Genomic DNA, 72,089 nt, shown 5'->3' on the forward strand with positions numbered 1-72,089 from the left:
CATGATACAATCAAATAGAGTTCTTGCCAGTTTCCAAATGCGAGCATTGCAAGATATCTGATAGCCTTCGCCGGGCACCGCATGGAGCGGACATGACGTGGAGAAAAGCAAGCTTGAACTTAAGGCAACGCAGCTAGTTCTAGGTGTTGAGTATATTAATTATTAGGAAAGATAGATAGATTAGGATTTGTTCTGCCTTGTCTTATACTTCAAATAAATCATGTACTCCTATATATATGTCCACAAGGCTCAAACAATACAACGAACTATTCCATTAATCCTCTCTCTTCCTTCTAACATGGTACCAGCCTAATCACGATCCAAACCCTAGCCGCCGCCGCTTCCGTACCCGCGCGCCGCCCCCGGGGCGGTCGGCCTCTATGACCGCCGCCGGGGGCCGCGCCGCCCGTACCTAGGGTTCGTCCGCCGGCCGTGTTGGCCGGCTGCCCTAGAGAGTCTTTTTCCCGAGCCCTTGCTTCGGGTTTTTTTGATCTCTCGCCGGTCGTTTTGATCGGCGTTTTCCTTTTTGGTTTTCCGATTTATTCTTAATCGGTTTGCGTCGACCGCCGCCGCCGTCGACCCCCGTGCGCCTCTACTCCAACCCCGGCGCGACCAGCCGGCCTCTTCTCCGACCCGGCGGCCACGCGCGCCGAGGCGGCCCGTCCGGGCCAGCCGCCGTCCGCGCATCGGTCCGCCCGTCGCTCTGCGCCTGCCGTCACCGCCCTGCTCCGACCGGGACACCTGCATCGCCCCGACCCGGCGGCCTCACGCCATGCGACGGCCAATCATAGACGTCGCTCGCGGGCCGGCCCGCCCATCGATCCACGTCACCCGCCTCCGTCGTATCTGCACGGCGGCCCGACGGTCTACCTCACCGATCTCGTCCTCGACTGCGTCGGTCTGACTACGTCAGACTCATCGGCTACCTCAGCTCGGGCCCCACTGCTACGTTGGTCGCTCGGGCCTCGCTTCCCGGGCGCCGGCGCTGCTTTGGCAGCCCGGGTGTCGGTGTTGACAAGCTCGTCCGCACGACGTCCCACGCGGTCCGTCGTTGCCGGCCTCATCCCGGACTCCACCGCCACCACTCCTCCACCGAGCGGCGTCCCCGACCTTGCGCGCGATCGGCTTGATCACCCGCGATCCACCTCCTCTACGCCGCGTGCCCGACCTGGCCCGTTGGTGACGCGCGCCTCCGCAGGTCCCGTGAAGATCGTCCCGAGTACCGCGCGCCTCTCCACCGATCGAGCATCGGGCGGCCGCTGCGTCGGTCGTTCGGGCCGCAGTGCCGCCACCCTGTGGTTCTCCTTGCAGCTGCATTGACTCATGCGTCGCCGCTGCGTCGCCCCTTCGGGCCGGAGTGCCGTGATACACGGTTCCTGCCGCCGCCCCGAGGCCGTCCCCGCCGCTGCACCGACTCGCGAACCGCCGTTGCGTCGCCCCTTCGGGCCGCAGCGTCGCGGCCCGCGGTCCCCGCTGCCGCCCCGAGGTCTTGCCGCCGTCGCCCCGACCCGCCTTCCGCCGCTACGTCGCCCCTTCGGGCCGTAGCGCCGCGGCCCGCGGTCCACTCCGCCGTCACCGCGCATTGACCTCCCGTGGTATGCGCCGCGCCGTCTCCCTTGGCGCGGAAACGCTACCGTCCGCGCCGGTCTTCGTCACGCTGTCAGGGTTCTTCGCCTACTTCGAGCACCGCTGCCGCACTCCTAACCTAGCCACCGCCGCTGTCAGGCTGCCGCCGCCGCCGCCACCCGTCCACCCCCTTCGTCTTTGTCCAAGAACCAGCCCGTCGCCAACGTTGCCGTCATCTACCCCGACCACTTCGTCTACTCCGACCACTGTTGGTGACATCGGCCCCGCGCCGATGGACGCCGCAATCGCCGTCAAGTTCTTCTCTGCTGGCCCCTCCGACTTCTCCGACATGACGTACAACTCGTGCAGGTCCATCGTCTACGCATGCCCGGTGCTGGCAACACCGATGCGTGCCTTCATCCACGACGTGTCCCCGGGCCTGGCAAGCCTGGTCGGTGCTTCGTCAACTTCGTCTTCGTCCGTCTACGCATGCCCGATGCTGGCAACACCGGTGCGTGCCATCATCTACGATGTGTCCCTGGGCTTGGCAAACCTGCCGCGACGCGTCGTCAACAACATCTCCTTTCCGGCGCACCACTACTTCGACATCACTGCGCCCATGCTCACTCGGCGCCCCCTTGTGCCCACGGCTCCACGACGACATCCTCGACACCGGCTCCCTGACTCGACATCGACCACGACATTCTTCGCACGGCTACATCGACAAACGGCACAAAGGGCTACCGCCTTGCTTGAGCAACCTCGTCGGGTTTCTACTCCAGCCACGACTTCCGCGATGCATCGACCGTTATGACTGGGGGGGGGGGTGTCCGTCAGCTTGCCTTCGGATTCTTCTTCAGTCTCACCGTCTGCGTCGCTACCGTTGTGACTGCGGGGGGATGTTGAGTATATTGATTATTACGAAAGATAGATAGACTAGGATTTGTTCTGGCTTGTCTTCTACTCCAAGTAGATCATGTACTCCTATATATATACCCACGAGGCTCAAGCAATACAACAAACTATTCCATCAATCCTCTCTCTCCCTTCTAACACTAGGGATATCGCTGCTAAGTACAGAAAGGACTACCACATAAGTAATAAGGCAGCCTAGCTAGTTCCTTGGATATGGCTTCTGCGTACAACAATTAGTGGTTTTACTAAGTGCCTACTTCCCCATGTCTCTCAATCTTAAAGATGGTGAACATAGTCAAGCATATACATGGAGACATGTGGTGAAGATAGTCACGCATAATGGAAGTGTTTCTAGGGATATGGCTGCTAACCACGTATAAGTACAACATTTCTTCTTTGTATCCGTATTGTATGTAACTGAAGTGTTGCTAGCTGAACTCTCTTCCTCTTGCTAGATTGATTTGGGTGGAAAGGTGGTGAAGATAGTCAAGCATATAAATGGAGACAAGTGGTGAAGCTGGTAGTAAATATCTAGTACATGTTATAGGCATGTGCAGTTAGCGTGGGAGGAGGCGAGCGTGACGCGGTTCAGTCGAGGTTGCCAGGGAAGCCGATCCACGATCCAGCCGACGTGGGAATCCAGCGGGCGTGCCGAATGCCTATGAATCAGGGGCCGGCCGATCCAGCTGGGGGACGCGTGTGATAATGGCCGGCGCCTCTTCTCATGGAAACTGCTCACAATCAAACTTCAGTTTCTAAGCGTGCAACTATCGAGTGGTACGTCTATATATTCTTTCGCCCCTGACACTCTTTGCTCATCCTCTCTACACCGGCAGCACATGTATTTCTTTTAAATTGATGTGTGATCATTTTTGCAGGAAGCAATTAGGTATCCTCTCATACCGAAAATTGTGCGTGCAGTTGATGTTCATGCTAGCTGTGCTCGATTGATTTAATTTTGGAGCTTCGCACTGGAATTTTTTTGCTTAGCAGTTGTGTTCGCCTAATTCCTCGCCTCCAGGCCGCCGTTGCTCCGGATCAGTTCTGCTGCCCAAGTGCGATATCTTCCTCAACGCCTCTCTGCTCCAATCGCTGATCGAATTTGAATTTGCCCCGAGAAAAATGAAACATACAAGTTATATCATCTCAGGTAGACAGCCACACATACTTTAGTACTCACGCATCCCTCTATTTGGGACGAACACAATTTTTATCCTGATTTTTTTTCATTTCTTCGGGAAATTCTTGGAGGCTGTGGTTCTGATATTTTATTTTGTTCAGTTACTCTTTACCTTATAATTTGGCATGGCTATTGCTTAGATATTACGGTGCAGAATGTATGTGTATCATTCACGCCTTCAAATATCTAGAAGCATGGAAAATTATAAATTCCATATTTGTCATCTTGATGTATCTTTATTTCTCTCTATACTATCCAGCAAGTGTTAACTGTTACTGTTGCTTTCATCCCTACAGACCACCAGATTAATGGTTGATGCTTCATTTCTGAGGTAAACCGGACTGTTGTAGTATCAGGGTTATACTAAGAAGAGAGCTAGCCTTTATTTTTTTTCTCGGATCTCTCTCTCTCTCTCTGGTAAGGTTTTGAAGTTTATTTTTCGATTCATGGTCCTTAGCTTGATGATGTTCAGATCAAGTATCAGCGCTGGTCTGACATTGTAGATCGTTTTGAGTTTCTACACCAAGCTAAAATCTTAAAGGTCTAAAGGCGTCTGAAATATCAAACCATATGGTCCCCAAATTCAGGATAACTTTGAGCATAAATTCACATATATTATATGGTCATCTGTATGTTGCAATTTAGGTTATATGAGCATAGCAGGTTAGATGATCTCATAGCCATTTAGATGCTTTCTCTTATTTCACAATGAGGTCAAATTCTGGTGTACTCTTTGTCCTTATTGCCCTCTGATATTGGTAAAAAGAACTTCTTTGAGATATGTAACTGCGATGATCCATGAATGCATATCTTTCATGTGACTCAGCTCCTCATTGTTCAAGAGTTTTGCTCTTTCTCTTGCACATAGTGAGCATGAAAAATGTGCTCTCTCCTGCATATTTGGATTGAATAAACTGGTGTTTGCAGAATGCAAAATAATATCCCTACCAGTCATCACAAACATCATGATATCAGTACAACAAGTGCATACTGTAAAGATATTAGTCCTGGACCCAATAAAAGGACTGAGATCTTGGTACACAAGAAGGTAAGAGGATGGCCAATATGACCTGAAAATTATAGAAGATCACAATTACGTAAAATGATAAATATTTGGTTTGCGTGCATGATGGTGCAAAAGTTCTTTCACTAGAAAGAACTTTCAGCTCTTTCATGTGTCTAAAATTTTGTTAAAATTACAATCATTCTATTGGAAAAATAGACGGACGCAGCAACGCGCGTCAACCATGATCTAGTTTATTACTAAAGACGGGGCACTATATATGGTTTTTGGAGCCTTCTACGTGTAAACCGGGGGAAACCCTTTTTCGTAATAGACATTCCTGAACCAAAGCTATTTACAAAGGATATGTGCAAGGTGGACATATATATGTAAGTATGTGACGTCGTTGTTGTCGCGGTGGAGGAAAGGGAGCCGCTGTCACGGTGCCTCCCGTCTTCGAGAGCTGACTTCCATGTCTGGCGCTGCTCCTCAAATCCCTATTGGGTGTAGGAGCGTGGCTTTGATCTGCGGTTGCAAGACTCATCGCCTGCGCAGCCGGCAAGGAGGCACAATCTGACCCGTCGTGGGTCAATGAAGAAGCTGGATGGCTGGTGCTATCCCGTGGTCATGACCTCGGCTGGTTGGCGGTCGCACATGATATCGACTGGTGACCTCACTTCATCTGCTACCGCGGGCGAGCACGGCAGAGATTGCGGCGGTACATGGTGGTGTCATCTAATACAGATAAGCAAGTGTCTGCCACTCGAAAGATGGTGCAGGGCCTCTGGAGTGTCTCATTGGGAATTTGGCGGTGTCGGTGACCTTCTTCCCTCGTCAATGCATTACTAGGGAAATACTTATACACAGGAGCTTAGTAGTAGCGCTTTTTATAAGAAAGCGCTGCTGCTAAATAACAGTAGCGCTTGTCACCGAAGAGCGCTACTACTATCCATCTAGCAGTAGCGCTTTTGTTATAAAAAACGCTAGTACTATAGTTGCCAACGGTTGCATGGCAGTGTAGATATACTAGTAGCGTTCTTAATTAAAAAGCGCTATTGCTATTGTACATAGCAATAGCGTTGTCCTCTGTCGAGCGCTACTGCTAAATAGCAGTAGCGGTTGTTTCTAAAGAGCGCTACTACTACGCTCACCTTATCCACCCCATCCGCGTCCCTCACTCTCCCTCACACACTCACTCGCCGCACGTCGCCTTTCGTCGCCGCCGTCGCCCGCCGACTCCCCCAAGGTATCTGCCTCCCTCCCTCCCTCCTCCTCTCGCCACCCTCCCCTCCCTCCTCCTCCTCTCGCCACCCTCCTCTCTCCCTCCTCCCACGGCCCTCCTCTCTCCTCCCTCTCCGCCGACGGCCCCCTCCGATCCTCCTCCTCCCTCTTCGGCGGCCCCCTCCTCCCTCCTCCCTCTCCTGCTCTCTCCTCCTCCTTCCCCTTCTCCTCCCTCCTCCTCCTTCCTCCTCCTCCCACCTCCTCCTCCTCCTTCCTCCTCCTCCTGACCTCCACCCACCTCCTCCTCCCCCTTTCTGTAAATAGGTTTTAGTTTTTGTTAAATTTAGGTTTTGTTTGTAGTAAATGTAGGTTTTTAGTATATTTTGTTTTTAGAAAATTTGAATAAGTAATTTGAATAAATAATTTAAAAAGAATAAGTAAATGTAGGTCTTTTGAATAGAATAGATAATTTTTAGAAATTTTGAATAAGTAAATTTGAATAGAATAAAATATGAAATTGAAAAAAGTAAATTTAGGTCTTTTGAATAGAATAGGAAATTTTTAGAAAATTTGAATAAGTAAATTTGATTAGAATAGGAAATTATAAGTAAATTTGAATAGAATAATTAAATGTAGCTTATGGAGTTTCACTAAGTCCTGAGATGACGATAATAATATTTTTGTTTATATTTTGTTTTTGCAAAAATCAAGGAGCCCCTGCATCATCCCCGCCGTCGTCCCCGTCACCGACCCCTCCGACCTCGATCGAGGTGAGACCATCCACCCGATGTTGTTAATTTAATTTAGGTATTTTAGGTGTTTAATCTTAGAATAATGTAGTATGAACCCTAGTTATGATCGAATCATGTTCAAAATGTAGGTTTTTAATTAGGTGTAGTTAGTAAAAATTAGGTGTTTTAGGTGTCATATTTGTTGTTATTTTCTTAGTTAAAGCAATTATTCCCGCATCGACATCGACGATGCCTATCCCGCATCCTCGTCGTCGACTCGGCGGAGGAGGCCTACTTGATCAAAGGGGCCATGTCCGGGACTGTGCTCCGCCGGGCTGGTACTAGGAGGTGCTCCCTTCCGGGGGGCGCAGCTTGGTGAGGAGCCAGCCCGTCGTTGACCCGAACCTTCTTTGGTGGCGGTCGCGTGGGCCAGTGACGGTGCGGAGGCTTGAGGACCCCGCGGAGGTGGTATGTCACCGTGTCAGCGAGGAGGACGATCACGTCCGTCGCTACATGGTTGCGTTGGACGGCAGGTTCTTCAGGGATCTCACTGGAGCTATGATCCCGTGATGGTTCATTCTCTTTGGGTTTCCACCGCCCGCGCCGATACCCGTCGCTCGCTAGGGTTTTAGCTGTATTAGTGATCACCATTCGAGATGTATTAGTGATAATATTCGACGATGTACAGACGAAAGAGATGATTTAGTTTTGCTTATTGAATGAATGCTAATTTGAATAGTAATTTATTTTACAATTTGGTTTTGCTTATTGAATGCTCAAATTGGAAAACTACTCCATCAAGTTTGAATGCTCATATGATGTAGATATAAACATGTATATCTTGTGTTGCTCGAATAGGATATGTGCTTGCCGAAGTGGCCGGCCATGTTTGCAGGTTACACCTCCTATAGTGGCCTATGTTTTGCTGGAGTGTTGATTAAATTTCTGTTCCGGCAAATTTCAGGCGCTCGATATGTCCTTTTTTAGCAAAGGTCATGCCGGATTTTTCCGTGAATTCTGGCATGACTTGTGCTAGAATATGTAGGAAATATCGAGTGGCCACGACATTTCGGGTTGACTTTAAGTCTGTCGTGGCTCCATCACCGAAGGTCGAAAAATCAATGAGGGAGTGCATCCACCATATATGAGAGAGGACGAAGAAGCCCGACTGTTGTCGTGGGGGTCGTTTCTCCTTCTTCTCCGGGTGCTAGATCTTTGTTATGCACTAGGGGAAGGAGGAGTAACGACCATCATCGACGGTCGCAAATGTCAGAGAGGAATCAGTGAGTAAGAGTCTCCACCAGATATGAGAGGACGAAAACTCAGTGAGGGAGTGTATCCACATATATGAGAGAGGACGAAGAAGCCCGACTGTTGTCGTGGGGGGTCGTTTCTCCTTCTTATCCGGGTGCTAGACCTTTGTTATGCACTAGGGGAAGGAGGAGTAACGACCATCACCGACGGTCGCAAATGTCAGAGAGGAATCAGTGAGTGAGAGTCTCCACCACTATTGTCGTGGGGGTCGCTTCTCCTTCGTTCCCGTGTGCTAGACATTTTGGTGTAATGCACTCGGGGACGAAAGGAGGAGCGATCATCACAACCGGTCGAATGTATACACCACGCGAGCTGAGAGTTTCCAAAAAAAGACTCGGCAGACCGATAGTCAACCCGTGATGAATAATGATGATCTAATTTAGTTTTTGTTGTACATATATTGAATTGTACAAGTTTAATCTTTGAATTATGAATCTAGGAAATGTTGTTATCGGACGAGGAAAGTCTCTCGGGGAAGTGCGACTAGTGCAACGACAACCGGGGTCTGTGCGACATGCCTCACCTAGACAAAGGTCGGCGCTTCAGCATTAAGCTCCAGGAGACCTTCGATGTTGAAACGGTACGCAACGACGACACGTGTTTTTTTCGTAATTAAGCATGACTTCAACTATTTCAACGTGTAATTTTCATCTTTTACAATTCGAGTAGATTATCCCATGCCATGCAAGACGCTATGTCTTGGAGAGGATAGATTTTTGAAGACCATGATGATTTTGAAACAAAGAAAATCCATCTAAGGACCCATCATGGTATGGATTTTGAAGTAAATCTGTATAATTCTAAGATCTTAACCCATTTTGGTTGCACAAATTGGGAAGCACTTTGCAAGATGTATGGTTTTTATGAGGGTATGCTTGTCACCATGGATCTTAGTGATCCTGACATCGACCAAGACAATATGGACATTTGGGTCCTTGTTGATACGCTTCCAATTCTACCGCTATGTGAGTTTCTCAAACATAGTTATTAACTAATTTATATTGTTTATTTCAAAATAGTTGACAACTTATTTCCATTGACAGCTTATTTTCATTCTTCAAACAATGTGCGGAAGATGGTAGACCGAACCTACTACACCGATGGCTCTGAGTTAACTTATCAGGAGAAAAATCATCTGGTCACATTTTGTACTGATCTTGAGAATTACAATATCTATTATCAAACTTCTCCACATTATGGTCAATATGTGCCACTAATGCACGTGTTAAACTACGGCAACATCCATGGAGATGCCATGGTAAGATATTTTACTATTACGACATCCGTGCATCTTTTGCATAAATTCTTTTAAAACTTAACTACATTGCTAACTACGAAGTTATTACTATGTTTTTCAACAGAAAATCCCAAAGGATTGTGTGCCTCATCTGATGTATCAGAATGGTCGCCTTGATGTTTTGAACATACGGCCAGGTCATCCTACGAATCACACCTGTCCATATCAGATTTCTAAAACTAGTGAAGACATAAAAAAATCAAAGAATGGAAAAAAATATATGAACAGTCGTAAGGAGGTACTTGGAAGCAACATTGTGCGAAAGGCAAGAATTGGAGACAGGATAATCTCCATTCTCCATAATGGAGAGTTAGGGCCTATCTTGTTTTATGCTATTTTGCCTAAGAGAAGGTAGTAGGTCCTAGCTAATAATACTCATGATCATGTGCTAAAAACAACTAAGTAGGATTGGTTAGATGACTATGATGATGATGTGGTATCGAGTAGAAATTGTATGATCGATGATGATGAGTATGACTTGTTATTATGATACCAATGATGAGTTATTTATTATTATGATCGATGATGCATGAATCGATGCTAAGTTGTTATATGAGCATGATGAGTTATTATATATATCAGTAGGTGAAATGAACATGGATTAGATTCAAGTGGAGGCAACATGTGGTGCATGTCAAAAGTACTACTCTAATCCAAACTGATTCAAGTGGAGGCAACACGTGGTGCATGTTGAAAGTACTACTCTAATCCAAACTTGATCAAGTTTGGATTAGAGTAGTACTTTCAACATGCACCACGTGTTGCCTCCACTTGAATCTACTCCACGTTCATTTCACCCACTGTTATATATAATAACAAATCATGGTCATAAAATCATATGATGAAAGTACTGTATATAAAACCACAACAATAAGCTGTATTTTTAAAAATACAGGAAAAGTTAGCAGCAACGCTTTTCAGAATAAACGCTACTGCTACTTGCTACTAGCAGTAGCGTTTTTCCAAGGAAATCGCTACTGCTAACTAGGTATAGCAGTAGCGCTCCCTTTCCAGCGCTACTTCTACTAGTTAGCTGTAGCGCCTTAGTGGTAGTGTTCGTTCAAGCGCTACTGCTAGCTTTAAAACAAGCGCTACTACTAGGGTTTTCCCTAGTAGTGATGACTTCGCCGTGTTGTGGTGAGCAGCTCTTGTAGCAGGACAGTTCCCTATTCATGTGGGCATGTTCGGCTGTTCGTGCGCGATTGCTCCTGCTGTGATCGTGGCAAGTTGAGGAGATATCGCAGAATGAATTTGATTGGGTGGTGCATCTCAAGTGCCCGGTCTTGAGCTCCGGGGTGAAACCCCAAGGTTGGCCTCTTTTTGGTCAAACCTGGCAATGGCAGCGTTTTTGACGTTGTTACCTTGTTGAAGTCATTGCTTGGAGTCTGCTCAGACTTGATCTTCAAGGTGGAAACCTATGATCTAACCTTAATGTGTTGGATTCGGCGACGACATCACTTATGTGTCGTTCCCTTCCTGGAGGCGTCGCGTAGTCCTTGCATCGTCATGAGATAGTTGGTGCCGATGGTTGTCGCTATACATTGTCAATCTTTCTTTCCATCGCTTCAGGATTTTTCTTTTTCTTCGCTAGGCATAGCTTTGGTCTTGTATGACTTAGCTCTTTGCTAGCGTGTTTCTTTGTGTGTGTGAATTTGTGTTGGCTGTGTGCATCCTAGTTATGCAGAGGCCGGGTGTAGCTCAACCCTTTATCGAAAAATGTGATGTCGTTGTAAAAACGTTTCGTCTGACACAAGTCTAAACAGAAGAGTTGAAGGTACCAGGATGAATAGGACTTCACTTTCATGAAAATGATTGGAGAACTCAAAAAAAGAAAAGGATAACTTACATCATGGATGGCCTCCCGGAGAAGCTCCAGCACAGGATGCGAACCTGCTAATTAAACCAGAGAAAAATAAAAGTTCCACAAACCATATGTATCAATTCCCTCATCATTCACCAATCATGCATAGTGTATAATAGGACTTGTGCATGCGTTTCACTGATCTAAATTCCAATCAATCAAAAGACGAAACTGGTGGGATGGTTCTTAGGGTATACTAAATCAAGGGATATGTCGGGTTTCACTGATATAAATCCCAGAAACGAATTCTTCTATTGGTAGTTGCTAGCTGACCGTGGTGATACCTTTGATTCCAACCATCTCCGAAGCAAGGACTAGAAAACCAGACTATCTGCTAGAAAAACCCTCAGAAGATTGTTTGTGCATTGTGAATATAAACAAGAAAAATCCTGGTCGAACCAGCAAGAACTGTGACGAACCTGAGACAGAACATAGCAGTCAACAGCAAAGGCAAGAGCGTAGTGGTCAGACAACACACAACGTTGTCTATGGGCCAGGGAGACGAGAAAAGTTGGCAACTTCGCAGTATCTTTACCTTGTCCTGTCACACTCATTTTAACACCTTTTTCTTTGTAGGGGATGCATCCGGTTTCACATAACCTTTTCTACTTTTCAATCATAAGCCCCTAAACCCCATGGGCGAGTAATTTGATCGCACGCTATGTTGTCCGAGGAAAGCCATTCAGGGTCACTGATGATTACCCTAACCTAGGCAGGTCTTTGAATAACCACCACAAACTTCCAACCCATCAGTCGCTAAACAACTCCTATTATTCTCCGACATATTTCACATATCTGATTCCACATCATACGCGTACCAGTGACAATAGTGAGGTGGACATCCCTCGTTTATTTTAAGAGCAACCGTCAACTTGACGTGATCCTAATGGTATGTTCCAGGCCCAGGTGATTCGGAGTACGAGCTATTCATGTTGTGGCTCCCAGCCCCGTGTCGCCCCCCCCCCCCCCCCCCCCCCCCGCGGGCGACCTGGGCGCCCAACCCTAGCCGCCGCCGAACCCAGCCCCCACCTCCTTCCTCTCCTCCCGCCGCCGCCGGCGGGCGCCGGCGGGCAAAGCCCGCGTGGTGCCGGCGGCGGCGGGATCTCGTTTCCTCGCCTGGAACAGCCGCGGGGGGCTGCTTCTTCGGGCGTGGCGGTGGAGCTCGGCGGCCGGCGCGTCGGGTGGCGCTCGCTAGTGTGCGGGGCGGCGCGACCTGCTGGCCGGGGCGGCACGTCACTGGAGCGCGCAGGCCGGTGGCGGCGCGGCGTTCTTCGCGGCGGATCTGAGGTGGCGGCCTCGCTGGTGCGGGCGGCGCTCCTCCGGCGGCAGGGAGTGCTCGTCGGTGAGGTAGGCCGGATCCCCTCGGCTGCGCGGGCAGCGAGGTCCCGGTGGGCACTGGTCATGGCGCGGGGAGGCCCCGGGCTCCCCTTGTCAGATCGGAGGCGATCTGGTGCGCTCGTGATGTATGACCTCCGGCCGGCCTGGATCTTCGGCGTGCACGCGCCTGCTGACGTTGTGGCTGGTTCGGAGGTGGCGGCAGGGTGCTTGGCCGGGGGAAACCCTTGGCTGCCGGTGGCGGTCACGGCGTCGATGGCGTCCCGGACGCCATTCCCTCCTTGGTGGCGGCGCCGAGGCTAAACCTCCCCTGCCTCCCCCCTTCCCCTGCGCCCGGGTGAAAACCCTAGCCCCGGTGGTTAAGCGGCGGCGGCGCCACAGCGTCGTCACCTTCTTGAAGGCGCCGACTTGGGCATGGGGATGCTGGGCGTGCATGGCGAGATTGTCTGGATCCTGGTGGCGGCCCGTCTGATCTACCGCGTCGCAGCTCCGGGCATGTCTCGTGACTGCGGTGCTTATCTTCCGGCCGTGTCTCCGGCGGCGACCTCGCCCTTCCTCATCTTGTACTTGCCGTGGTGGAGCGGTACTTCATCTCACTCATTGATGGCGGTGGAGTTCGGCGGCATGGCGCTGTGGAGGCTCGGCGTCCGATGCGCGGAGATGGACTCGCGCAGGAGGAGGTAGCTGTCTGGCGTCATGGTGACGTCGATGGCAGAAGTGGCCTTCACAAGGTAGAAGACTCAATATAATCTGAAGACGGACCTCTGGAAGATGGCGGCGACGACACAAGAGTGCGTCTGACCGGATTGTGCCCCAGACCCGGTATGTGGCTCGGCTGGGGCTTCCGGCTTTTGATGTTAGGTTTAGGTGAGTGGTTTGGGTAGTGGCCCAGCTAGCATCCCTTCATCATATGGATAAGAGTAGCGGCATATGTTGCCAAGATGGTGGATTCAGGTATATTGTTTGTAATACTTTGTAAGGTCCTCGAGAATAATTAATAAAGTGGTCGTATGCATCTCCCAGATGCAGAGGCCGGGGGTCATCCTCCTTTTCTAAAAAAAAACATGACGTGATCCTTCCAGAAAACTAATAGCCAAATGGATTCAGGAATCAATATCATGTTGGTAACATTCATCACTACCGGAATAAGGTACGTTGCCGACAGCCCAGGGCCGTCGGCATAGCCCTGTCGGCAACTCGTACGTCGGCGTATCCCAGGACGGCCGTCGGCATATAAAAACCATCGGCATAGCTAGCTAAGCGGACGGTGTCCGTACCACCGTCGGCAACGTTCTCCACCTAACGGCCGTCGACGGCGCTGCCGTTAAAACTGTGCCAACCATATGCCGACACGTGGCACCACCTAAGAAGCCATGGCACGGAGCTACATCGACGGTTAGGCCGTCGGCATAGTTTTGGTTATGCCGACGGCCTAACCGTCGACGTAGCTCCGTGCCATGGCTTCTTAGGTGCTGCCACATGTCAGCTACGCCAACAGTTAGGCCGTCGGCATAGTCCCAAAACTATGTTGACGGCCTAACCGTCGGCGTAGCTCCATGCCATACTTCCTGGCATAATTCTTCGAGAACGGCACCAGGCTAGCAGCAGCTGGATGGCCTTATTTTGGTCATGTATGCTGAATCATAATGAGTACACAACAATATCATATAGATGTTATCTAGACCTCAGCATCAACATAAGAATGGACATGAACCACTCGTGTTCCTTTATTATTCAGTAACACTAGTAGAAAAAGAGGCTTCCATACGCCCCCATTAGTCCCCAAAACAATCGAACCGCGACAAAAGGGGCCTTTAGTCGCGGTTCGGGAGGAGACCCGCGACCAACTATCTGGGCCCAGCGCGCTCGGTCGACAGCTGGCGGACGGGAGGGGCTTTAGTCCCGGTTGGCCTGGCCAACCGGGACTAAAGGTCCCCGAAGGCCTTTAGTCACGGTTGGCCAGGCCAACCGGGACTAAAGGCCCATCCAGCTGGCGGACGGGAGGGGCTTTAGTCCCGGTTGGCCTGGCCAACCGGGACTAAAGGTCCCCGAAGGCCTTTAGTCGCGGTTGGCCAGGCCAACCGGGACTAAAGGCCCATCCCTATATATAGGACTCAGCTCACTTCACTTCACTCAGCTCACTTCACAATTTTCAGAAGGGGTGGTGGGTTTGCTTTTGATTCCTCCTATGCACACAAGGTGTTCGATGAAATGCCCGAGAGCCTGAAACAAACATGATATGAAGTGTCCGAGCCACACTTGAGCTTTCTCATTTATTTTTCCTCCGCGATCGCGGTTAGCAACTTGAACCTTTCATGTGTCATTGATAAAATACGCATGTGTGTAGTTCATTGTTTAATTTGTATTATTTCTAGCTAGTTAGTTTAACAAATGCATGATGGTTAATTATATACTTTATATAATAATAATGCATATGAATCGGCAATGGATGTACGGTCCCCGACTCTCCGGCGAGTTCACTACGGGTTTGAAAGATTTCCTCGTAGTGGCAAATGCGAACAAGCAGCAAGGTTTTATTATCTGTCCATGTGCTGTCTGTAAGAATCAGAAGGGTTACTCCTCCTCAAGAGACGTTCACATGCACCTGCTTCGGCACGGTTTCATGCCAAGCTATAATTGTTGGACCAAGCATGGAGAAAGAGGGGTTAGAATGGAAGAAGATGAAGAAGGGGATGATATCGATGACAACTATCATGATCATTTCGGTGATACTTTCATGGAGGATGATGCTGAAGGTGGGGAAGGGTTAGGTGAAGGTGAAGAAGAGGCACATGATGAGCCCGCTGATGATCTTGGTCGGACCATTGCTGATGCACGGAGACGCTGCGAAACTGACAAGGATAGGGAGAATTTGGATCGCATGTTAGAGGATCACAAAAAGTCGTTGTATCCAGGATGCGATAATAGTCTGAAAAAGCTGGGCTGCACACTGGATTTGCTAAAATGGAAGGCACAGGAAGGTGTAGGTGACTCATCATTTGAAAATTTGCTGAAAATGTTGAAGAATATGTTTCCGAAGAATAACGAGTTGCCCGCCAGTACGTACGAAGCAAAGAAGGTTGTCTGCCCTCTAGGTTTAGAGGTTCTGAAGATACATGCATGCATTAACGACTGCATCCTCTACCGCGGTGAATACGAGAATTTGAATGAATGCCCTGTATGCACTGCATTGCGTTATAAGATCAGAGGCGATGACCCTGGTGACGATGTTGAGGGCGAGAAACCCAGGAAGAGGGTTCCCGCCAAGGTGATGTGGTATGCTCCTATAATACCACGGTTGAAACGTCTGTTCATGAACAAAAAGCATGCCAAGTCGTTGCGATGGCACAAAGAGGACCGTAAGTCCGACGGGGAGTTGAGACACCCCGCTGATGGAACGCAATGGAGAAAGATCGACAGAGTGTTCAAAGATTTTGCAGCTGACGCAAGGAACATAAGATTTGGTCTAAGTACTGATGGCATGAATCCTTTTGGCGAGCAGAGCTCCAGCCATAGCACCTGGCCCGTGACTCTATGCATCTACAACCTTCCTCCTTGGTTGTGCATGAAGCGGAAGTTCATTATGATGCCAGTGCTCATCCAAGGTCCAAAGCAACCCGGGAACGACATCGATGTGTACCTAAGGCCATTAGTTGATGAACTTTTACAGTTGTGGGCCAGACCTGGTGTACGTGTCTGGGATGAGCACAAAGGAGAGGAATTTGACCTACGAGCGTTGCTTTTTGTAACCATCAACGATTGGCCTGCTCTCAGTAACCTTTCGGGACAGACAAATAAGGGATACAATGCATGCACGCACTGCTTACATGAGACTGAAAGTGTACGTTTGGTTAATTGTAAGAAGAACGTGTACCTGGGTCATCGTCGATTTCTTCCCCGAAATCATAACGTAAGAAAGAAAGGCAAGCATTTCAACGGCAAGGCAGATCACCGGCCGAAGCCTGCGGAACGTACTGGTGCTGAGATATTTGATATGGTCAAGGATTTGAAAGTCATCTTTGGAAAGGGTCCTGGCGGACAATCAGTTCCGCGGGGAGTTGACGGGCACGCACCCATGTGGAAGAAGAAATCTATATTTTGGGAGCTAGAATATTGGAAAGTCCTAGATGTCCGCTCTGCAATCGACGTGATGCATGTTACGAAGAATATTTGCGTGAACCTGCTAAGCTTCTTGGGCGTGTATGGGAAGACAAATGATACAAAGGAAGCACGGCAGGACCAGCAACTTTTGAAAGACCCAGATGACCGGCATCCGGAATGGTTTCAAGGTCGTGCCAGCTACGCTCTTACCAAAGAAGAGAAGGTCATTTTTTTGAATGCCTGAGCAGTATGAAGGTCCCGTCTGGCTTCTCGTCGAATATAAAGGGAATAATAAACATGGCGGAGAAAAAGTTCCAAAACCTGAAGTCTCACGACTGCCACGTGATTATGACGCAATTGCTTCCGATTGCTTTGAGGGGGCTCCTACCGGAAAATGTTCGAGTAGCCATTGTGAAGCTATGTGCATTCCTCAATGCAATCTCTCAGAAGGTAATCAATCCAGAAGATCTACCACGGTTACAGAACGATGTGGTCCAATGCCTTGTCAGTTTCGAGTTGGTGTTCCCACCATCCTTCTTCGATATTATGACGCACCTCCTGCTCCACCTAGTCGAAGAGATTTCCATTCTCGGTCCTGTATTTCTACACAATATGTTCCCCTTTGAGAGGTTCATGGGAGTATTAAAGAAATATGTTCGTAACCGTGCTAGGCCAGAAGGAAGCATCGTCAAGGGCTATGGAAATGAGGAGGTAATTGAGTTCTGTATTGACTATGTTCCTGACCTTAAGCCGATTGGTATTCCTCAATCGCGGCACGAGGGGAGACTAAGTGGAAAAGGCAAGATCGGAAGGAAATCCACGATATGTATGGACGGTCATTCTATGACTGAAGCACACCACACAGTTCTGCAAAATTCCAGCTTTGTGGCTCCGTACTTCGAGCAACACAAGAATATTTTACGCTCGGACAACCCGGGGAAGCCTGAATCCTGGATTAGAAAGGCCCACATGGAGACTTTCGGCAGTTGGTTGCGAAAACATTTAATGAATGACAATGATGTTGGAGATCAGCTGTACATGTTGGCCAAGAAACCATCTTCGACTATAACGATTTTCCAAGGGTACGAGATAAATGGGAATACATTTTACACCATCGCCCAAGATAAAAAGAGCACCAACCAAAACAGTGGTGTCCGCTTTGATGCAGCAACCGAGAATGGGCGAAAGGTCACATATTATGGTTACATAGAGGAGATATGGGAACTTGACTATGGACCCTCCTTTAAGGTCCCTTTGTTCCGGTGCAAATGGTTCAAGCTAACAGGAGGTGGGGTAAAGGTGGACGAGCAATACGGAATGACAATGGTGGATTTCAACAATCTTGGTTACCTTGACGAACCATTCGTCCTTGCCAAAGATGTCGCTCAGGTTTTTTATTTGAAGGACATGAGTAGCAAACCGAGGAAACGGAAAGATAAGAAAACGATCAGTACATCATGCGATGATCCAAAGCGCCACATTGTTCTTTCAGGGAAAAGAAACATCGTGGGAGTGGAGGACAAGACAGACATGTCAGAAGATTATAATATGTTTGGTGAAATTCCGCCCTTCAAAGTGAACACTGACCCAAGCATTAAGTTAAATGATGAGGATGCTCCATGGATACGGCACAATCGTAAGCAAGCAGGGACACAAGGGAAGAATTGATGTGTAATAATTTATTGTACCAAACTTTGTATTTGGTCGATGAACTGAATGATGTATCAAACCTTTTGTCAAACCTTCAAGGGATTTTAAAATGAATTAGTTTTATTTTTCTGATTTTTTGATATATAATTGTATTTTTAAGATTTTAAAATGAATTAGTTTTATTTTTCTGATTTTTTTGATATATTATTTGTATTTTTAAGAATTTAAAATGAATTAGTTTTATTTTCTGATTTTTTTGATATATAATTGTATTTTTAAGATTTTAAAATGAATTAGAAACAAAATAATATAAACTTTAATAAAATATATAAGTACAAACAAAATAAAATAAATTTTAATAACATAAATAAAATTGATTCAACTAAAATTATCGAAGTATTTTCTGTTCAAAATCATTGAAAGCTAAAAGAATTTTCATAAAGAACTTTTTTGTTAGAAACTTTAATAGCAAAAATAATTATCATAAAGTAAAATAAATAAGTAATTAGAAACAAAATAAAATAAAATAAATAAGTTTTTTGTTGTAAGTAGAAACAAAACAAAATAAATAAAGCAAAAAAGAAAACAAAAAACAGGCAAAAAATAAAAAATATGCCACCTACTGGGCCACCACGGCCTGAATACGACTAGAAACCCATCGATGGGCCAGGATTCAGGCCCGCAGAAGGCCCAGTAGGCCCATCAGGCATAGCAGTGACAATTAGGCCCGTAAGCCTGCAATGGAGAGGAGCTCAAGAGGGGAGCGGCAGTGGGGCTTATAAACCACTGCGCGCCCCTCTCAACTAGCGAGGTGGGACTAAACTAGCGAGCGGGGTAGCAGCACAATGCCTTTAGTCCCGGTTGGGGAGGCGGACCGCGACTAAAGGGTACCCTTTAGTCGCGGTTGTTGTCCCCAACCGCGACTAAAGGGTCTTTCTGCGCGGGAACGAAAGCGGCGCCAAAACCCTTTAGTCCCGGTTGGGGAGGCGGACCGCGACTAAAGGTACCCTTTAGTCGCGGTTGGTGTGGCCAACCGCGACTAAAGGGTACCTTTAGTCGCGGTCCGCCTCCCCAACCGGGACTAAAGGTACGTCTATATATACTGCACTTAGCAGTTTCCGCCACTTCCCATTCTCCTCTCTCGACGCCGAAGCCCTGCCCCGACGCCGATCGACGCCGAAGCCCTGCCCCGACGCCGACGCCCTGCCCCGACGCCGACGCCGACGCCGAAGCCCTGCCGCGCCGCCGCCGCCCGTGCCCTGCCCTTGCCCGCTGCAGCCCCTGCCCTTGCCCTTACCCTTGCCCTTGCCCGCCGCCTGCCGCCCACCGCCCGCTGCCCCTGCCTGCCGTCCTCCGCGCGCCTCCCGCCGCCGGAAAAGGAAGAAGCTAGAAGAAAGAAAAAGGAAGAAGAAGAAGGAAAAAGGAAGAAGAAGAAGAAAAAAGGAAGAAGAAAACAAAAGAAAACAAGAAAAGGAAGAAAAAAAGGAAAAGGAAGAAAAAAGAAAACAAAGAAAAAGGAAGAAGAAAGAAAAAAGAAAACAAAAGAAAACACAAGAAAACAAACAGAAGAAAAAGGAAAAGGAAAAAAGGAAAAAAACAAAAGAAAACAAAAGAAAACAGAAGAAAAAGGAAGAAGAAAAAAAGAAGAAAGAAAAGGAAGAAGAAAAAATGAAAACCAAAAGAAAGAAGAAAGAAAAAGGAAGAAGAAAAAAAGAAGAAGAAGGAAGAAGAAAGGAAGAAGAAGAAAGAAAGAAGAAAGAAAAAGGAAGAAGAAGAAAGAAAGAAGAAAGAAACCAAATGAAAAAGAAGAAAGAAAGAAGAAAGAAAGAAGAAAGAAAAAGGAAGAAGAAAAAAGGAAGAAGAAAGAAAAAGGAAGAAGAAAAAAAGAAAACAAACAAAAGAAACCAAATGAAAACCAAAAGAAAGAAGAAAGAAACCAATGAAAACCAAAAGAAAGAAGAAAAAAAAAGGAAGAAGAAAAAAGAAAGAAGAAAGAAAGAAGAAAAAAAGGAAGAAGAAAAAAGAAAGAAGAAAGAAAGAAGAAAGAAAAAGGAAGAAGAAAAAAAGAAGAAAGAAAAAGGAAGAAGAAAAAAAGAAGAAAAAAAAGGAAGAAGAAAAAAAATGAAAACCAAATGAAAACCAAAAGAAAGAAGAAAGAAAAAGGAAGAAGAAAAAAAGAAGAAAGAAAAAGGAAGAAGAAAGGAAGAAGAAGAAAGAAAGAAGAAAGAAAAAGGAAGAAGAAGAAAGAAAGAAGAAAGAGGAAGAAGAAGAAAAAAAGAATAAAAAAGGAAGAAGAAAGAAACCAAATGAAAACCAAAAAGAAAAACAAAGAAAACAAAACAAAATACTTGGCAGTGCTCAATAATCTTATTTTTTAATTCCTCCTCCTCTATGTCCCCTTAATCTTATTTTTTAATTCCTTTATACTTCAAGAATTTTTACTACATGCAGGAGTGACATATGGCGGACGATAGAGCCGAGCCGCTTAGGGATCCGGAGGCTGAACGTTATTTAATGGGCATCATCAACAACGAGATTCCTTATGTGCCGGGCTCAGAATATGAGCAACAAGAGGATGTAGTCTCTTCTTTTCTGAACCTTGACGGTGGAACAGAGATTGTCGATGATCAAGAAGGTGAAGGAACGGACATTGTCGACGGAGGTCAACCGTCAACAAACGACGATCTCGAATTGCAAGTAGCAACCACCTCCGGCGAGGTATATATATACATTGAGCCTCTCGTGATACAAACTTACTGAAATGTGAATACATATGTATTAACGCGCGCGACTCTCTTTCTTTTTTTAGCCCTCCGGATCGAGTACGACAAAGCGTGGCAAATCCAAGGCGATGAAAACAGGAGAAACATATGCCATTGAGTTTGTCAGTGAAACCGGCAAGCCCCTACAGCACACCTCAAAGTTTATCAACCAATGCGGAGTCGTTGTTAGAGACAACGTCCCGATCACCGTCCAGGAATGGAAGGAGCCAAAGAAGGCACGTCTTGGTTTCAGTTTTGTCGACAAGAGAACGAAAAAGGATTGCTGGAGAAAGCTTATGGAACATTTCATTCTACCTCCGGAATACAACAAAGTCGATGAATTCGGTAACGAGGTTCCGGGTGGACGTCAGAGGAGGAGGCTAGTTAAAGAGTTCGCTCTTCAGAAGATGGGCGAAGCATTCCGGAACTTCAAGAAAAATTTAACCCGTGACTATGTCAACAAGGGCAAGACTCCGGATTTCAATGGACAACATGAGAAACTGAAAGATGATTGGCCAGAATTTGTGAGGCAAAAGCAATCGGAGCATTTCAAGGAAATATCGAAAAAAATAAGGATAATGCGAGTAAGAAAAAGTTCCATCATATTATGGGGCCAGGAGGATACCGCCTTTCGGAGCCTAGGTGGCAGAAGATGGAGGAGGACCTGAGGGTGCGAGGAATCCCTCTAGGTACAGAGGGATGGGACCCAAGGGCCAAAAGCTGGTGGTACGGGCATGGGGGATCGCTAGACCCGGAGACAGGGGTGTGTGTTCACCGGCAGAGACAGTTTGCTCCCACCCAAGCCCTTATTGACGCAATGACCCAAGCTCAAGAGGGCTTGATCAAGTTCAACAGAGAGAAAGACGCACTGACAACAGCCCTCGGGAATGATGAACACGGAGGACGTGTACGAGGCAAAGGCAAAGTTCCGTGGAAAGTAGGGTTTTCCCAGGACAATGACCCGTACTGTTACAGAAGCCGTAAGAGAAAGACGGACCGGGATGCAGATCTTATGACGAAGTTTGCATCGGAACTCCATGAGTTGAAGCAGACCGTGCATGAACTAGTAAAAGAAAAATCGGCTGCAGGGCCGCATGAAGATCATGAAGCGGATCGCGGAAGCCAGCAGCGGAGAAGCAGCGTGGCTTCCACGGATGCCCCGCCTGGTGCTAGTGCACCGATGATCGAGATTCGTGCACCGGAGCCTCACTACCCCGTGGATGATGTAAAGGAGATGAAAGAATGTGATCTGCATTATCCCGTGGGGAACGTTTCCACGAAGGTAGCTAGCGGCAGTGCTTTACCCTGTACACCTGGAGCACTCCACCACAACAACCCCATTGCATATGGCTATGCTCGTGTCACGGTGGAAGACATAGTCCAAGGGTTTGAGGACCTGGAGATTGACAAACCTACACCCGAAGGGGAGAGAAGACTTGGAGATGTCAAGCGCCAGTTCATTCTATGGAAAAAGAAGTACATAGTGTTTCCAGGCGAGGCGCCAAGGCTAGCAAGTCCACCCCCCTCCGATGGTGGTGGTGGTGGCGGTGGTGGCGGTGGTGGTGGTCGTGGTGGTTCACCTACACCTCCTTCACGCCATTCGACGCCGTCCCCCGATCCACAACCTCCGGCGGGTACGACGCCCCCCAATCCTCCTCCGGCGGGTACGACGCCCCCCAATCCACCTCCGGCGAAGAAGCAGAAGCAGGCGGACAGCAAGGAAACCCGCTCCTGGACTATTAACCCGGACCCTTATGTACCTAAGACCACAAGGGTACCGGAGCCATCACTGAAGCCTCTCCTCCCAAGGCCTTGGGAACTTAGTGAAGCTGAAACCAAATTGGCCGCGTCTGCTGATTATGAGAAATGGAAGGCGGATATGAAGGCGATAAAAGAGCCTGAGCCCAAGCAAGTATTCACTGAGAAGCAAAAGAAGTGGGCTAAGGATTTTTTGACGACACCGTCCCAAGCCGAGCTGAATATGCCTGACGACTATGGACATGAACTTCGTAGGCAAGCAAAAATATTGAAGGAGGAGAAAGAAGAAAGTAAAAAAAGCGGGAAACAAGTTGACCAGCTCGGGATGCAGAAGAAACAATCGATCCCCCCGCTCATAGTGAAAGCCGGTCCGGAAGAGGACCCCGAGATCATAGCAGCTGCGGCAGCACTTGGATTGACTGTAGCGAGTGCCATGAAACAAGCGTCCGAGATGGGTTTGACTCTTCGTGCCTTCTTAGGCCTTGAGGATGCGCCAGTATGTGAGATAGCATTACAATATGTGCGGAATGGGCCTCTCGTCGAGCCTGCGCGGGAAAAGAGTCTACCACCACAAATGCGAAATCTGCTACGTTGGTACAAGCAATTCATAACATGGGCCGACAAAGAATATGTTTATGCGGATGTTACAGATGAGCATCACACCAAACGGTACTCTGTACAAGTTCATATGAGTGAATTGTTCCAGCTGTTCAATCTGCGCGACCTCGACAAATCTATGCTGAGTTGCTACGTTCTGTAAGTGATTTATTTCTACCTCATCTCGTTCTTCATTGCCTGCACTATATATATATATTGTCCTAACTATATTGTTGCGTACGCTATTATGCAGATTGAAGATTTGGGAATGCAAAATAAGAAACATCCATGATGTTGGGTTCATTGACCCACATATCGTTAATGGACATGTGTTACAACATCACCCCGAAGACGTGGAGAAAGACTTGTACAAGTTTCTTAGAAAGCATCAACTCAAAAGTCATATTCTATTTCCTTACCATTTTGGGTGAGTGTTTCTCTCTTGTGCCCATTCTCTTTTGTTTACTCCATGCATGGTATGTCTAATCGATGAGTTATGCATGACTGTGCATGTAACGTGTCCGCAGGTTCCACTGGATTCTGCTAAATATTGAACTTCACACCTCCAGAGTTCTAATCATGGACTCTATGGATTCGGATCCAAAGCGTTGGGCCGACATGAGAAAAATGCTGCAAAAGTAATTATTTTCAATCATTTGAGCTCTATATCGATCGGTCTCTTTCGTTCATTTCCTAATATCAAGTAACTAATAACTCCCTTGTTCATTTAATTTTCTTTGCCCTGTAGGGTTTGGAGACGGTTCTCAGAAGAAATTGTCGGTGAATTCAAACATGAGCTAGATTTCAGAAGGTTAGTTAATGTGGATAAGCAGCCACCGGGGACCAATCTATGTGGATACTATGTTTGTGAGAACATCCGGAGACACACCTCTGAGCGGAAGGCATCGGATAGCGTGCGGAACGCGACGGATAACTTGCGGAGGAGGCTTAGTCCAGAAGCTCGCTTCCGACCAATTCAAGAAGAATTAGCAGGATTTTTCATGAGGGAAGTCATCAATCCTAAAGGAGAACACTATACCGAGGACGAAGAAATTTATATGCATACCCGAGATTGAAACTTGTTCGAAGTTGTATATGGTCATCCATCCTAATTGTGTATGGAAACTTGTTCGAAGTTGTATATGGTCACTCGAGATTGAATATATATTATATATTCCTCTTGAATTCTTCTTGTTTGAAATTTCATATGCATGTATATAGTAGCGTAGAATATGTGTACTGAAACTTCATCAAAATTAAAATAAAACACAAAATAAAATATAAAAAGAAATAAAACACTCCAAACTAAAAAGAAACCAGGTTTAGGGGGGCTAAAACCCTAAACCTGCGGAGGAGGCCTTTAGTCCCCCGGTTGGCCACGAGAACCGGGACTAAAGGTCCTCCGCCCCGACGGACCACTGGCGCCCACGTGGACGGGCCTTTAGTCCCGGTCAGCCACAAGAACCGGGACTAAAGCCTTTAGTCGCGGTCCGTAAGAGGCGCGACTAAAGGGGGGTCTTTAGTCGCGCATATTTAGTCCCGGTTGCACAGCCGGGACTAAAGGCTGTTGCGAACCGGGACTAAAGGGCTTTTTTCTACCAGTGTAACCATATACAAGGCGTCGAAATGGATAGAAAGAACTACAAATTGGCAAAAACAATATCTGAAGCACCAAACTAATTAAGCAGACGATCGACCATAATGGTCAATATCTATTCTGCTCGGAAGGCTGGAACATGCTGATATCTCTACTGTTCACCTCTTGATGGGGCCTCACGTTCTTCTCCATGTCCTGCATGGTAAACAAACATGACGGAATTAAGGAAATCAGTCTTAAGTTTTCCTTTCCTTTTGCTGACCCAAATATTTGTCCACGGTTGAGCTCAACCAAATTAAAGGCATCGTTCATGTCGTTTTTGAATCTCTAGGCTCCTTCGAAATGTCTGAGTTTAAATCTGCACGAGTCTGAAGACTTTTTAAATGTTCAAAGTGAGGAGTTGGAGACTTTTGACATGCTGAAAGACACGAGTCAAAAGGACGAGGAGAATAGAAACTGGCACATCGGTTTCACATACTCGCTTCCATGAAAATGACCTTAATTACTACTGGGTATGCCTGGTGTGGGTTTGTGCTGGGCTGGGTGACGGCTCCTCTGCTCGCGGAGCTGGTGAGTTCTTTGTGTGTGTTTGACTGGAGATAGACAGACCTGGCGCTGTATATATAGTTATAAACTGCAGAGAGAGAGACAGAGAATGCTTCAGCTGTGTGTGTTGGAACGTCTCAAACCTGTGTCAACTTACCACGGCTTACGGTACGTAAGTACGGTGACGCACACAGCACAATGAAAGTACACTTCGCCAGCGGCGTCCCTTTCCGTGGCACGGGAACAGACCATGTTTGTATGGTTCGGACAGTATTGGATAGGGACGCTTGGATCAAGAAGTTTGGGTGGCCGATCTGCCATATTGGAACACTGTTCTGTTCTGTACGGTGGGCGTCGACCCCAAGTCTCCAACGGCGGATGGACAGAAAGGTGCCGGGGTCAGCATTCTCCCGGCCAAGCATGCCATTTCGCAGTGCACGATCTTCCTGGATGTCGATCCATCATCCGGCGCACATCTGCTCCCAGAGATGATCGTACTAGATCACTTCAGCGGCCGTACAATTTGGCCGGAGAGATCACGATGCAGGAGGTACCACTCAGTTATGGTGTGGTGCGCCTAGCTACAACTAAGTGCCGTGGACGGGTGTCAAGTGATGTTTACTTCCATGCAGGACAAACAGTTGCTTCTTTCCTGTTGTCTCCTATTCATACGTGCTCTCGACTTCATGCCTGTTTTCTAGCAATCCTCTCTTAAGCTTTTGTCGAACGCAACCTATTTGTTGCGGTAATATACCTAAATTGAATAATCATGATGTGCAACTGGGTGGATGAGGGTGAAATGATTGAGTTCGGATGCAGCTGACTGAAGTGAAGACGTGGTATATGTAGAGGAAGGGAAGAGGCCTCGGAAGGGAAAGCATTCTAGTGGGTAGGACATTTATTAGCCTTATTTCCATCTTATAAACCTCCAACGATGCATATATCGCCCATGTACTTCTCTCTCTCTCTCTCTCTCTCTCTCTCTCTCTCTAAATTCATAACTGACTTCTTTTTGAAGAAAAAAAGTTCATAACTGACTTGGTTTCGGATATGGGCATTTGTTAATTAACTATTTCACAATAGAACTGGCATTCTAGTTATTCCAACAAAAAGATAGCTAGCTAGTCCAGCTGCATTTCACAAAGGTGAGGAAGCAAATTTAGTTTGTGGAGAGAACTAGGTCACGTTCTTAGGGAATAGCTACAAACACTAAAAAAAAGCTACAATTATTTCCACACATATGAAGCGCCAAGATTGAACGAAAGAACAGATTCATCCTCTGATTGCTGCTACAAAACAGAATTTGGACGGCTGGCCGTCTTCTAAAGAGAGCCTGGCCTCAAGAGCAGCCCTGTGCGTCCCCCCTGACCCTCTGCGGCTCACTTGATGATCTCATGCCCGTTTGGGCGGCAGGTCTGCCCGTCTGGGCTTGCTTCAGTTCCACCAACCCGGAAGTGGCCGACTCAGCACTGATCGCAGACTCCATCACGGGCTGGTTGAGTACAATCAATACTAAAATCCCCGACAGACAGAAGGAATACTAACATTCAGTTGGCTGTTATATTGTGTGGCACATTTGGAAGGGAAAGAAACAGAAGAACCTTTGAAGGTAAATCGTGCAGCGCTGCTAGTGTGGTGAAGCAGATCAGAGAAGATATTCACCTCATGTTGGAAGCTCACGAGTAGTGCCTGTTGGCACTGTACTTCGCCCCTGTTTTCTCCCATTTCCTCTTTCCTGGTGAGCGCTCTATAAGGTGTTTTTAGCTGATGCACTGTACTTTTCCCAATCTTAATGCATAAGCACAACTCCTGCTAGTTTTTGGTAAATAATAAATAGAAATCCACACATATCAGTTGATTGCTTAACTAGAGTACCAGTTCTGTTGCGAAAAATTAGGAAAGGCAAACCGATACTGTTAATTTCAGTAAGTCCGACCAAGCTAATCAAGTATGTGTACGTTGACAAAGCTTTGATCGTGAGCTGAATTACCATTAGTTATTATCATATAGCGCACTAGCTCTACCGGCTCACGTCTGGTGTCATGATACTCTAAATTTTCCGTTACCACTTTGATTATCATGCATTAGAACCATCCGAGACTCAAAGTTGATGAGAAGAACTTCAAAATTTTCATACCTAGAAACTAGAGAAAAGATGTGAGAGATTTGGTTCTACTCAGATTCAGAAAAAAAGTTGGGGCAGCACTGAATTCCTAGGAACATGCTAACCGATTTGAAACGGATTCATATTGTGTTAGGAAAGTCTGTCCGTGGATTGAGTTGGGAAAGGGGCAAAACTCTTGATGCATTTGGTGTTGTACATTGCGTTAGATTTGTTGAACACAACCTATTTGTTGCGGTAATATACCTAAATCGAATAATCATGATGTACAACTGGGTGGATGAGGGTGAAATGATCGAGTTTAGATGCAGCTGACTGAAGTGAAGACGTAGTATATGTAGAGGAAGGGAAAGCATTCTGGTGGGTGGGACATTTATTAGCCTTATTTCCATCTTATAAACCTCCAACAATGCATATATCGCCCATGTACCTCTCTCTCTCTCTAAGTTCATAACTGACTTGGTTTCGGATATGGGCATTTGTTAGTTAACTATTTCACAACAGAACTGGCATTCTAATTATTTCCACAAAAAAGGTAGCTAGCTGGTCCAGCCGCATTTCACTAAGGTGAGGAAAGCAAATTAAGTTTGTGGAGAGAACTAGCAGGTCACGCTCTTAGGGAATGGGTGTGGCTAGGTCTCAATCGACTGAGACTTAACCAAGTCTCAGTCAAGTGATATAGCATAAGAAGAAAAAACAAAAACTGAACAGAAAAATTGTGTAGGAATCTCCATGCAAAATCAAAGGACTATAACATCGACTGAGACATAACGAAATCTCAGTCGACTGAGACTTATCAAAACTGTTAGGGAATAGCTACAAACACTAAAAAAAGCTACAACGATTTCCACACATATGAAGCGCCAAGATTGAACGAAAGAACATATTCATCCTCTGATTGCTGCTACAAAACAGAACTTGGACAGCTGGCCGTCTTCTAAAGAGAGGTTGGCCTCAAGAGCAGCCTTGTGTGTCCCCCTGACCGTCTGCGGCTCACTTTATGATCTCATGCCCGTTTGGGCGGCAGGTTTGGCTGTCTGGGCTTCCTTCAGTTCCACCAACCCGGAAGCGGCTGACTCAGCACTGATCGCAGATTCCATCACAGGCTGGTTGAGTACAATCAATACTTGAATCCCCTAAAGACAGAGGGAATGTTAACATTCAGTTGGCTATTATATTGTGTGGCACATTTGTAGGGAAAGAAACAGAAGAACCTTTGAAAGTAAATCGTGCAGCGCCACTTGTGTGGTGAAGCAGATCAGAGAACATATTCGCCTCATGTTGGAAGCTCACGAGTAATCCCTGTTGGCAGGGCTTCGCCCCTGTTTTTTCCCATTTCCTCTTGCTCCTGGTGAGCCCTCTATAAGATGTTTTTAGCTGATGTACTGTATTTCCCCCAATCTCAATGCATAAGCACATCTCCTGCCCATCACCGCTTGGAAGCAAAAGCAAGCATGGATATCGCTGCTAAGCACAGCATGGAGTGGCACCAAAGTCTACCTAGCTAGTTCCAGGGTTATCGCTGCTAAGTATGGCAGTTGGTGGTCATCCTTAGTGTCTACTTTCCCATGTCTCTCAATCTTAGAGTTAGCATTTCTTCTTTGTATATATATCCATGGTGGTATGTAACGGAAGTGTTGCCTGACGAATTCTCTCTATCTTGCTAGATTGGTTTTGGGAGAAATGTGGTGAAGACAGCGAAGCATATATAGACAGGTGGTGAAGCTAGCAGTACATGTTATAGGCAGGTGTAGTTAGCTCAAACGGGCACTATATATGGTTTTCGGAGCCTTATCTCAAATACACTCTAGGTAGAATATATATTCTTGAACTTAAATGTATTTATAATGCCTATGTGCAAGGTGGACATACGTTTTTAAGTATGTGATGCCATCTTACTCTTTGAAATCTGAAGTGTAGACTTGCACTTCAGAACTCAAAGAGTAAGAGCATCTCCAGCCGTTCGGCCCCACAGGGCACCGAAAAAGAGCGGCCTGGGGCCAACCGGCGCTAGTTTGACCCCTGGGGGCGACCGAGCTCCCAGCCACGCCCCCAGGCGCCGGCCCCAAGCCGCGGCAAATTCAAGCGTGGTCATTCCCGCTCACAAAAAATGCCACAAGTACGGCGATCACAGCGGCCCAATTCGGCGATCATCACCTTGCCACAGTTCGGCGATCGAATGAAAAGTTCGGCGTACAAAAAAGAAAGGACACGCGTGCAACACATCAGACAGCCGGGTCGGCCTCCGGCGTCGGCGGAGTCGGCGTGCGCGGGCTTGGCGGTGTCGGAGCTGCTTGTGTGCTGGGCGGCGTCGGCGCGGCTTCTGTGCTGCTGGGCGTCGTGGAGGCATCATCGGTCGAGCTTGGCGGCGTCGTAAGCATGGGCGTGGGAGTTGGCGGCGCCGTCGACGGCAGCTGGTTCAGGATGAGGCCGCGCTCCGCCAAGTACCACGCCTTGACCGCCTCGTCGTTGCTCTAGAGCATGTCCGCCCCGCCTAGCAGGAAAGCCAGGTTGGTGTTCCTCTTCTTCGCGGCGACGTTGGTCCGGAGTAGGTCGAGCTTGACGGCGCTGCTCGTCATCAACGCCGACCACCACGCCTCGGTCTTCTCTTCACACAGGGCGGCCCGGGCCTGTGCGTCGGCGAGGCAATGCTCGATGGACTCCTGCACGCGCGCGGTAGCTGAGTTGCCGTGTTTCCCCTTCTTGGCCCCTTTGTTGCCTTCGGGGCGCCCGTCGCCCGCCCCAGGCGTCGGCGCGTCCGGCTTGTAGGTCTCCTTGGCCTTGGCAAGGGTGCTCCGGACATCCGCCCACTTCTCGCACTTCTCGATCCGTTTGAAGACGTGGAGGTACTTGAATTCTTGGTCGCTGCTGTCCTCGCGATACATGGCAAACATGCGCAGCAGCTGCGCCGAGGAACAAACAGTTGGCGGGCGCGCACGGCGAAAAGAGGTGGGAGACCGGCGTGCCATACCTGATCCTCAATGCTGGCGCCGCTCTCCGGGCGAGCTGCGATCTCCTCGACGATCCCATGCCATTTGTTGCACGCCGACTGGATGAGCCCCCAATGGTTTGCCATTGCCGCGCTGCATGTAGACACCTTTGAAGTAGGGGTCGACGACCTTGCGCTCGTCGAACTCGGCCTTGATGCGCTCCCAATACGTCTCGATGCTCTGGTTCGTGCCGGTGATCGGGTCGAGGCAGACGACTTTCCACACTTCAGCGAGACATTCCTGCTCCTTGGACGCCCACTTGATGCGCGGCTCGCCGGTCCTGGCCGCCCCCTTCTTCTTCTTGCGTCTCCTCGCCGGAACCGGCGCCAGCTCCTCCTCCTCCTCCTGCTCGTTCGGCTCCTCCTCGCCGTACTCGAGCTCGCTGTCCATGTCGCCGGTGAGGTCCATCGTGTCGTCCTGGGTAGTGAACTCGAGGGACGCGGCGGCGGCGGCCGAGCCTGCCATGATGATGTCGTCCATGTCGGTTTCGGTCGCGTCGGTGTCGCCGAGGTGCGATGTGGAAGCTTGTGAGAAGAGCAGCGCGCCACGGCAGAGAGGGTGCGTCGGGGAGGACGCGTAGCGGCCGGCGGTCAGTAGTTGTATGGAGGGTACTGCACGTCGGCGAAGGCGGGCGAGGGCGAGGGCTGGGCCGGGTGACCATGGGGGAAGGTGATGTTGGGGTTGAATCCACTGTGCGTGTCCCGGTCGGTGTAGCCCGGCGACGGCGTGCATCCCCAGGGTTGCGGTGACGACGAGAAGCCGGCCGAAGAACCGACACTTTGCTGGCTCCAGGCCGCGTACTGGGTGTGGTGGCCGCCGGGTGGATTCCTCATCCCCACGCGAAACACCTCGGCTTGTTCGGCCGAGCGCTCCGCTTCATCCGTCGCAGCCGCAGCCACGAGCGTCGCGCTGTCCCAGGCCTTCTTGGTGTTGGCCCTATTTCGCCGGTCGGTGGTGACAGCCTCCCGACGCTAAACTTCCGCCCTCCAGTCGGCGTTGGACATGCCCGGTGGCTTGGACGGCGGCGCCCTTGGCTTCCTCTGCTTCGGCTGGGCGACGGCGGCGGAAGCAGCCGTCGCGGCGCGGGGGAGCACGTACTTCTTCGGCGGCATGGCGGCCGGCTGGGAGGGGAGGAGGAGGGAGATTGGCGGGAGGAATGGAGAGAATGAGAGGGAAGCCGGGGGAGGGGGGGAGCGGGAAGAAATGGAGGGAAAAGGCTCTCAAGTCGCCGACAGAGTGGCCCCATGCGCCCTTTTCGCTTGCGCCGGCGCACCCCAGCGCGCCGGGTTCGGCTCGGGTGCGCCGGCTGTTATTTCACCCCAACCCGGAGAAAAACGGACTCGTGGGGGCGCGACTGGGCCGATTTTCGCCCGCCGGTGCTAAAATAACGCCAGGGGGCCTCTTGGGGACGCGTCTGGAGATGCTATAAGATGGCAGGTTTTTACAATGACATCACATACTTAAAAATGTATATCCACCTTGCACATAGGCATTATAAATTGGTTAACTCTTCTTTCCATAATGCCCTTATATTAAAAAGGGTCTATCTACCATCATATACTAAAAACACAATATGTAAGTAAAAAGAAGTATAATAAAATTCTCACAAAACAACTCAACGTTAATCGGTGAACCCTTCCAATGTGAATATAACACAACTAATATATTTTCATAATTGTAGGTAACCATCATCTAGCCATTTTGATATGGTGGACTCTTATTATTAAAGAACATGTTGGCACGCAAAATTGCCACGCAACACCAAGATAACCATCGTGCTTTCGTGACGACGAACGATTGCTTTCCGAGCAAAGCAACAAAAATCCCCTCGATTTCGTAGAGGAGGCACGACCGCTTTTCAGCGTAAAACGGCAAATATGAACCAAACCCTAGGGCTGCTAGGATTCAGCGGGAAAAAAAGATAGATAAAACATACGTGAAAAAGTAGATTGGTTTTGTTAAATAGATTGATTGGTATCTCCTCAATCGGCCACGGCCATACATTTATAGACTTGGCGTATACGAAAACAATTCCAAAGCTAAACCGACTAGAATCTGACCATCTTAATTGGATTACCATGTATAGCACGATTATCATATATATCACTTTACGTTTTTAATCGGCCAGCTCAGACTCGCATAGCTAACCTGCATGGCAACCCCTCTTGGCCATATTCACAGTATAAGCACTCTTTGCCTTGCCTTTTATGAATAAAATATTCCAGCAATGTCACTAATCACAACACATAATGGCGATCACTTATGAATCATACTAGCACATATGCCCATGCTTTGCAACGGGAATGCACTATCTTCATATCTTTCTTTCCTTTCTTTTTACGTTGACCTCACACCTGAAGTTCAAATAGAACGTTGACTTCACACCATCCTATTGTTGAATTTAGCATAAACGACATGAGAATCGGGCTATCTAGATGTGATACAGGTAAAACAACTTACAAGAGTTATCGAGCGTGAACAATCGTCGTCTATCTTCCAGCGAGATGTGCTCTCGAATCATCAGATTGCCTTGTGTGCAGTCAATGCATCTTACATTCATAAGAAGTTGATCCCCACTACTACCAATTCTCTTAACATGCACATTGTCCACATCAGCTTCATGGCACGTCAGCGTTCAGTTTCCTATTTTGCGCGTCCACCTCAGCAAAGTTACCACGTCACTGCCTTTTTTCTTTTCTTCAAAACAACGTTTCAGTAGCTTACCTTACGAAAAGAAGAAGAAACGTTGGAGCTCCCCACTACTGCAGCCCCGTCTCCTCAATTCCCTGCATGGCCCACCAACTAATTTCGTGCCTCTCTTAATCGTAGACAACAGATTCTCTATTCCTCTTCGTCTTCATCTTATCCACCGAAAACTGATGGAAGAGTAACAGATAGATCTGATCCTCCTTTTAAGCAACCAATCTCCTCTATTCCTGTAGCCTTCACGACAGCTACCGCCCCTGCCAGAATTTATTCCCGAATAGGACCGCAAGATGATGCAACCATGCCGCCGGCATCGGTGGGCATGAAGTTGAGAAGTTGATAACTGCCGCGAGTTCATGGCGGTGACCCAAGGGCACTGTCGAGGCACGGCTGGACGCTGCATAGGTGACGACCATGGGGACGGCGATGGCGACGACCGTTATGGTGGCAGTGACAATCGCTATGGCGGCGGGGGAGGCGGTCGTGGACTGTAGTTAGGCGGAGGTGGAGACTACGGTCGGGCTGGCAACAGTGATGCCCGTGGTTGATACAACTGCAGTGAATAGGGTCACATGCCGATGGGGATTGCCCTGGCAAGACCTACTAGGTGCTTCGCCATCTTTTTGGATCAGACCCCTGTACGTGGTACTTTTTACCTCATGCTTTTCCTTCCTGATTATGCAACAACTCATACCAACCATATTGGTAGATCCTGTAGTGCTTCTTGCCCTGCTCGTAGGTTTCAATCTAATGGCAGTTTGAGTGATTGCTGTTCTAAATATTTTTGTTTCAACGTTTCAGAGACCCCTCCATGGGTGGGTTTGCCTGATCTGTCCATCTACTATGAGGCTAACCATGTTCAACAAATGCTGAGGAAACTGATCCCAATAACCTCGCCTCCTTTGCCCCTTCTGTAGGTAAGCAAACCTCCCGTCCTTAGGTCTCCCTCTGCTGTATGGACATGTGTCTATTGACCTCATGATCTTGGCCTCTTTGTTTCGCTCTCCCCCCCTCTCAATTCTGCAAAAAAATTCTTCAATGATATGTGTCGCTGTTGTTCATATATAGATACGTTCAAACTACAGTAATATGTGTCGCTTTTGCGGGCTATGGTTCGCAAAGTGGTCCAAGGGGATGCAAATACTCAATTCTTTCATCTGATTGCTAATGGTAAGCACAGAAAAAAGAGAATATTTCAGCTTGAACAAGATGAGGGCACTATTTTAGGACAGGATAACCTAAAAACATATATAACCGAATATTATAGGCAGCTATTTGGACCTCCGGAGGATAGTTGTGTCTCTCTCGATGAGTCCAGAACTGAGGATGTGCCTCAACTCTCGGTTGCTGACAACGATATTCTAGTTGCCCCGTTTTCGGAGAAGGAGGTGTTTGATGCTATAGCACAGTTGAAAAATAATAAGGCTCCCGGACCGGATGGATTTCCGGTTGAGTTTTACAAAAAGTGCTGGCATATTATTAAGGGGGATTTGCTACCTATGTTTCATGATCTTTTCTCGGGACAGCTTCAATTATTTCACTTGAATTTTGGAACTATCACACTGCTTCCTAAGAAGATGGATGCTGTGAGAATTGAGCAGTTCAGGCCGATCTGCCTACTCAATGTTAGTTTTAAAATATTCACCAAGGTCGGGACTAATAGGCTCACACAGATTGCGCATTCTGTGGTGCAGCACTCCCAAACTGCCTTCATGCCGGACAGGAACATTCTTGAAGGGGTGGTTGTCCTTCATGAAACGCTCCATGAAATCCACTCCAAGAAGTTAGATGGTGTCATTTTTAAGGTGGATTTCGAAAAAGCGTATGATAAGGTTAAATGGCCATTTCTCCAGCAGGCACTGCGTATGAAAGGCTTTGATGAAGCCTGGCGACGCCAGGTTGAATCATTTACGCAAAAAGGGAGTGTGGGAATTAAAGTGAATGACGATATTGGTCATTACTTCCAGACACATAAAGGCCTTAGACAAGGAGATCCGATGTCCCCTATCTTGTTTAACATTGTGGTTGATATGTTAGCCATCTTGATAGGAAGGGCTAAGGAGAATGGTCAAGTGGGTGGCTTGGTACCTCATCTGGTTGATGGAGGTGTATCCATCCTTCAGTACGCTGATGATACAATCATCTTTATGGAGCATGACCTGGCCAAGGCGAGAAATATGAAGTTGGTGTTATGCCTCTTCGAACAATTGACCGGGTTAAAAATTAACTTTCATAAGAGCGAGCTGTTCTGCTTTGGTAGAGCCAAAGACGAACAGGAGGCTTATAGGCAATTGTTCGGGTGCGATTTGGGGGAATTACCTTTCTCTTACCTAGGTATTCCAATCCACCATAGAAAGCTGACGAATAGAGAATGGAAGTGCATCGAAGATCGGTTTGAGAAGAAACTGAGTTGTTGGAAGGGCAAGCTCATGTCATATGGAGGCCGATTAATTATGATTAATTCGGTGCTCACAAGTATGCCTATGTTTCTCTTATCGTTCTTTCAAGTCCCAGTAGGTGTTAGGAAAAGGCTGGACTTCTATCGATCGCGTTTCTTCTGGCAGGGTGATGATCTAAAAAGAAAATACAGACTTGCAAAATGGGATATCATCTGTAGACCGAAAGACCAAGGGGGTCTTGGTATTGAGAATCTTGAAGTTAAGAACAGATGTCTCCTCAGCAAGTGGCTGTGGAAGCTTTCTTTTGAGACTGATGCCATGTGGGCACAAATCCTCCGCAGCAAGTACCTACAAACTAAGTCCCTGTCCCAGGTCACAGTCAGGCCAACTGACTCGCCTTTCTGGAAAGGCCTGATGAAAGTTAAACAATCTTTGTTTAATAGGACAAAGGTTGTCATTGGCAATGGTGTTAGTACACGCTTCTGGGAGGATACCTGGCTCGGAGAGACACCCTTGGCCATTCAATATCCGTCTTTATATCGCATTGTTCAACGACGTGAGGTTTTCGTTGCTACGGTGTTTCAATCCATCCCCCTTAATATTCAGTTCAGACGGTCGTTAGTGGGCAATCGCTGGGAAGAGTGGCTCCGTCTAGTTCGGAGACTAATGGATGTCCATCTTTCTCAACAACCCGATGAATTACGCTGGAAACTGACTAGGTCTGGAGTATTCACGGTTAAATCAATGTATATTGATGTAATTAACTCGAGCTCCATTCCTACCTCCAAACATGTTTGGGCTGTCAAAGTTCCTTTGAAGATAAAAGTGTTTATGTGGTTTGTCCATAAACAGGTTATTTTAACCAAGGATAACTTGATTAAGCGTAATTGGACAGGACCTACGAGGTGTAGCTTCTGTGATCGGGACGAGACAATCAAGCATCTCTTTTTTGATTGCCCGTTTGCCCGAGTACTTTGGCGGACGGTTCACATTGCGTTTAATATTACTCCACCTGCATGGCAACCCCTCTTGGCCATATTCACAGTATAAGCACTCTTTGCCTTGCCTTTTATGAATAAAATATTCCGGCAACATCGCTAATCACAACACATAATGGCGATCACTTATGAATCATATTTCTCCATTCTTCACGTGTTTTTCTGCATGTTGCACTTTCCCTTGTGTAACTCCACCCATAGCATTGCAATCTTCAGCTTTGACCTCTGATCCTTGTTAGGAATTCTCCTAGGTAGCATTGTGGTAACTCCGAGATACCCCGAGTCTAGTTAGGACATGTCCCAAGTATCCTCTTGTCCATGAAAATTCCTGGTGCAATCTTTAAACAAAATAGTAATTGATTAGCTTGAGTGACCACTAATTAATTTGGCCTATCAACAAACTACTAGCCAAATTACACCATGAACAGAACACACATGTTAGTTTTATGTAATATGTATGCATCTCTCGGGTATGTGCTCCCTTACGACTGTATCTCTAGGTAATCATCTCGACTGCCCGATGCACATCTGTATATGGCAGTGATGCGCATCCCAACACCCTTTCAGTAGTGGCGTGCTGGACGACCAGACTCGCTGGAGATGGGGCCTGTTTTGTGCCGGCTAGGTGCACCTTGCTGCAAGGGTGCCATGCGTACCTCGCCACACCAACCGTCATGTTCCTCGCCGCCTCGCCGGTGTCTTAGAAGGACCGTACGCCCACTTTTATCTCTCAATTTTTTGATTCAAATTTCAAATAGCTTACCACATATCCATCATTGATTTGCAGCACAAACGACCGAACATGACTAGGTAAAATATTTTCAAGATCTTTGTGAAGCTGCTCCTTAAATTCTTCAATTCTATTAGCTACTGATTGAGTAATTGTGTGTGTCATAGTTTTCACATCAGAATCATACTTGATAGCTACACACACATCAATTAGATGAGAAATTTCTTCGGTTGACTTTTTTACCTCGGTGCTGATCGAATCTGAAGGGTTCGGCACATGTACCTTCTTGACGACGCCGATCCTTGTCTTGCGGTATCCAGTCAACTTTAATTTTCGTCGCTCGACCATCTCTTTCTTAAGCTCTTGTTCAAGCTCGCGCCGATCATCTTCCGACTGATCTTCAAGTGTGACGGCGATGACGTTCTCCGAGTCGATGTCGCTCCCGTTCCTGGACTCGGTACTCATCGTGTGCCTCTTCTTCTTCTCGTCCTCGCCAATTGTGTTGGCACGCAAAATTGCCACGCAACACCAAGATAACCGTTATGCTTTCGTGACGACGAATGATTGCTTTCTGAGCAAAGCAACAAAGATCCCCTCGATTTCGTAGAGGAGGCACGACCGCTTTTCTGTGCAAAACGGCAAAGATGAACCAAACCCTAGGGCTGCTAGGATTCAGCGGGAAAAGAGCGATAGATAAACATACATGAAAAAGTAGATTGGTTTTGTTGAATAGATCGATTGGTATCTCCTCAATCGGCCACGGCCATACATTTATATTGGCACGCTGGACTTAGCGTATACGAAGGGGGACGAAAACAATTCCAAAGCTAAATGGACTAGAATCTGGCCATCTTATTTGGATTACCATGTATAGCACGATTACCTTATATATCACTTTATGTTTTTAATTGGCCAGCTAACACTCGCATAGCTAACATGCATGGCAACCCCTCTTGGCCATATTCACAGTATAAGCACTGTTTGCCTTGCCTTTTATGAATAAAATATTCCGGCAACATCGCTAATCACAACACATAATGGCGATCACTTATGAATCATATTTCTCAACTCTTCACGTGTTTTTCTGCATGTTGCACTTTCCCTTGTGTAACTCCACCCATAGCATTGCAATCTTCAGCTTTGACCTCTGATCCCTGTTAGGAATTGTCCTAGGTAGCATTGTGGTAACTCCGAGATACCCTGAGTCTGGTTAGGACATGTCCCAAGTATCCTCTTGTCCATGAAAATTGCTGCTGCAATCTTTAAACAAAATAGTAACTAATTAGCTTGAGTGACCACTAATTAATTTGGCCTATCAATAAACTACTAGCCAAATTACACCATGAACAGAACACACATGTTAGTTTTATGTAATATGTATGCATCTCTCGGGTATGTGCTCCCTTACGACTATATCTCCAGGTCATCATCTCGACTGCCTGATGCACATCTGTATATGGAAGTGATGCGCATTCCAGCGCCCTTTCAGTAGTGGCGTGCTGGACGACCAGACTCGCTGGAGATGGGGCCTGTTTTGTGCCGGCTAGGTGCACCTTGCTGCAAGGGTGCCATGCGTACCTCGCCACACCAACCGTCCTGTTCCTCGCCGCCTCGCCGGTGTCTTAGAAGGACCGTACGCCCACTTTTATCTCTAAATTTTTTGATTCAAATTTCAAATAGCTTACCACATATGTCGTGGTACTTTTCTCCCACAATTGATGATGTTCATTATTTTTGAGAAACAGAGTAGGACAACTACTCAGAAGGACTAGTACATTCGCTAATCACGAGTGAACGAAGACTGTCCGGTACGTCCGCAAGTATCAGGCTGTCTCCAGAACGCCTAGCTTCAGCCGCCAATCCATGCGCCAGAGTATTTCCAGTTCTTCCAGTACTGCTGATGGTGCAAGATTGAAAGGCTGCCAAGGCGTTTTTTATATCCACAAGCAGGCCATAGCAGGCCGAGCGTGATTTCCGGACATCAGACAGTTCTTTGGCAATACTTTGGCAGTCAGTTTCCAGAATGATCGGTCCTCTATGTTAATCAGCCAGTGTTTGCAGGCCAACCAGAATTGCCCGGCCTTCTGCCTCTTCCACACTACTGCAGGACGGCAGCATCTTACAGACCGAGAGAGATACATGGCCTCTGAAGTCCCGTGCGATCGCAGCTACAGTACTGCTTCCCGTCTCTGCAATAAAAGATGCATCTGTGTTGATTTTGATTGTGCCCCGGTCAGGGGGAATCCACTTGTTGTTCGGCGCCATTGTGGTTTGGTCCTGGGGAGCCGTCAGGCCCAGTCCATACTTCCCCTGATATGATTCAGTTGTCAGACCGCAAGTTCGAAGCTCCTCCTCGTACTTCATCAAGAACTGAACTGAAACCGATATAGGTTCCTTGCCCGGACCTCTGATGCAGTCCTTCCTTAAGTACCAGCAACGCCATAGCAACAAGAGGAATTTTGCACGCATATCCTCAGATTCAGTGTCAAGCTGTACTTGCAGACAGTCATCTCTAGTATATCTGAACCTGTCCTCTGCAGGTAATCCCCACTTCTTCCGTAAAGCGAAACGCAGAGTTCTACTCTTTGTGCACGCTACGACAGCATGGTATTCGTCTTCGCCTCCGTTACCACAAATATTGCAAGTGGCATCTAGCTTAATGGTTCTCTTCCACTTGTTCTTTCTGGTGGCGAAGTTGTTTGTGGCAATCTTCCAGCCAAAGATGCGAACCTTCCCAGGCACTTTGGCTTTCCAGATTAAATCCCAAATACTACGATCATTCGGATCTCTAGAAGAGCTAGATGGGTTATCACTGTCTTTCAGCTTTAAACCCATAGCAAGCTTATATGCACTTCTGACCGAGAACATTCCGTTCTTTTCATAGTGCCACGCTATGCAGTCCCTTACATCAGAAGACCGGATGGACAGTTTACAAATCTGATCAGCATCAAAAACGTGAAAGATCTGTCTAATTAGTGCCTCATTCCACTCTTTTTTAGCTAAATTTTTTTAAATAATACATTTTTTTTAAATTACAGAAATAATACGCAGAAAAAAGAATTTACAAGAATAATACACCGTCGGCCCACTGCAGGCCGACTGAGCCCAGTCGGCCCACAGCAGGCCGATCGGCTATCAGGAGGCCGACTGCAGGCCGGGCTGGCACGCGGCGGCCTGTGGTTGGTCGGGCCACGTCGCGTGGGGGGAGGCAGCGGCCTGTCGGCGTGGTGCGCCCCTGTCGGCCTGCCGCCCGCCGATCGGCCACCTGGTGGCCGACAGGGTGCTGCCGACCTGACGCGCGCTGGCCAGCCCGCCCTTATCCTCTCCTTCCTCTCCTTCCTGCATTATTTCTTCTCCCGTGCCCGCCCTTATCCTCTCCTTCCTCCATTATTCTTCTCCCGTGGCTCATTTCTGCTGTGTTCTTCCTCCTCCTCTCTCTACAGAAAAATGGCACACATTTGTACACCTAAATGAGCTACATTTTCGCGATTTTGGCACCGTGAATGGGTTCAACTCATTTAGGGCAGCCAAAAGAGGTGTCGATCTACTGACGGGGTAGCTCGTGGTGGTCGTGGTGAGCATTTTGGTGGAGGTGGTGGTGGTGAAGTTGGGGCAGTGTTCGTCGTTGGGGCAGTTGGGGTGGTGAGGTGGTGGTGGTGGTGGAGGTGGTGGAGGTGGTGGTGGTGGAGGTGGTGGTGGAGGTCGTTCGTCGTTCTTCGTTCGTGGTTCTTCGTTCTTCGTTCGCACGCACGCTTCAAGGGTATATTTCAGCCCACATTTTATTTTTCGTAGGTGCTCCGGTAGTATACGTAGATATTGTTATTTGCCGCGGTAGTATACGTAAATATTTGTGCGATTATTGTTATTTGGCCCGGTAGTATACGAAAATATTGTTATTTGCCCCGGTAGTATACGTAAATATTATTCGTTCGCACGCACGCTTCGTTCAATGTGAAAATAAATTTGTGTGCGATTATTGTTATTTGCCCCGGTAGTATACGTAAATATTTGTAGTTGCTACGGCAAATATTCGTAATATAGTTGTAGGTGTGTGAATTGTATTAGTTGTTAGTGGGGATAATAAGTTGTTGCTTAATACTTGACACGTACACAGGTGCGTGATAAGAAGTTGGAAACATGAATAAAAAGTTGGAAAGAAGAGACAATTTTTTTTTGAAGAGTTGGGGTCGGGATGTGCATAGCATGTCAGTGTGATGAAAATTTAACAAGCAAACAAAAAATAGGAAAAGTAGAACTACATGTTAAAAAACGTTTCAGTCCGTACCCGATGCCAATATGAAGCGGATTACCCGCTAACCTTTATTATGCGTATTTTCTAAAGTTTAACCCATAACAAGCAATGCCACACTGTTTTTTTTTAAACGGCCACGCTGTAGTTTAACAAAAAATCTTCTTTGCAAGGAAGAATTTTACATGATCGTAGAAATAAGACGCATGCCTTTTTCTAAATTATTTTAACATAGATTAAAATAAAAAATACATCAACATGGGCCATATAATTCAAATAAACTGAATTATCATATTTGTCGGTTATATTATTATTATTATTTGAGGCCTATTTATTATATTATTTACTATGGTCCTGGTAATATATATATAGACATGTCTAATACTTGTATTTCTATGTTGAAAAAAAATAGGTGAGTCGAGATGTCCGATGTAGTGAAGTTGAGATTTTACTATGGTCCTGGTACTGTCCAAACAAATGAGTTGGGAGCAGATCTGAGTGAATTTACTCACATAGAGGTGGCAATCAGCGCACCACAAACATGGTCTGTTAGTCAGTTGAAAGAATGGATTGTGGCAAGTTTAGGTCTTGATACTGAAACACACACCGTCGGTGTTCATGCATTGTGGACACGGTCAAGTTCAAAAATTTACTTTTATTTGAGGCCAATAGAGGGAGACTCCGATTGGGTGCGGTGGTTACAAGGTTGTGAACGAAGGGGATGCAATCCTGTTGCTTTAGTGCTTCCCGTCGTGAAGGAGGTCACTGCACATGAAGGGGAGGGTGGCTACGAAGGACAGAGCAGTCATGTAGAAGGAGGAAATGCTTATGGTTACGAACAAGGACAGAGCAGTCAGGTAGAAGGAGGAAATGCTTATGGTTATGAACCAGGGCAGAGTAGTCAGGTAGAAGGAGGAAATGCCGATGGTGATTACAATGGCGAGGTGGACGCTGACGAGGTAGATGGGCACATGCAGAACCAGATGGAAGAAGAAGACACCGATGTTGAAAGGGGTCATGCCGATGATTCTGACGAGTCAGATGAAGAAGAAAATGCAGAGGAGGTCCCGAATCCTGCATGGTGGAATCATGACTTATCATCTGCAATGACCGTGAATGATGGACATGATTCAGCCTGGCAATATCACCAGAACAATATTGCGACGGGTGCTATGTATCCGAACAAGCAAGCCCTGAAGGATGCAATAATTAATTGGGCAATGTCCACGCAAAGGGTTTTCAAAGCTGAGGTGTCCAGTCAGAAATTCCTCACAATGGTATGCAAGAACGCAGATTGTCCCGCAAGGGTGCACGGCTTTCTCCCTAAGTATGGCACAAGTTGGGTGATAAGTGACTTAGTTAATCACACTTGTCTTATTCCCTGCATCCCTCAAGATCATGCCAACCTTTCATCCACGCTTATTGCTCGACTGTTTTACGATGAGATAGTGCAAGGCAAAGCTATGGAAGTGAAGGCAGTGCAGACAAAAGTGTTCGCCAGGTTGAAGTACAGAATTTCTTATGGCAAGGCTTGGAGGGCTAAGCATGCAGCGCTTGAGAGGAGATTTGGTTCTTATTTTGATGCATATGACTCTGTTGTCCACCTCCTCCACACCCTGCAGCAGCGGAATCCAGGCACCTATATCGATATCCAAGACATGTTCATGCCAGAGTTCCCAACTGTGAGGGTTTTGCATCGTCTCTTCTTCTCTTTCGGTGTATGCATCGAAGCTTTCAGGCATTGCCGACCGGTGATATGTGTTGACGGTACTTTTCTCACAGGCAAGTACAAGGGTCAGATCCTGACAGCCATAGGTCAAGACGGCCAAAATCAAGTCGTCCCACTGGCATTTGCTTTTGTGGAGAGTGAGAACATTGAAAGTTGGACATGGTTCTTCAGGCAGTTGAAAATATCAGTTGTGAAGGAGAAGCCCAATGTGTGCATCCTTCATGACAGGCATGCAGGTATACTCAGTGCGATAAGGACACTGACAAACCCAGGCCCTGAGGAACAAGTTCCATGGCAGGACTTGCAGAGCCGTTGGTGCATGCGCCATCTCGGGGCTAATTTCTTCTCGCAGTTTAGAAATAAGAACCTGATGAATCTGTTCAAAAAACTCTGCAAGCAGAACCAGTTATGGAAGTACAATTTGATACGCGACAGACTTAATGTGTGCACGCAGAGACACGTGAGGGACAGGAAAGCTGCAAGAGATGCAGCGGTGAGGGCACATGTTGAAGCAGTAGCTGCACAGTTGGCAACAGGAACAGCGGCCGTGGAGGAGGAGGCTGTTGGGCTATGTGACCTGCCAGGCTTTGACCCACCTGGTACTAGGAGAAGGCTCGGGAGGTCGATTAAAACCTTCGAGCAGTGGATAGAGCATGAGCCTCTGGAGAGGTGGTCTTTGCTACATGACACACATGGAGCAAGGTACGGTGTCATGACAACGAACCTCGCGGAAACATACAACTTTGTCCTCAGAGGAAACCGGGCATTGCCACTTACAGCCATCGTTGAGGGTATTTTCTATGGCACCGTCAAGTATTTCAGAGACAGACGTCAAATAGCAGAGCAGCATATCTTGAACAACCCAAATACACGGTACTGTGAAAGAGTCACGAAGTACATGGACAACAAGATGCAAAAAGCTAGGTCACACACTGTAGTCGCCATCGGTAATCAAGAAAGAAGGTTTGAGGTCCGCTTAGCCAACAACAAATTCGGATGTGCAAATGAGTTGAGGACGCATGAGGTGAAAATTGGCAATGAAGCCTGGCCAACGTGTGAGTGCACATGCAATAAACCGAAATTGCTTCACCTACCTTGCTCACATGTACTTGCTGCTTGCGGGCAGCTTGGAATGGACGCAATATCGTTTGTGTCTCCATATTTTCTGAAAGAGGCTGTCCTCAATACCTGGACAGGTGAGCTGATGGGTTTTCGATCAATGGGTAATTTCAACAGCGTCAACCCCGCCGAAAGGCGTTACATTCCAAACCCAGAGCATATGTGTACAAGTAGAGGCAGACGGCAGTGTCAGCGCATCCGAAATGATATGGATGAATCTGAAGCAGGAGGTCCGACTAGGCAATGCATTCTATGCAATGAATTTGGCCATAGGGACACTAATTGTCCCACTTTCGTCACTGGGCGTGGACGAGGCAACCGGGGAAGAAGAGGAGGTAGAGGTAGTAGAGGAGTAAGGGCGAGAGGAAGAAGCTAAGCTAGCACTAGTTTGTTCTGAATTTATATTAAGTGTGCTGTGGCACTATGTTCTGAATTTGTACTAAGTGTGGCACTATGTTCTGAATTTTTATTAAGTGTGGCACCATGTTCTGAATTTTTATTAAGTGTGGCACTATGTTCTGAATTTTTATTAAGTGTGGCACTATGTTCTGAATTTTTATTAAGTGTGGCACTATGTTCTGAATTTTTATTAAGTGTGGCACTATGTTCTAAATTTTTATTAAGTGTGGCACTATGTTCTGAATTTTTATTAAGTGTGACAGTATGTTCTGAATTTTTATTAAGTGTGGCACTATGTTCTGAATTTTTATTAAGTGTGGCACTATGTTATGAATTTTTATTAAGTGTGGCACTTTGTTCTGAATTTTTATTAAGTGTGACACTATGTTCTGAATTTTGTATGTGCAGGAATGTCGGGATTGAGGTTGCTGATTGGGGACATTGATAAGGGTCATCGTGGTGCGATATGGTATGAGCGCAAGCTTGAGCCTCTCGTCACTCACACTCCTAAGGAAAACTGGAAGATACACTCAGGATGGCTTCAGCGGTACGTGCTTTATTAATTTGCACACTGACATGCATATTAATGGTTGAAATGGGAGACACTAACTGAAAAGTTCTCTGATGAAGGTTGAAATGGGCCGGCCTTTTACCTTTCGCGCGTCTGGTTGAGTCTATCCCGGGTGAGAAACGCGTCGCCATCGATGGGTCTTTGCTGAGCTGCTTAGTGGACCGTTGGAGGCCAGAGACCCACACGTTTCACTTCAGATGGGGAGAGATGGCTCCTACTCTGGAGGATGTGTCACTTTTGCTCGGACTACCGTTGGCAGGTCATGCCGTAGGACCGTTGGACGCACCGGCTGGTTGGGAGCGAGCTCTTACAGAACGTTTTCACGGTGTTTTTCCGGATGCTCCCGATCCGGTATGGGAGCATCACGGACCTAAGTATGAGTGGTTGCTAAATTTCCGGGTAATTTCCCCTACCTATTCTCTTCAAGTTATCGCGCATAAAGTTTTACAGAAAATAATTGCGGCTTACTAAAACTTTCTCTTCGCTTAATGCAGATCCAGAACTTCCGGGCGCCGTTGACTGCGGAACAGATCACTCGGAGCCTCGAGGCCTACTTACTGTGGCTTTTCGGCAAGGTGATGTTCACGGAGAACCATGTCACCACTATTAGCGCCCTCTACATCCCTATGGCACTCGAGATAGCGAGCGCTCAGACGGCGGATCAGATCAGACAGAGGAGTTGGGGTTCGGCGGTGTTAGCGGCTACATACCGAGGTATGTGCAACGGTTGCCAGCTTACATCGAGAAAGCCAGCCCTTCTTGGATGCCCTCTATTCCTACAGCTGTGGTCGTGGGAGAGGTTCTCTATAGGGCGACCAGATGTACGTGTTCATGAGCCTATAGACGCCATGTTTGATGTTGACGGCATCGACATGCCTACTTTCGGTCTGTGTTGGACTCGTCGCAAGGTATGCACCGTGTTGTAGTTTAATGCAACTTTTTCTGCACAAGAGATCGATCGATGCTAGCGGCTACTAACTTTTATTCTCTGCAGAGACGCTTTGCTAGTGATCAGACCAGGAAGGCGTACACAGCATTGAACGAGCAGTTCGATGCGTACACCGGGGTCATCTGGCAGCCCTACACGGAAGCAGCCATACAAGCGAGATACCCTGCTGGTATGTCTGTGCTATGCACAAGGGACCGAGATTACTGGATGACAAAATCGAAGATCATCTTCGATGTCTTCGTCGAGGAGATGGCACAACAGAGGGTTATGAGGCAATTTGGTCTTCTGCAGTTGGAGCTACCTCCCCCTATAGAGAACCCGGTGCCAGCACACATCCACAGGTATTAACCAGTTTTTCAATGTTGCATTTTCTTTCATAGTACTCCATTCGAAGCTTTAGGTAATTGTTGAACACACACCACAATTTTAGGACGACAAGGAAGGGCATGAACAGGACAACTGCTGACTGGCTAGTTAGACTAGAGCCGTATGTTATAGAATGGGAGACAGCAAACACAAATCTATGGCACGAGAATCACAATTTCGATCTCGATGAATTCAATCTCTATTTGCGGCGCTACATGACCGGAACACGGTTACGCATTGTTGAGTACTCCCACCCAGAGGAGTTACCGGATCCTACTCCGTCGGATATGTACCCGAGCTATGATACTTCGGGCTCTAGGCAGTACGCGGTAAGATATTTTTTCTTTACGTAATGTTGTCACATACTTTGACGTGCAAGAGACAGACATTATTAATCGTCATGGAAATTTGCAGGCTACCTTGACACGCGAACTGTACGACGACGTGACCACCTTTGGACGATCACTATCGTCTGGACCTCTTCTTCTTCATCGTCCAGTGGTACAACCCTTCTTGGAAAGAATTCAGAATATGATACGGACTGTGTACGAGGCTATCACGTGCACCCGGAGAACTGATGTTGTTCAGCACGAGCAGGAGCAGCCGCGTCACTCCATGCAACGACATCAACCACGTCCACGACTAGCACAGCAGCCAACAACCAGGCCACCCTGTCCTGACCAACCTGGCAGTTCTACGTGGCACCCGCAGCACTATGGTCCCACGTCGAGCTTCGTGTTTTCTCCACAGCCACAGCAACACGGTCCCTCGTTGAGCTTCGTGTTTTCTCCACAGCCACAGCAGCACGGTCCCTCGTCCAGTTTCGTGTTTTAGCCAGAGCAGACGTCACACCCAGCAGGTATGTGTCCTCATATTTATTGTTTTCAATATTAATTGACGCGAACTCATTCTTCATGATGAAACGTACCATCGCGTAGGGGCCTATGGATATCAGGCATCTATGTCGGCATCACATGATACGTGGGGGAGTGATCAACATCCCGAGGACAACATACAGGCTCAGATGTCGCAGCACACCCAGTGGATGAACATGTTTTCGACTCCTCCACCAGGCCCCACACAGGATACACAGCATGACCAGGGAGAGTCTGAGATTCCTCCTCGTCACATTAGGGCACCCGACAGGTTGGGATGGTCCTCGATTCCAGATCCGCCTCCCCGCCAGGCCAGACGTCGTCACTGACGCTTCTATGTATCTGTATCAGTAGAGACATTACCATCTATTTCTGTGTAAGACTTATGTCTATTCTATGTATGAGACAAATGACTATGTACTTATGTACGAGACATATGCCTACTCTATTTTAGTACTCTGTTATCGAAACTACAAGATCATATGTAGATAGAACATAATATTCATACAACGAGACATTGCAAACAATTAGATAGAATTACATCTAAATTAAATGGTACGTAACTGAACTCACAACATACAGCATAAAAACTACATGAAGTCATCATCGTCATATGTTCGCGCCAACTTTTTCCCGCCATATGTTCGCGCCAACTTTTTCCCGCCACCCGTTTCCCTCCTCCCGTTTCCCGCCACCCGTTTCCCGCGACCCGTTTCCCTCCTCCCATTTCCCGCCAACCCTTTCCCGCCATACCGCAGTCGTTCTTTCCCGCCATTTTCTCCTCTCTACCTATAAAACCCCCTTCAGACGGAGCTGCATAAGCATTGCAGGCAGTGTGCTGCTGGTGAAATTGGAGCACTGTGGTGGAGGTGAAGCTGTTGTTCGTCGTTCTTCGTTGGAGCCGGAGCACCGGCAGTTTGGTGGCCGCCGTTCGTCGTTCATCCTTCGCACGCAAGCTTCAAGGGTATATTTAAGCCCACATTTTATTTTTCGTAGGTGCTCCGGTAGTATTTGTTAATATATTTAGATGTCAACTAATTAGTTGTGTAAAAATATGTAGTTGCTTCGGTAATAATCCGTCCTATATGTGGATGTCAAGTATTTAGGAGTGTCAGTATATGTAGGAGTCCAGAAAGAAGGTCCGTAATATAGGCAGTCCAGTCAAATATATTAATCTGTCAATATTTGTAGTTGCTACGGCAAATATTCGTAATATAATTGTAGGTGGGTGAATTGTATTAGTTGCTCCGTTAATATTCTGTAATATATAGCTTCGTAATATATAGACATGTCTAATATTTTTTAGTGGGGATATTAAGGGGTAGGGTAGGTACTCAATGCGATTTGTGTGTTGCAGATGGCCGAGGGTACTCAGTGGGTGCTTAGCCCTATTGTTCATGTCCAAGGCTTGTCTCCAAGTGTTGTGCAAGTTAGTGAAGTGGACCTCACTTTTGATTGGTTGAAGACTAAATTCATGTTGAAGCAAGGGTTGAAGGAAGACGATTTTGTGTACAACGTCAGCAGGAAGCATTCAGATGGCCCTGGGGAAATAAATTTGATTGACATAACTGATGATGGCAAGATTCAAGAAATGCTGAGCGAATGGGAATGGAAAAGGGTTGTTCAGTTGCATTGCTACAGGAAACCGAGTTATATGTGATGCATTTGTCATTCGAGATCCGCCTCCCCGGCAGGCCAGACGTCGTCATTGCCGCTCCTATGTATCAGTAGAGACATTACCATCTATTTCTGTGTGAGACTTATGTCTATTCTATGTATGAGACAAATGACTATGTACTTATGTACGAGACATATGCCTACTCTACAAGAACATATTTAGATAGAACATAATATTCATACAACGAGACATTACAAACAACTAGATAGAACTACATCTAAATTAAATGGCACGTAACTAAACTCACAACATACAGCATAAAAACTACATGAAGTCATCATCGTCATCCTCGATCGATGCAGAACTATTGCCCTTCGACGATGAAGAACTCTTGCACTTCGACGATGCAGAAACCTTGCCCTTCGATGATGAAGAACTCTTGCCCTTCGACGATGCAGAAACCTTGCCCTTCGATGATGAAGAACTCTTGCCCTTCGACGATGCAGAACCCGGAAGCGGCGGCATGAAGATATCATCTTCGTCCTCGCTCTCCTCAGTCCATAAACATGGATTATTTGCTGCAATCCTTCTGAAAGTTTCACTCTTCGGCACCACTACCTTCTTCCACCTGTCATGCAACCTAAGAAGTTCTTTACGTACCTCCTCATAGGTCCTTTCAGGCCACCCAGACCTACGTAATTAGTGAGCCAACTCATTCATTATGGTGTCACTACCGGTGAGTTCGTCCCATGGAACTATCCTATTATCCATCCTGAAATCGGTAGCTAGCCTCAGAAGAGTCCTGCTCATCCCAGGGTGAAAACTACGATCGAAAGGATAATGGGACATCTCAACTACACTACACTGCAATGCTTATCCAGCTCCGTCTGAAGGGGGTTTTATAGGTAGAGACGAGAAAATGGCGGGAAAGAACGACTACGGTATGGCGGGAAAGGTTGGCGGGAAATGGGAGGAGGGAAACGGGTGGCGGGAAACGGGTGGCGGGAAATTGGTTGGCGGGAAATGGGTGGCGGGAAATGGGTGGCGGGAAATGGATGGCGGGAAAAGCGCAGTTTGGAAATGTCGATAACTTTCAAAAAAAATGTTCATCACAACGGAAAAAGGTTCCCGCCTTTCAAAAAATGCATGCAATTTTTTTTAGAAAATATGAAAATAAATGGTTTGTGCCACTAAATGAATGTACGTCACCTTTCCTGGAAATATTCTCGTGTTTCCAAAAAATATCCATGACATTGTAAAAAATGGTACTCCCTTCATCCCATAATATAAGATGATATTACAATCAATATACGCACATATCACGTGGGTTAACAAATGTTTAGATGGATCATGACATTTTAAGAAAATATTCGCGTGTTCTAAAAAAAGTTTGTGAAAATTTCAGAAAAGCATTTAAAAAAATTTTGTGTGGTTTAAAAAAATGGTATTTCCATTAAAAATGTATTTGAAGAAATGTTACCATGTATTCATAACGTGTTAAAATATATACTTTTAAAAAATATCATCATGTATTATTAAAAATAGGCATGCACCAGTCGGCCCACAGCAGGCCAACTGAGCATAGTCGGCCCACTGCAGGCCTATCGGTGTACTGCAGGCCGACTGGACCCTGTCGGCCAACTGGGCTTGAATCTGGTGGCCGACAGCCCAATCGGCCAGCAGCAAACTGATGGGCCACCAGTCGGCCTGCTGTGGGCCGACTGGGCTCAGTCGGCCTGCAGTAGGCCGATGGTGTATTATTTTTGAAAAATCTATTTTTTGCGTATTATTTCTGTAATTTAAAAAAATGTATTATTTAAAAAAAATAGCTCTTTTTTATCTGGGAGCATGAGTTGGTTAACCCAGCGAATTCTTGACCTTCTGATCAATGCTGCCGTCATGAGTCCCTCTTTCCTTGGAATCCAATGGTCACGCTGAATTTGTATACTTTTGCCATCACCCACTCTTCAGATAAGACCTTATTTTAGAAGTTCTAGCCCAAATTCAATCTCCCTCCACACCGGGGACGCATCTGACGCAAAGACGGTATCAAGCAAGCTCCCATTGGGGTAGTACTTGGCTTTCAATACTCTCACACATAGACTCTCAGGATTTTGAATCAACCTCCAAGCTTGTTTAGCCAGCAACGCCTGATTAAAAAGGTGCATATCTCGAAAACCGATACCTCCTGCTCTTTTTGTCATAGTCAATCTATCCCATGACATCCAATGCACTTTTCTCTGGCCGTCCTCTTCTCCCCACCATAATTTCCTGACCATCCGCCTGTACTTTTCATAGAAACCTTTTGATAGCATGAACACAATCATTGTATACACAGGAAGGGCTTGGACTACAGATTTGACATGGGCCTCCTTTGCCGCATATGACTTGAATTTTTCCGACCATGCACCGCACCTCTTCCCAAACCTGTCCATGATGGGCTGAAACTTGCCATCCTTCATTCTCCCCTCAGGTGTGGGCAGCCCAAGGTATTTACTTTCAAAAGAATCAGATTGTACCCCTAGGATTTTCTTGATTCCTTCTCTTGATTCTGTTGGGCATACCTCACTGAAAAGAAGAGATCACTTGCTCTCACTGAGAAGCTGGCCCGTGCTTCATTGGAACGTGTCCAGAACTCTCTTAATTGTCGTAGCTTGCTCCAAAGTGGCCTTGAAGAAGATTAAGCTATCATGAGCAAACAAGAGGTTTGATATACCTGGGGCATTTCTAGCGATCTTCAGGGGAGTCAACCTGTTTTCTGCCATCTCCTTCTTCAGCAGATGCACTAGGCCATCGGCATCAAACAAAAATAGATATGGGCCTAGGGGGTCTCCTTGGCGAAGCCCTCTAGAGGGGATAAACGGTTCCAATAATTCTTCGTTGCATCTCACCGAGTATCTCACTAACCTAACACACTGCATAACCCAGTTGGTCCATCTCTTGCAAAATCCAAGTTTCAGGAGCATTTCTTCCATGAAGCCCCAGTCGACCCTGTCATAGGCTTTGGCCAGATCGAGCTTGTAAGCATAGTAGTTGTCTCTCCCATTCCTGCTGTGTTGGATCTTGTGGAAGCATTCAAAAGAGATAATGACGTTGTCCGTAATCATCTGCCTGGAATAAAGGCACTTTGGCTCTCTGATATAATTCCGTCCAGCAGGGGTCGAAGCCGATTGACCAGGTATTTCGACACCACCTTATATATAACGTTGCAGAGGCTAATGGGTCTGTAGTCCTTTACTGTTTGAGGATCATTTCCTTTTGGTATAAGGACAATCACCATTTCATTTACTCCTGTGGGCATTGCCCCTGAGTCAAAAAATTCCATTACTCCCTTCACCACATCTTCCTAGCTCTCACCCAATTCCTCTGATAAAAACGGGCTGGAAACCCGTCTGGCCCCGATGCTTTGAGGGGACCGATTTGGAACAAGGCGTCGTTGATCTCCTTGGCAGTGTAGGGTTTTGTGAGTGCCTCATTCATCTCCATATTCACCCGTTCAGTCACAAGGTCTAGGATTCCACTTGGGTCAACACCCTGTTCTTTTGCATACAAACTTTTAAAGTAGGCGCTCGTCATATCATGTATGCCTTTGGTATCCTCAACCCAGTCTCCATTGTTGTCTTTCAGTCTCGAGATGGTGTTCTTCTTCTTCCTCGAGGTAGCCTTCTGCTGAAACCACTTCATGTTTCGGTCCCCTTCTCTTAGGTAAGTTGCCCGTGAGCGCTGCCTCCACATAAGTTCCTCCCTAAGCAACATTTCATCAAGCTCCTTGCTGAGTTTAGCAACCTCTCTCTCCTGTCCAGGCGAGCTCGGAGAGCTCCACAAAGTACTTAGTTTTCTCCTGATCTCCGCTGTCCCCTTGAGAACCGAGCCGAAATCACGTTCCGCCCATTCTCTCAACTCTTTCTGCATAGCCATTAGTTTCTCGTTCACCTTCTGTAGGTTTCGGGCCGTGCCTTCCTTTCTTCAAGTGTTCGTGACAGTGGCTTGGAGTGAGTCTTGTCGTTCCCAAACATATGTTCATACCTGAATATGTTTGTCTTTCTCGCATTAATCTGTCTCCATTCTCTTCTGCTTCCCAGCCGCAACAGGATAGGAAGGTGATCTGATCGTGATGAATAGATATGTTCCACCCTACCTCTTTGTAGTAGTCCAACCACGCAGGTGAAGCGACTCCTCTGTCCAAACGAGCTCGTACATTCGTCAACCCTTCCTGTTTGTTGTTATATGTCCACACCGGCCCCTTGAAACCCACATCAAAAAGATTGCAGTCTGAAAGCACACTCCTAAAATTTTCCATATTTTTCTCTGATCTTTTTGACGCTGAGATATGCTCAGATTGCCACATAGTCTCGTTGAAATCACCGATCATAAGCCATGACAGGTTGGAGGTGTCTTTTATCCTTGGTAACAGAGTCCAAATGTGGTGGCGTTCATGCGCCTTGGGCTCACCATAGACAAAAGTGGCCCGCCATTGGAGGCCATGAGGGTTCATACGGACTAACACATCGATGTATCTCGCCCCCACGGGAATATTCTTTATTTCAATATTCTCATCATAAAAGAGGGCAATGCCGGCACCTTTACCAGTGCCGGGTTGCGTGATACAGTGACGAAGGCCTAGCCTCCACTTCAGATTGCTGACATATTTATTCTTTTGCCCGGTTTCAGAGAGGAAGATGAGCTTGGGCTTGTACGTGTGCACAAGACACACGAGTTCCTGAACTGTTCGACGTTGCCCGAGGCCTCGACAGTTCCAACTTAGGATCGTCATGGCTCCTGGCGGGCGTCATCCTCGACACCCACCAGTTTACCGGGAGCCCCTATGCCGGTTGCTCCCTGTCCACCATCCTCGCCCACATCTTCCTTACCATCCATCTGGCATGCGCTCTTGATTTTCTTCTGCTGACCCTGCTCAGCGTCTTCTTTATTTTCTTCCGTGGCTGTGTTTGCCTCCAGGTCCCTCTCGCCTCTCTTTCCTAGGACTGTGATCATCTATGTTATCTTCTGTGCACTCCTCCTGCTGTCGTGATGTTTCTTTGCTGTATTGGTGGAATTATTCAGAGTTGGTTCTATTTCAGTACCCCCCCAGACAGTCCGTCGGTCTCCTTCTTGTCCGTAGCCAGTGGTGTTGTAGAGGCATCGCCAGCAGCTTTGGCAAAACTGGTCCCCCGCCTTGGGAGCGAGGGGAAAGGCCTGAAGTCCCTCTTCCATTGATGCCTTCTACTGCAGTTCAGGCGGCGCATTTTGCACATGGGGCTGGGGCAGGATCAGAGTTCTCCACAGGGCCCGCCGCTGCTGGCTTGATTGGGGCTTCAGCAGCAGCCTCGTGCGCACCGTCCATCTGGACGGGGCCGAAACCCGGAGGATAGTCCCGTCGGCTTTCAGAGTTGCCACGCCACCCCCACCAGCTGGGGGGAAAATGAGTGCACAGGTGATGCCATTGTTGGCGTTTGAATCCTCCCCTTCAGTCTGCCGGATGTGCTCCTTGTTTTGCTGCTTCCAGGTCCGAGTGTGATCGCGCTCACCACGGCAATCGCGGCCTGCACAAGGGGGTCAGCCAGCACCGCCTCAGGGATGTCCCCGTACTTGTCCGCAGGTAGCTTTGACGGTGCAGTTCTTGCCTCACCGCCGTCATGTGAATCAAAAAGGAGAAACATACAAGCACTACTAGCCTCTGGCACTCCATACGACTCCCTACCAGTGATCTTTTTAAAAGGGGAGGCGCGCATTGCTGCCGAAAACCTCATCTCTTGAAGGTTAATCGGCAGCTTACAATTACGTTGGTGATGTGTACTACGCAACCTTTTTCTTGCAGATGTTGTTGGGCCTCCAAGTGCAGAGGTTTGTAGGACAGTAGCAAATTTTCCTCAAGTGGATGACCAATCCGTGGGAGATGTAGGATGAAGATGGTCTCTCTCAAACAACCCTGCAACCAAATGACAAAGAGTCTCTTGTGTCCCCAACATACCCAATACAATGGTAAATTGTATAGGTGCACTAGTTCGGCGAAGAGATGGTGATACAAGTGCAATATGGATGATAGATATAGGGTTTTGTAATATGAAAATATAAAAACAGCAAGGTAACAAGCGATAAAAGTGAGCGTAAACGGTATTGCAATGCTAGGAAACAAGGCCTAGGGTTCATACTTTCTCAACAATAATAACATAATTGGATCATATAACTATCGCTCAACAAGCAACAAAGATTCACTCCAAAGTCACTAATAGCGGAGAACAAACGAAGAGATTATTGTAGGGTACGAAACCACCTCAAAGTTATCCTTTCTGATCGATCTATTCAAGAGTCCGTAGTAAAATAACACGAAGCTATTATTTCCGTTCAATCTATCGTAGAGTTCATACTAGAACAACACCTTACGTCACAAATCAACCAAAACCCGAATGTCACCTAGATACTCCAATGTCACCTCAAGTATCTGTGGGTATGATTATACGATATGCATCACACAATCTCAGATTCATCTATTCAAACCAACACAAAGTAATTCAAAGAGTGCCCCAAAGTTTCTACCGGGGAATCAAGACGAAAACGTGTGCCAACCCCTATGCATAAGTTCACGAGCGGAACCCGCAAGTTGATCACCAAAACATACATCAAGTGGATCACGTGAATATCCCATTGTCACTCCAGATAAGCACATGCAAGACATATATCAAGTGTTCTCAAATCCTTAAAGACTCAATCTGATATGATCACTTCAAAGGGAAAACACAATCCATTACAAGAGAGTAGAGGGGGAGAAACATCATAAGATCCAACTATAATAGCAAAGCTCGCGATACATCAAGATCGTACCATCTCAAGAACACGAGAGAGAGAGAGAGGTCAAACACATAGCTACTGGTACATACCCTCGGCCCTGAGGGTGAACTACTCCCTCCTCGTCATGGAGAGCGCCGGGATGATGAAGATGGCCACCGGTGAGGGATCCCCCCTCCGGCAGGGTGCCAGAACAGGGTCCCGATTGGTTTTTGATGGCTACAGAGGCTTGCGCCGGCGGAACTCCCGATCTATTATGCTCCCCGATGTTTTTAGGCTATATGGATATATATAGGCGAAAGAAGTTGGTCAGGGGAACCACGAGGGGCCCATGAGGTTGGGGGGCGCGCCCAGGGGGGCAGGCGCGCCTCCCTGCCTCGTGGCCACCTCGAAGCTTCCTTGACTTCAACTCCAAGTCTCCTGGATCACGCTCGTTCCAAAAATCACGCTCTCGAAGGTTTCATTCCGTATGGACTCCATTTGATATTCCTTTTCTTCGTAACACTGAAACAAGGGAAAAACAGAAACTGGCACTGGGCTCTGGGTTAATAGGTTAGTCCCAAAAATAATATAAAAGTGTATAATAAAGCCCATAAACATCCAAAACAGATAATATAATAGCATGGAACAATAAAAAATTATAGATACGTTGGAGACGTATCAGCATCCCCAAGCTTAATTCCTGCTCGTCCTCGAGTAGGTAAATGATAAAAACATAATTTTTGATGTGGAATGCTACCTAACATATTTATCAATGTAATCTTCTTTATTGTGGAAAGAATATTCAGATCCATAAGATTCAAGACAAAAGTTTAATATTGACATAAAAATAATAATACTTCAAGGATACTAACTAAGCAATCATGTCTTCTCAAAATAGCATGGCCAAAGAAAGTTCATCCCTACAAAATCATATAGTTTGGTCATGCTCCATTTCGTCACACAAGAATGCTGTCATCATGCACAACCCCGATGACAAGCCAAGCAATTGTTTCATACTTTAGTAATCTCAAACTTTTTCAACCTTCACGCAATACATGAGCTTGAGCCATGGATATAGCACTATGGGTGGAATAGAATATGATAATGGGGGTTGTGTGGAGAAGACAAAAAAGGAGAAAGTCTCACATTGACGCGGCTAATCAACGGGCTAGGGAGATGCCCATCAATTGATGTCAATGCAAGGAGTAGGGATTGCCATGCAACGGATGCACTAGAGCTATAAATGTATGAAAGCTCAACAAAAAAACTGAGTGGGTGTGCATCCAACTTGCTTGCTCATGAAGACCTAGGGCATTTTGAGGAAGCCCATTGTTAGAATATACAAGCCAAGTTCTATAATGAAAAATTCCCACTAGTATATGAAAGGGACAAAACAAGAGACTCTCGATCATGAAGATCATGGTGCTACTTTGAAGCACAAGTGTGGAAAAAGGATAGTAGCATTGTCCCTTCTTATCTTTTTTTGGGCCTTCCCTTTTTATTTATTTGGCCTTTCTCTTTTTTTGGCCTTTTTTTATTTATTTGACCTTTTTTTATTAGGACAATGCTCTATTAATGATGATTATCACACTTCTATTTATTTACAACTCAATGATTACAACTCGATACTAGAACAAAATATGACTCTATATGAGTGCCTCCGGCGATGTACCGGGATGGGCAATGAATCAAGAGTGACATGTATGAAAATTATGCATGGTGGCTTTGCCACAAATACGATGTCAACTACATGATCATGCAAGGCAGTACGACAATGATGAAGCGTGTCATAATAAACGGAACGGTGGAAAGTTGCATGGCAATATATCTCATAATGGCTATGGAAATGCCATTATAGGTAGGTATGGTGGCTGTTTTGAGGAAGATATAAGGAGGTTTATGTGTGATAGAGCGTATCGTATCACGGGGTTTGGATGCACCGGCGAAGTTTGCACCAACTCTCAAGGTGAGAAAGGGCAATGCACGGTACCGAAGAGGCTAGCAATGGTGGAAGGTTTAGAGTGCGTATAATCCATGGACTCAACATTAGTCATAAAGAACTCACATACTTATTGCAAAAATCTACAAGTCATCAAAAACCAAGCACTACGCGCATGCTCCTAGGGGGATAGATTGGTAGGAAAAGACCATCGCTCGTCCCCGACCGCCACTCATAAGGATGACAATCAAAGAACACCTCATGTTTCAAATTTGTCACACAACGTTTACCATACGTGCATGCTACGGGACTTGCAAACTTCAACACAAATATTTCTCAAATTCACGACTACTCAACTAGCACAACTTTAATATCACTATCTTCATATCTCAAAACAACCATCAAGTATCAAACTTCTCTTAGTATTCAATGCACTCTATATGAAATATTTTATTATATCCCTCTTGGATGCCCATCATATTAGGACTAATTTCATAACCAAAGCAAATTACCATGCTGTTTAGGACTCTCAAAATAATATAAGTGAAGCATGAGAGTTCATTTATTTCTTGAAAATAAAACCATCACCGTGCTCTAAAAAGATATAAGTGAAGCACTAGAGCAAACGACAAACTACTCCGAAAGATATAAGTGAAGATCAATGAGTAGTCGAATAATTGTGCATCTATGTGAAGACTCTCTAACATTTAAGAATTTCAGATCTTGGTATTTTATTCAAACGGCAAGCAAAACAAAAGAAAACAAAATGACGCTCCAAGCAAAACACATATCATGTGGTGAATAAAAATATAGCTCCAAGTGAAGTTACCGATGAACGAAGACGAAAGAGAGGATGCCATCCGGGGCATCCCCAAGCTTAGGCTCTTGGTTATCCTTTAATATTACCTTGGGGTGCCTTGGGCATCCCCAAACTTAGGCTCTTGCCACTCCTTATTCCATAGTCCATCGAATCTTTACCCAAAACTTGAAAACTTCACAACACAAAACTTAACAGAAAACTCGTAAGCTCCGTTAGTATAAGAAAATAAATCACCACTTAGGTACTGTTGTGAACTCATTCTAAATTCATATTGGTGTAATATCTACTGTATTCCAACTTTTCTATGGTTCATACCCTCCAATACTACTCATAGATTCATCAAAATAAGCAAACATCACATAGAAAACAGAATCTGTCAAAAACAGAATAGTCTGTATTAATCTGTATCATTCAAATACTTATGTTCGTCTTCTTACCTCCGTCAATTTTTTACATATCCGTTATCTGTCTTTTCTCTCTTTCCATTTTTTTCCTTTTCATTCAAGGCCTTAAAAGGCTAAATTGTGTCTTGACTACACAATCTTGACGCGCTAACCGCGCTCATTCTACCTGGGGGCTTCTTATACAGAAGCTTAATATAACTATTTTCCGGGCTTTATGCCCCACACATGTGTTATTCTTCCACATGTACCTTTTTTCTCCATTATATGCATCGATATGACTTAAGTTTTGGCCAAGCTGGGTTGCCTGGCTCTTGTGTTTATGCCCTACGTTCCCGTTAATTCGGCTAGGGCATAAGGGGAGCACCTCTGCGATTGTTACTGCCGGGTCAGCCAGATGTGTACCTCAGACTGGGTGAAGCCGAAAGCTAGCGTTCTTAAGGGAATACTCGGTCGGTGAACAAAAGATGACTTTTATTTATTTTAATACATGCCCCCAGATGTTTATAGCCTGCGTCTCTTTTCGCAGTTCAGACATGCACATTAGGGCATGCGTACCCAGGGAAAGGAACCCTTAACGGAACTATTCTCCCTGCAAGATGTTTCTTACTATCCATGTAATATAACATAGCTAGTTGGGTACTTGTCTGTTCAAGCACTTATGACCCCTACGCCTGGTCTCCACGCGTACCCCGGTTTTTACATAACTAAGCGGGTATTCGGATACACTCCGGACTATTGGGTCCAGAGGTCGAAGCGAAAAGGTCCGGCATGACAAATGATTTACAATCCGGCTAGGGACAATATATGTCACTTGAAGTACACAGTCACTTAGACTAACTAAATTCTTCTTCTATACCATCCAACAGGCTGTCTAGCCTACAATCCTGTTGGGAATACTTTGCGGCTAATTCTACTTGGTCACTAGACTAACTAAATTCTTCTTCTATACCATCCAACTGATGGGGATATCCTTCCCATCAGGCCCCACAGGTCCAACCTCGGCCATGTGGTTAGGGTCAGCCTTGGTATACCGCGGCTTCACCATGGCCCAGGCTTCCCTCGCACCTTGTCGGCAGGCTGATATCTTCCATAATCGGAAGCGCCGCCGCGCTCCCTTGAGCTTCTCTACAAGCTCCCCCATGCCCCCTGGCAGGGAGACGGATGGCCACAAGGCTTGGGCAATGCCCTGCATCACCTGCCGAACTTGTTCGTGCAGTTGTGAGAGCTCTGGCAGAAGATCACCCACGGACCCGGGCATCTCCTCCTCGGGACGACCCGTCAGCATACCTGCAGATATAAATCTGTTAGCCGGTTTCTTCGCCGAACTCTTTAAAAGTACGTTCAAGCACTGACTGAAAATGTCGCGTCGAATCCTCTTATTCTCCTTTACGGAGTCAGCAAGCTGGGCCCGAACATCCTTCAGTTCCACGCCCAGCTGGATATTGGCATCTTAGAGATTATTTTTCTCCTGCCTAACCTTTTTAAGCACGCGCTCACCAGCCTTTAGCTGTCGTTGGGCATGCGGCTCGTTCCCTATCACGACCTCCGGATTCACTCCGGAGTCATCTGCAGAATCTATTGTTAGATTTGCATGCATGCCGCATACTATCTGGTACCTGTCATTCTTTACAATAGAGACAAGTGTTACCAGAGGGGGCCTTCTCGGACTCCTTCAACGCGGCAACTGCGGCCCGTAGCTGGGCTTTGCACTCTTCCAGCTCTTGAGACAATTGGGTATTCTTCTCTGTAAGAACCTGCACAAATAATGATCCTTAAATCAGTTGTGTCAACTGTTTCAAGTCTCAGGGGCTACTGATATATATAATCATCAGATTTTCCTACCCTATATCCTTTACATACTGGTCCATGGCTCTGGCAAGACCATTTTGAGCAGCACGGATGTACGCGTCTCCTGATTTGAAGGCATCAAACGCCTCTTGGGAGAAACAAGCGTCACGGAGTACGGCCCGGCGACGCCTGTGATTCATGGCGCTCTCCACTTCGGAATTTGTAGCGGATAGTCTATCCGCATCCTCTGTAGGAGAAGCATCCGGCGTTTGCCCCGTGTTAGCTTCCGCCTCTATGTCCGGCGCTGGAGCCCGACTGGTGGAGGCGTGATCGGCAACGTCTTCGGATATAGTCCGGCGAGCATTTTTCCTACTAGGAAACATGGACGTTATTATATTTTAAAAGACGACAACCACGGAGCGAGGTTTTGTATCATACCTCTGCGACGGCATCTCAGTCCTGACCGCCTTCCTTTTTAGCCTACCCGGCTTCGGTGCCCCTTGTTGGCAAGTCACTGCGGGTTCGGCATGGCGTCCCGAGGGCCTTCCCTGTAAGCCACCATATGTGTACGGTAGGTGAAGTGCATAAAAGGGGATCCTTCTCGAAAGTTGGGACTTCGGTTTTACTTACATGCGATGCAGGGAGTAGCCCAGGAATGTCGGCTATGATGGCCACCATGGCATCATCGTAGCTCAATTGATAGAATGTCCTGTCGATCAGCTCCACAAATATGACCGGATCCTCTTCGAGTCCGGGATCGAGGGCCCGGTCGGGGTCCTCCGGTTGTGGAGGCGGGCTGTGGACCTCCCTTACGGCTTTTCGCAGTTCCTGGCATGAAACGGCAAGGTAAGTACTTATGACGAAGAATGCGGGAAGGTTGGGAGTAAAAGGTGACAGCTCACCCAGCTCGGAGGGTTGTACATGGAGAATCCATCCCGTGGCTTAATGTGGATGAACTACTCTTCCTCTCCCTTGTACAAATCGGACAGGATTTTTGCTAGAGCAGCAACTGAGTCTGGTCCCTTATGCCCACAGTGGGTGGCATCATCTTCCCCGTTAAAGTGCCACATGGGGTGCCCTCGATATTGAAGTGGCTGTACCCCCCGCATTATACATATTGACATAACCTCGATTATTGTCAATCCTGATTGAGCCAACATTTTTATCCGGCCCATCAGGTAAAGGACTTCTTCGTTCTCTTCCTCCTGAGGGCTCCGAGGGCGCCAGCTGCGGCGTTTCTTCAGGGGAGCGTTGTCGAACTCGGGGGGGCCCATCCGAATAGGGTCCGGAAGAGGGACGTCCTCCATATAAAACCACTCCGAAGGCCAGTCCTCGAATGTCTTCTTCGGAGTACCGGACAGGTATCCGGTCCCGGCGATGCGCCATATTTCGGCTCCGCCCACTTGGTATAGTGACCCCTCCTGTGTACGGGGTACGAGGCAGAATAACCTCTTCCATAGCTCGAAATGAGCTTCGCAGCCCAGAAACAGCTCGCAAAGGGTGACATAGCTAGCAATGTGTAATATGGAGTTGGGAGTGAAATTATGCAGCTGGAGGCCATAGAACTCCAGGAACCCGCGGAGGAACGGATGAATTGGAAATCCAAGCCCTCTTAATAAGTAAGGGATGAGGCATACCTGCTCCCCCATGGATGGGCTGGGAAAGATCTCCGCTTTCTCCCCGCCGTTATAGGTGGCGAGCCCGGCTCGAACGGGGACCATATATATACGCTGGAGGGAGAAACCCCTGGGTCTGTAACTCTACTAATTGGCTGTGAGGGACGGAACACTTCTTCCAATTGCCGGGCTTAGGGCTACGGGAGCGAGAGGAGGAGCTGCGACGACCGGCCATGTTGGAATGGATTTTTTCCGGGCGCGCTCCGATGGATACTCGTTGTGGGAGGATGGTGTGGATCTAAGAATCCCCGTCCCTTTAATAGACGATTTACCCACATGGCTAGGGTGGCAATTGTAAAAATGCCCCGACTTCTCGCATTCGCTCGACGCGTGGAGAATATCCATTATTAGGCGCGGAAGCCAAGGAGTGCAACATTTATGGGAAGCCGTACACTACTCAAACAAGTATTCAGAATTTGGAGAAGAACCCGCCTTGCTATGCCGAAGACAATCTGCGCGCCGGACTCATCGCCATTGAAGCCTGGTTCGGGGGCTACTGAGGGAGTCCTGGATTAGGGGGTCCTCGGACAGCCGGACTATATCCTTTGGCCGGACTGTTGGACTATGAAGATACAAGATTGAAGACTTCGTCCCGTGTCCGGATGGGACTCTCCTTGGCGTGGAAGGCAAGCTTGGCAATACGGATATGTAGATCTCCTCCCTTGTAACCGACCCTGTGTAACCCTAGCCCCCTCCGGTGTCTATATAAACCGGAGGGTTTAGTCCGTAGGACAACAACAATCATACCATAGGCTAGCTTCTAGGGTTTAGCCTCTACGATCTCGTGGTAGATCAACTCTTGTACTACACATATCATCAAGATCAATCAAACAGGAAGTAGGGAATTACCTCCATCGAGAGGGCCCGAACCTGGGTAAACATTGTGTCCCCCGCCTCCTGTTACTATCCTGTAACATCCCAAATTTTCAATTGGGAATGTTATACATAGATCATTTCTTGCATATCATATTTTATTGCATTTTGTTTTGCGATCCTAGAAATTCTACGCAACTCAAGGACCCACGGAGAGAGTTGGGGATTACGTTATTTTCATATTTGGGTTTTCTCAAATTTTAAAAATAGGATCATTTGTTTTAATTATTTTTCTCTCCGAAAATATTTCATATCAAAATATATGAGAGGGGATAAAATGACTTCTCCACAAATAATGAAATATTGGAGGACAAATATTAAAAACAAATATTTGATTTTATTTGGATTTTGTTGGAATTAGGAAAAATACGCGTTTTTCAAAATTGCATTTTAGGCCCAAATAAATGTCCATCTTGTCCGGCTTATTTTTAGAGGACGGAGAAAATTTACTTCGGGATTTTTGGAGTCCGTTTAGTACTTCTTTTCTTACTTTTTCTGCACGTCCAAATTATTTAAAAAACAATTCAACCGACTCCGGGCCGTACCCGAGCGGGACTCTTCGGGCCGGCCTTTAAAAGCCCGAGACCCCGAGCCCCAGCGCCGCCAGCCCACCCGAAACCCTAGCCGATCCGTCGCCGCCTTGAGACACGCGCCGCCACCCGCGCCGCCACCCGCGCCGCCCCGCCGCCCGTCGCCGCCATCCACCGCCGCCGGAGCCGTTCGCCGGAGTTAGAGGTGGCCGCTGGTTTTTTTAATAAAACCGATCGGTTCTATTTCGTAAACCCTAGTTTCGGTTTTGTTTAGATCGGTTCGGTTTATTTTTTGTTGGTTTATTTATTTTGCGGACGTTCGTCCGTACGTTCGTTTTAACGAACGGTTTTCGTCATTTAACCGCAGACAGCGAACATTCGTTCGTTAGCCTGTTCGTCAGTTTTTCTTTTTCTCGGATTTTCCGCGATTAATTTCGATCGCGATTTCTGATCCGATTTTTGTTTCAGTTTAACTTTTCGCTCGTTTATCGGAATCAGGCGATTCAAGCGCCTAGAGTTTCGTCTCGAAACCCTCTTTCCATTTAACCAACTCAAACAAGTTTTTGCTACTGTAAAATTTGACTTATGTCCAGATTAGTAAACGAAGCTTGTTTCTTTCGCCGTTTGAGTTTTGTTGCTTCGTTCGATTTGATTCTTTTTGCAAACCGGAGTTCTTAATTTGAACTTTCTGGTTAGATCTCTTATTTTGAGTTTTATTTGTGCCACCTTGCTTGATTGCTTATGTATGTATTGTTTGTTTGCGATAGAGTACCCGGAGTGCGAAGCGTGCTACTACGAGTCTCTAGGTTTCACGGATCATCAGCAAGGCAAGTAACACTTTGATCATACCTCTTTACCACCCAGTTTTATAGCATTAGATCAATCCTCAAACTATTGCATGATTAGAATCTGATTAATATGTGGGTTTTGGGAAGTAGATGAGGTAGTACCTATTGCCCTGTTTATTATCAAACCCTTGGGAGTTAGTTCTACGTTTGCTTATATTGCTATGCTATGCTCGTAGACATGGATTGGGTTTGAGTGAATTTTTCCATGAAAGATGTGAGATTGTTAATTAATGGTTCAACTTAAGGTGACTACTTAAATAAACATCTAGGTGGATTGAGGCACCTGGAGAACCCAGTGTTGCCTGTATTTTTGGATATTCTGGAGTACCCGTGTGATCATCCTATGGACCGCCACCCAGGCTCAAAGGGGTCATGAGATTATTCATGCTAGAAACTTCCGTGTGCAGCCACAAGCTATTATGGGCTCTAGCATAGTTCAGTAGGTTACATGATCTCTTGAAGAGGTGGGCTTGCAGATGTAGGGGAAAGTAGGTGTAACTGTCCACCCGGAGTAAAGAGTAGTGTTTCTGAAAGACTGTGTCTCGGTCATCCGTTTCTCAAACACCATGTAGTGCGAGAAATCAAGCGGAGGCCATCGAGTCTTGTGGGGAAAAGTGCACAAACCTCTGCAGAGTGTACAAACTAATCATGGTTAGCCGTGTCCCCGGTTATGGACGTCTTGAGTATCTAGTTCTTGGATTATCATGTGAATCTCATCACCATGTTACTTAATTTAATTTGATTGGGTTAATCACATTCTTAATTGGGATTGAGTTGGAGGTACCTTCTCAATGTTTAACAATCACCATGATAGTTAAATAAAATTTATTCCTTTGTGGTAGGGAAAAATTGGCTTTTCGCAAAACTGTAACCATAGAGCTTTCCACCAGCCAAATATGCATGTAGTGATAGCATTATTCTGTTCATTACTCTCTATGTGTTACATTGCCAGCATATTCCATGTGCTGACCCATTTTCGGGCTGCAACGTATCATATTGCAGACTTTTTAGACGACGAGTAAGGAGCCTTAGGTCATGGTCTTATACTCAGTGATGCCGTTGGAGTTGATGGACTCACTTTATCTTCCAAGCCTTCCGCTGTTATCGTTTTTAGATGGGCTTAAGCCATATTTATTTGTATTGAGTTCTCTTGAACTATTCGATGTAATAAGTGTGTGATTGCTACTCTGTTATAAATCCTTCAAAGTACTGTGCGTGTCAGCATTACCAATCCAGGGATGACACTGATGCACGGAGTCTAGACTGTTTGAGGTCTGGTCGCTACAGAGATGGTATCAGAGCACACGCTGACTGTAGGACACGACCACTAAGCTAAAGCCCTAGATCACTACTCTCTTCTCATTTCTGACTCCTCTCCTTTCTTCCACTCTTTTAGGATGGCGGATGCAAGGAACAAGTTCGCGCAACCAGATGAGGATACACCTTTTGGACGACACTTGAAGGAAGTTACTAAGTACCTGAACATCGGAATACCAAGCTTCACCGGAACCTACAACGCCACACTACCAGAAGAGGAGCGCTGGATGATTCAAGTTCAAGTTCCAGGAAGGACGTTCACGCCAGTCACTGAGCCCATAGAGTTTTCCTTTGATGCACCAACCTGGAGTCTAGGAAAGAGCATGGCAGCCCACATCACCATGGGACGCATTGGAGAAGTGTACCACAATGATCTCAAGGATTTGTGGGCGCCGAGATGAGCAATGGGAGATGATCAGCACCTAGAAGGATAGATCTATTGCAGCTTTCATTCAGGAGTTAAACCAGCACATTCGTCGCCAGGAGAACCAGATGTGCGCGGACATGATAGAACTGAAGAAGGCAAAGACTAGGATCATGGAACTGGAGGAAGAACTCAAGGCTACACGCGATGGATATGAGGAGGAAATCGCAACATTGTTGGAGAAGAACGGCGACCTGACACAGAAGCTAGGAGTTTTCATGGGAGACCCCGCACCAGGAGGAGATGACGACGATTCTACTTGCCCGGAGAACTACATCATCATCGACGACACTAACTCGGACCCCAGTGATGATGATTGGGAGGATGAAGCCGGAGCAGATATCATGGAGTCTTCGACTGAGCAATTTTTCTAGTAGACCACCAAATTAGTAGTAATATTCCACCATGAATATAGTATAGTTCAAGCACTTTGTAACGATAGTTAGATCGATTGTATGCCTCGTTTGAATTGATTGGAGTGATATGATTGTGTTTGTCTCATGTGCATATGGGTAGTGTTTTCCCTTTAGACCTCATTCTATCCTATTTTCTCATCTTTTCTAAACCATCAGATGCCTCCGAGACGCGACACCGGATTTGTTTTCCCACCGGAGATCACTCAGTTGATTCAGCGGCAGAATGCCCTGATGCAAGTGCTAGTTCAGAACCAAGGCAACAACAACAACAACAACAACCCACCACCACCTGTTGATCACTTAGCCCGTTTTCTTAGGCTGAATCCGCCGGTGTTCTCCAGTAGCACCGAGCCGATTGTGGCAGATGATTGGCTCCGCAAGGTTGGAAGGAAGCTGACCACTGCAAGATGCACAGATGCGGAGAGAGTGCGTTTTGCCGCACATCAGCTCGATGGACCCGCAACATCATGGTGGGACAATTACACAGCCACTCACCCCATTGACACTGTCACATGGGACCAGTTTCAGCAAGCTTTCCGTACTGCCCATGTTTCAGCAGGAGCTATGGCCATGAAGAAGCGTGAGTTTCGCAACTTACGCCAAGGAGGACGTACCGTTGGCCAGTACGTGTAGGATTTTAGTAAGTTAGCATGTTATGCCCCAGATGACGTTGCTATGGATGCAGCTAAGCAGGAGAAGTTTCTGGAAGGACTGAATGATGAGCTGAGCATGCAGTTGATGGTGGCAACTTTTAACAACAACCAGGAGTTGGTAGATAGAGCTCTCATGATTGAAGGGAAGCAGCAGCAGATTGAGAGCCGTAAGAGGAAGTATGGACAAGGAAAGTACAGTACATGAGCTCACCAGAAGCCTCGTTTTACTCCAAACTCGGGAGGACACCTTCAGCATAACCATGGAGGTCACAATCACAATGGAGGGAGCTCGCACAATCATAGTGGCCCCAAGAATGGCAATGGAAGCTCGGGGAAGAAACCGAACCCTTTCAACAGGGGACAGGTGAACCACGTTAATGTGGAGGAGGTTGAAGCACAGCCTGATGCAGTAATAGGTAAGTTTTTGGTTAAGTCATTTACTGCAATCATTCTTTTTGATACTGGTGCATCGCATTCATACATAACAAGGGGATTTGTGGATAAGTTTAAGTTGCACACCAAAGTTCTCAGAACACCCATATTAGTAACCTCGCCAGGAGCAGAGTATGTGGCAAGCCAAGGATGTTTTCAGATGCCATTGGCCATAGGTAGGCATGTTTTCCCCTCAGACATAATAGTTTTGGAGTCGCAAGGTTTGGATGTGATTTTAGGAATGGATTGGCTATCGATGTATGGAGGAAACATCGATTGCGCTAGTAAGACGATCTTGCTTACTACCCCAGAAGGAAGAAGGATTAAGTATGTATCCCGGCATGTGCCGAAGAGGACTCAAGTGAATTCCTTATCAGGAGTTGTACAGGAGGAAGTACCAGTGGTGAAGGATTTCCCTGGCATATTTCCAGAGGAGTTGCCAGGCATGCCACCGGATAGAGACATCGAGTTTTTGATTGAGCTTTTGCCAGGCACTGGGCCAATATCTAAGAGACCGTACAGGATGCCCGCTAAGGATTTGGAAGAAATTAAGAAGCAGATTAAGGAGTTACTGGATAAAGGATATATTCGCCCAAGTTCGTCACCTTGGGGATCACCCGTACTTCTAGTGGAGAAGAAAGATGGATCGTGGATGGTTGTTGATTATCGTGGATTGAATGAAGTAACAATCAAGAACAAGTACCCACTGCCGATGATCAATGATATGTTTGACCGACTACAAGGAGCTAAAGTATTTTCCAAGATTGATTTGCAATCAGGATACCACCAGTTGAAGATTCGAGAGCAGGATATACCCAAGACAGCTTTTACCACAAGGTATGGGCTATATGAGTACACCGTTATGTCATTTGGCCTGACTAACGCACCCGCCTATTTCATGAACATGATGAGCAAAGTGTTTATGGAGTTTTTGGATAAGTTCGTCGTAGTGTTCATTGATGATATTCTGGTCTATTCGAAGAATGAAGAAGAGCATAAGGAGCATTTGCGTTTGGTACTTGGAAAGCTTAGAGAACATCAGTTATATGCCAAGTTCAGCAAGTGCGAGTTTTGGTTGAAGGAAGTTGGATTCCTTGGAGATGTTATATCCGGAGAAGGAATAGCAGTAGATCCCACCAAGGTTAACACTGTGACAAATTGGGAGTCACCCACGACAGTTGGAGAAATCCGGAGTTTTCTGGGACTCGCAGGATATTACCGGAGATTCATTGAGATTTCTCGAAGATTGCAAAGCCTATGACGGAGTTGTGGAAGAAGGACACCAAATTCAATTGGACTGAGGAATGTGAGGCTAGTTTCCAGGAGTTGAAGAAACGTTTGGTTACAGCGCCAGTGTTGATTTTGCCAGATCAACGCAAGGATTATGAAGTATATTGTGACGCTTCTCGTCGAGGACTTGGAGCAGTGCTAATGCAGGAGGGAAGAGTTGTTTCATATGCCTCACGACAGCTTAAACCCCATGAGTTGAATTATGCTACACATGATTTGGAGTTAGCAGCCGTAGTGCATGCGTTGAAGACGTGGAGACATTTTCTCATCGGAAACCATTGTGAGGTGTACACGGATCACAAGAGTTTGAAGTACATTTTCACGCAGAAGGAGTTGAATCTCAGGCAAAGGAGATGGTTGGAGCTCATTATCACCCGGGGAAGGCTAACGTAGTAGCCGATGCGTTGAGCCGCAAGAGCCATGTCAACACACTCATGACCGGAGAGTTACCCAAGGAGTTAGCAGAAGACCTTTGCGAGCTGCGTTTGGAGATAGTTCCAAGAGGTTATGTAGCAGCATTGGAGATTCAGTCTACTTTGATGGATAAGATCAGAGAAGCCCAGAAGACAGACAAGGAAATTGCTGAGATAAAGGAAAGGATGAGTAAAGGAAAAGCCAAGGGATTTCATGAGGATGAGCACGCTACCTTATGGTTTGAGGACCGCGTTTATGTGCCCAATGATCCGGAGATCAGGAAGTTGATCTTGCAAGAGGCCCATGATTCACCATATTCGATTCACCCAGGAAATACCAAGATGTACCTGGATTTAAAGGACAGTTTCTGGTGGACCGGAATGAAGAAGGATATTGCGGAGTATGTAGCAGTTTGTAATGTATGTCAGAGAGTAAAGGTAGAGCATCAGAAGCCAGCAGGATTGCTACAACCATTGCCGATACCCGAATGGAAGTGGGATAAGCTAGGCATGGATTTTATCACAGGATTGCCCAGGACTCGTTCAGGCTATGACTCGATATGGGTTGTAGTCGATCGTTTGACGAAGGTAGCTCATTTCATCCCAGTGAAGACCACTTACACCAGTGCTAAGTTGGCAAAGATATACATGACCAGGATCGTATGTCTGCATGGAGTTCCGAGGACCATTGTATCAGATAGAGGAACCCAGTTTACTTCAAAGTTTTGGAATCAATTGCTCGAAACTTTGGGTACCAGGCTAGAGTTCAGTACAGCCTTTCATCCACAGACAGACGGACAAACCGAGAGAGTCAATCAGATTTTGGAGGACATGCTGAGAGCTTGTGCGCTAGATTATGGATCTAGTTGGGATGACAATTTGCCATATGCAGAGTTCTCTTATAACAGCAGTTATCAATCCAGTTTGAAGATGGCCCCTTTCGAAGCTCTGTACGGAAGGAGGTGCAGGACACCGTTGTTGTGGGATGAAGTTGGAGACCGCCAGTTGTTTGGACCAGCTTTGATTAAAGAGTCTGAACAGAAAGTGAAGTTGATTCGCGATAGGCTCAAGGTAGCCCAGTCCAGGTAGAAGAGTTATGCGGATTCTAAACGCAAGGAGACAGTTTATGAAGTCGGAGACAGAGTTTATCTTCGAGTATCACCACTTCAAGGAGTGAAGTGCTTTGGAGTTAGGGGAAAGTTTGCGCCACGTTTTGTAGGACCATACAAAGTTTTGGAGCGTATGGGTGAAGTTGCTTACAAGTTGGAATTGCCCGGAGGATTGTCGGGAGTTCACGATGTGTTCCATGTTTCTCAACTGAAGAAGTGCCCCGCAGAGATGGCTGAGATACCACTGAGAGATACAGTGCCACTGGAACCGATTCAGCTGGATAGTGATTTGACCTATGAGGAGAAACCAGTCAAGATTCTCGAATATGCCAGCCGAGTCACCCGCATCAAGGTTATCAAGTTTTGCAAAGTCCAGTGGAGTCACCATACCGAGGAGGAAGCCACCTGGGAGCGAGAGGAAGGTCTACGGAAGGACCACTCTCACCTATTTTCTAGCCAACCCGAATCTCGAGGGCGAGATTCATCTTAAGGGGGGTAGGTTTGTAACATCCCAAATTTTCAATTTGGAATATTATACATAGATCATTCTTGCATATCATATTTTATTGCTTTTTTTGCGATCCTAGAAATTCTACGCAACTCAAGGACCCACGGAGAGAGTTGGGGATTTCGTTATTTTCATATTTGGGTTTTCTCAAATTTTGAAAATAGGATAATTTGTTTTAATTAGTTTTCTCTCCGAATATATTTCATATCAAAATATATGAGAGGGGATAAAATGACTTCTCCACAAATAATGAAATATTGGAGGAAAAATATTAAAAACAAATATTTGATTTTATTTGGATTTTATTTAATTTTATTGGAATTAGGAAAAATACGCGTTTTTCAAAATTGCATTTTAGGCCCAAATAAATGTTCATCTTGTCCGGCTTATTTTTAGAGGACGGGGAAAATTAATTTCGAGATTTTTGGAGTCCGTTTAGTATTTCATTTCTTACTTTTTCTGCACGTCCGAATTATTAAAAAAAAGTCAACCGACTCCGGGCCGTACCCGAGCGGGACTCTTCGGGCCAGCCTTTAAAAGCCCGAGACCCCGAGCCCCAGCGCCGCCAGCCCACCCGAAACCCTAGCCGATCCGCCGCCGCCTCGGGACCCGCGCCGCCCCGCCGCC

This window comes from Triticum aestivum, chromosome 7D (assembly GCF_018294505.1).
Source record: "Triticum aestivum cultivar Chinese Spring chromosome 7D, IWGSC CS RefSeq v2.1, whole genome shotgun sequence".
NCBI classification, from domain to species: Eukaryota; Viridiplantae; Streptophyta; class Magnoliopsida; order Poales; family Poaceae; genus Triticum; species Triticum aestivum.